We start from the raw sequence: 72,089 nt of genomic DNA, 5'->3' as shown, positions 1-72,089 counted from the left end.
ACTTCGGGTCGGCGCCATATCTCCGGCATTCCGAACCCCGGCCCCTAAGGGGAAAAAGATAATGAACATTATTATTAAGCTTGGACTTTTGAACTTGCAACAGAACTTTTACAGAGCCTTACCTGAATAGTCAAGCTTACCTGAACTCCCATAATCCTCAATCCAGTGAAGTAACTGGGTTTCAACGTGCCCCTGCATCAGAAGCAGGATGGAGAGCTCATCCTCCCTGACCCTAAGGTGAGACTTCACAGGGAATCGTGGAAGGGTATCGTGGAGGGTTGGAAGAGAGTGGAGGCTTGAGCATAACTCAGTCAGTAGGTAATACTCCCTTTTCACGCACAGGGGAATATTCCTGCGAGCCGGAGAAGCCAGAGTAGAGGGGCCCTTCCTGTCCATCTTCAGAGTCCTGCGCTTCACCATTGAAGAAGCATCAGCACTCGAAGCCAGACCTGCGCCTCTGTGGGAATCAGGTGAGCGTTACAGAATGCGAAGCCTACCCACAATTTCCCGCCCGGGCGCTATGGAGACTTCCGAGACTGACCAGCTGGCCCAGCTTTTGGGGGAATTACGGGCGGAGGTGCACTCAGCCCGCCAGGAGACTAACGCTCTCAAAAGAGAACAGATCTTATCTAAGGAAAGAACAGATGACCTAGCCAAAAGGTTATTACAGGCCCAGGCAGGGGACACTCCTTTACCTAATTCCGGAGACATTTCCACATCAATGGGTTTGAGTAACCCGGTACAAACTAATCTACCTGGACACATGCCTTTGGCCCCGCCTGAACGTTTTGCGGGGGATCCCAAGAAATATGCCGTCTTTATGAACCAATGTCGTTTACACTTTCTGTGCAGACCCGGAGCCTTCCCTAACGAGCAGACCAAGGTAGCCTTTATACTATCTTACCTCAGTGGCAGTGCTGCCGATTGGTCTATTCCATTGGTAAATCAGGATGATCCCATTCTCCAGGATTTTCAGTGCTTCCAGGCCAGCATGGAAAGATTGTTCGCTCGACACTCTCAAGGACAGGCCCTAGATAACAAACTGCTATCCTTACGACAAGGTAATCAGGATCTTCTGTCCTACATTGCCACCTTTAACAGACTGGTTGTGGAAACTGGATGGCCAGAAAACAAAAGGATCACATTGTTTCATCGAGGCCTTCGCGGAGAGCTAAAGGATGTTCTAGCTCAGATAGTAAACCCACCCCAGGTCTGCGCAGACTACATAGACTTGGTGGTTCAACTTGATCACAGACTTCAAAATAGAAAAGCAGATCGGTTCAAGTATGAAAACCGAGTACCGATCAAAACCCACGCTAACTCCAAGAGTACCGACGTATCTGAACTTATGCAAATCGGTGGCGTTAAAGGACCATTAACGCAGAAAGAACAAGAGAGAAGGCGGCAAATGCAACTTTGTCTGTATTGCGGGACTTCCGGTCACTTTCTTCGAAATTGTCCAGTTAAACCACTTAAGAAGGTGGTAGGAGCTACTGATAACGAATTATTGACACCTGATTCGGGAAACGACCTAGCCCGACAAGCGTAGGGGTCCGCTTGCCGAGCTTGAAAACTAACTCTTTGACCTCACATTTTGTCATGCCAATGGTGCTCGTGAACCCAAAACAGCCTCAGCAGTTGCATGCTATAAAAGCATACATCGACAGTGGAGCTATTGGAAATTACATAGACCGTGAATTGGCTTCCAGGATCAAGCTTCCTCTCCGCCCTAAAGTAACCCAAGATGTCATTACTACAGTAGATGGAACCGAAATAGCCTCAGGGCCAGTAACGCATTCCACTGTTGAAGTGACTCTGGTGGGTCAGGATGGACATCGGGAAGCAATGTGTTTGATGTGATCAAGGCCCCACAATTTCAAGTAATTCTTGGAATTCCTTGGGTAGAAACACATAATCCCAGAATTGACTGGCGAGCAAAGAAGATAAGTTTTCCTGATTGTGAACCAACTTGTTATTTAAGAAATCCAGCTATGGGTCTAGCCTCAGCAACTTCCACCCCTGTACAGCTACCGTCAGAATACCAAGAATTCCAAGACGTTTTTCAGAAAGAACAGGCTAACACTTTACCTCCCCTTCGGTCTTATGATTGCCAAATCGATCTGGTACCCAATGCTCAACTACCTTGTAGTAGGATTTATGCTCTTACGGAACCTGAGAACCTGCATTTGCGTCAGTATTTAGATCAGTACCTAGCCAATGGTTTTATTCGCCCGTCCAAGTCTCCTGTCTCTTCAGCTCTGTTCTTCGTGCCGAAAAAAGAAGGCGACCTTAGAACGTGTATAGACTATCGCGCCCTAAATCAAATAACGATTAAGAATCGTTATCCTCTGCCCTTGATCCCTGAGCTTATCGACCAGGTGAAAGACGCTTGTGTGTACACCAAGTTAGATCTCCGAGGAGCTTATCACCTGGTGCGCATAAAAGAAGGCGACGAATGGAAGACTGCATTCCGCAGCAAATTTGGGCTCTTCGAGTATCAGGTGATGCCCTTCGGGTTGTGCAATGCACCTGCCGCCTTTCAGTACTTTATGAATGATGTTCTTCGGGAACTTATCGATGTCTGTGTCATTGTTTACATTGACAACATCCTGGTGTACTCTTCTTCAGAATCTGATCACAGAAAACATGTTAGGGCAGTTCTTGAGAAATTGCGCCAGCACAGACTATTTGCAAAACTCGAAAAATGCGTTTTTCATACCACAGAAGTTGAGTTTCTCGGATTCATCCTGACACCTCAAGGAGTCCGAATGGACTCGCGAAAGGTGGACGCCATCCTCAAATGGCCATCTCCTAGCTCGGTGAAGGGAGTTCAGAGCATGCTCGGCTTTGCCAATTTCTATCGAAGATTCATCCAGGAATTTTCCCGAACAGTCCAACCCATCACCGCTCTCCTAAAGAAAAACAAACGCTTCAAATGGACTCTTGAAGCCGAACAAGCCTTCCAGGACCTGAAAACCAAATTCACCTCTGCACCTGTACTGGAACACCCGCACCCAGATCTCCTGTACATAGAGGAAACCGATGCATCCAGTTCGGCCATGGGAGCTGTCCTGTCGCAAAGAGACCCAAAAACTAACCAACTACACCCAGTGGCCTTTTGGTCCAGAAAATGTTCTCCTCCTGAAATCAACTACGCAATTACCGATAAAGAGTTACTGGCCATCAAATCTGATTTCAAGGCTTGGCGTCACTATCTTCTCGGGGCAAGACACACCATTACCGTAATTACGGACCACAGAAACTTACAGTATTTAAAGACGGCCAAAGCTCAATCTTCACGACAACTCCGATGGGCTCTATTCTTTGCGGAATTTGATTTTGTAATTACCTATCGCCCTGGCTGCAAGAATGGAAAAGCGGACGCCTTATCCCGAATTGGCATGGAAGAACCTAATTCGAGCTTAGAACCTGTGCCCATCATACCTGAGCAAAGAATCTTAGGCTTAACTTCATTGCACCCTATTGAGGACATCCAAACACAAGTAAAACAACTTCTAGACTCTTCAACCTTACTGGAATGGAGTCAGAAGGGTCCTCATTACACCGTTAAGGATGACTTACCCTACTTCCAGGAGCGGTTGTTTCTGCCAAGTAAAGAATTGCAAGAACTTGTTATTGTCTATCATCATGAATCTTTAATGGAAGGACATCCTGGTATCGCTAAAACGGAGGAAAAAATTAAACGTCACTTCTGGTGGCCTTCTTGGAAAAAAGACATAAAGTCTTTTGTTCTGTCTTGCGGAATTTGCGCCCAAAACAAGGCTCAAAAGAAAAGGCCAGCCGGCCTACTTCAACCCTTGGATATTCCACCGGCACCATGGCACACCCTGTCAATGGACTTTATAACCGACCTGCCTCCTTGTGCTGGTTACAACACAATCCTTGACATTGTGGACCTATTCACCAAAATGGCCCACTTTATCCCTTTAAAGGCTTTGCCTTCTGCTTCCACCTTGGCCAAGGAATTCCTGGAGAATGTAGTTCGCATACATGGTTTCCCTTCCATATTAGTCTCGGATCGTGGAAGTCAATTTATCTCCCATTTTTGGAAGAAGTGTTGCCAACTAGCACAAATAGATGTGCGGTTATCCACCAGCCACCACCCCCAGACCGATGGACAAACCGATAGAACCAATCAGACTCTCGAGCAATATCTTCGGTGCATGTTACACCAATCCGAGTTAAATTGGAAAGACATCCTTTGGATCGCAGAATATGCATACAACAATTCAGTGCATTCTGGAACCGGACAAACCCCCTTTTTATACTTTGTATGGTCACCATCCTCGGACCTCTGACCTAGATCCACCTCTGACCCTGGAAATGCCTGCAGTACATCATCTGCATTCCACAATAACCCGAGCCTTCAAAGAAGCTGCAACTCATTTACAGCAAGCCAAGAAAAAGTATAAAGAAAACGCAGATTTGCCCCGGAGTAAAACTCTGCCTTACCAAGTAGGAGACCAGGTATGGCTAGCAACTAAACACTTATCCCTCAAAGGCCCGCAAACCTTCAATCCCAGATTCATAGGACCTTATCCCATCAAGGCTATAATCAACCCAGTGGCCTTTAAACTGGATCTACCGTCCAACATGCGTATACATCCAGATTTTCATGCATCACTTTTGAAGCCCGCACAACCAGGAACCCGATTGTCCAAGCCTCCAGATCCAGTTCAAATTGAAGGGGAATTAGAATTCGAAGTTAAAGACATTTTAGACTCCAAGGTGGTAAAGTCAAAACTCTTCTATCTTGTTGACTGGAAGGGATATGGACCTCAGGAGAGATCGTGGGAGCCTAGTAACCATGTTCACGCACCTCGATTAGTACAAAGGTTTCACCGGAGATTTCCGAACAAGCCAAAACCCCCGGAGGGAAGAACCTTGGGAGGGGCCTTGAGGGGGGGTACTGTCATGATGCCTACCTCCAAGGAGCCAGGGCTGGGGCCCTTTGGACGCAGTCCTGGCGCCTTGGGCGCCAGGCTCATGAAGCTAGACATGTGTTCAAGTGTTTTAATGTGCACTTACCTGATGCAGACCATGCTGCCACATCCAGGCCCTATTGAGGCCTGAATGGAACTACTTTACCTGTGGGATTACTTTCCACCCGGGTGTGGTCGGGGAAGGATACATACCTGATCGGAGGAAGGATACACACTTGGAACTTCTTCCAAAGCTATTTAAACCACACCCGATCAGCAACTCACGCTTCGCGTTGTTCTGCTCCTCGCAGCTGGACTCTCACCGTGTCAGCTCCTGCATCTGGACCTCAGCCACGCCTGTCAGTATCCTGGGTCACCTGCAAAGGGAGACAAAAGACCTTACCTGCTAAATCAGCACCACAGAGGAATCACACCGACGATCCTGAAAAGGAAGACATCATTTTAAAAGCATTTAGCTACGATCGCTGCAGCGCTGCATTTCACTCTCCTTTCCTGGACGCCACCATCTTCAGCAGCGATCATCCGGATCCACAGCCACTTCCCAGACCTAGAGAGAAAGACAAGAACAAGGTGAGAGAAGGAAGGGAATAGGAAAAGCTCAGTTTCCTTCTAAGTCTTACCTGTTGAGTCATTCCCATTTCATTTCGGGTCTTGCCGCTTCCAGGCATCCGGACCCCGGCCCCTATGGGGAAAAAAGACAAAGACATTGAATGAGCGAATGCAAAGACATTACCCGAGCGCTCATCCAGAACTTACCTGTCATTTACTGTAACTGCACGTATCACTTCGGGTCGGCGCCATATCTCCGGCATTCCGAACCCCGGCCCCTAAGGGGAAAAAGATAATGAACATTATTATTAAGCTTGGACTTTTGAACTTGCAACAGAACTTTTACAGAGCCTTACCTGAATAGTCAAGCTTACCTGAACTCCCATAATCCTCAATCCAGTGAAGTAACTGGGTTTCAACGCGCCCCTGCATCAGAAGCAGGATGGAGAGCTCATCCTCCCTGACCCTAAGGTGAGACTTCACGGGGAATCGTGGAAGGGTATCGTGGAGGGTTGGAAGAGAGTGGGAGGCTTGAGCATAACTCAGTCAGTAGGTAATACTCCCTTTTCACACACAGGGGAATATTCCTGCGAGCCGGAGAAGCCAGAGTAGAGGGGCCCTTCCTGTCCATCTTCAGAGTCCTGCGCTTCACCATTGAAGAAGCATCAGGACTCGAAGCCAGACCTGCGCCTCCGTGGGAATCAGGTGAGCGTTACAGTCAATTCATTTCGCAATTTTGGAAGAAATGCAGTCAACTGGCGCAAATCGACGTAAGGCTATCAACCAGTCACCACCCCCAAACTGATGGTCAGACGGAGAGGACCAACCAGACTCTTGAACAATACCTACGTTGTATGCTACACCAAACCGAAAGCAATTGGAAAGATATTTTATGGATTTCCGAATACGCATAGAATAACTCCGTACATTCAGGAACCGGACAAAGCCCCTTTTATACCATATATGGACAGCATCCTCGAACCTCAGAACTCGATTCGCCTCAACACTTAGAAATGCCTGCAGTGACTCATCTGCACTCTACTATTACGCAAGCCTTTAAGGAAGCAATAGAACACTTGAAACAAGCAAAGGAGAAATACAAGAAAAATGCTGATCGACATAGAAGTGAAACTCCACAATACCAGATTGGAGATCAAGTTTGGCTGGCTACAAAACACATACCTCTAAAAGGAACTCGAACTTTCAATTCTAGATATTTGGGACCTTACACCATTAAGGCCTTTATCAACCCGGTGGCCGTCAAATTGGAATTACCCTCTAATATGCGGATTCATCCAGTCTTTCATGTTTCACTTCTAAAACCAGTTCAACCTGGGACAAGATTAACCAAACCACCTGACCCCATCCTAATAGATGGAGAACCTGAATTTGAGGTAAAGAATATCCTGGACTCTAAGATGGTTAAATCAAGACTTTTTTATTTAATCGACTGGAAGGGTTACGGACCACAAGAAAGGTCATGGGAACCTAGTGACCATGTTCATGCACCTCGGTTGGTGAAGAAATTCCATCGGAACTTCCCAGACAAACCAGGACCAAGGGGAAGAGCAACTTTAGGAGGGGCCTTGGGGGGGAGTGCTATCATTATGCCTACCCCTGGGCATCGGGATCAAGCCCATCAGCCCCGGGAGCAGGCATCCAGATATTTAATAAAACCCCAGCAGCCGCGGCTTGGGGCTGTCTGGGTTCAGTCCTGGCGCCTTAGGCGCCAGGCTCATAATAGAAATCAGTCCTGGTGCCATAGGCGCCAGGCTCATAGACTTTACTCACCTCATGCAGACCATGCTGCAAATGAATCCAAGCCAACATAAGGCCTGGATGGGACTATTTTACTACAGGGACTATTTTTTACTTGTGTGTGGTTCTAGGGACTTCTTACCTGGAACTACTTCGGAGGCTATTTAAACCATGCCCGAACAGCAGCACATGCATCACGTTATTCTGCATCCAGCAGCGTAACGCTCACTGTGCCTGCAGTCAGCATCCAGTCTTCAGCCACGCCGTCTCGAATCCAGAGCACCTAGCAATAGAAGAAAGAAGAAGGAAAGGTTAGAAAACAGATATTATTTCAATCCTTACCTGAATTCCGGATCCATAATGTCTTTTTCGAACTGAAAAAGACATTATTCTAGACGTGTTGCATCGCCAGCTGCAGTGCCGCGCCATACTCACTAGTCCTCACAGCATTTTTCGATCCGGCGCAGCCTCCATAATTTTCTCCGCCGAATTCCACCATCCAGGGGACAAAAGAAACATAGGGTGAGCGAGAGAGCCAACAAATACAACCTCTCCACCATAGACTTACCTGATTAACAACCGGAGGCATTATTCTGTAACAAACCGCAACTTCTTACGCCTCACCTGTAAGGAGAGAGAAACCAGCAATTTAAACACACGCATCTTTGGCCGGACAGTGTTGGGTAATACAGACTCTTACCTGAACACCATTAGCTGCCGCAAGATAATCTTCCCTTGGACCCAGCTGCAACACAAGAAAGGAATGTACAAGAGTGAACATCGGACATATTGAACTCTTTGAACTTTATACTTACGGGTTCTCACCTGGAACCTCGGAGTCAATATTCATCCGGAACTCTTCCAACGCCTTCAAACCAGTGAAGTAACTGGTATCTATGTGCCCCTGCAATTCACGCAGGATGGAGAGCTCATCATTTACAAATATAAGGTGAGCTTACTGAAAGTGAATATCGGTGGTGATTAGTGGGGAAAACAGTGGGGTGCCATAACTAAAATCCAAGGGTGGCTAAATCCGTTTCTCCACTTGCAGGAGAATACTTCTACGGGTCACGCAGACGAGATTAGGCGGTCCAGTCTAGTCTGTCATCTCTGCACTACGCTTCACATTGGAGGAGGTTGCAGCTGTCCGAGTCCGATCGACACCCCTGTGGGAGCCAGGTGAGCGTAACACCCCACCAGGACAAATATGGGGGGACCAAGAGTTAGTCAATTCTTTGATTCTGGATAGTAGAATGTTTATGCTTTGCTTGATGACATCTTTAGTAGATGAAGAAGTATGAATACCTAAATATTTAATTCCATTTGTTCACCATTTCATATCAAAAGTTTGAATGCAATGTTTAGGGCAATATACTTCAAGAGGTAATATCTCAGACTTATCAGTGTTAAGTTTATAACCAGAGGCTAATGAAAACTGTGAGATGATATCCCAAAGGCGTGGTATACATCCAGATTTTAAGGAGCAGAAACACATCATCAGCATATGCTGCTACTTTTATTTGTATACCTGCTGCATCAATTCCTTGTATCGAATTGTCAGGTCTAATTGTTTCCAGAAAAGTTTCCATTGCCAATATGAAAATAAAGGGAGACAAAGGACAGCCTTGCCGCGTACCTCTAAATAGGGAAAAGTATGACAACATTTGTCAATTTATAAAAATAGTGTTTTTGTGGTTGGAATTTAACAGATTAATCATGAAAAGAAAGGGGCCACCAATGCCATGCCATTTGAGAGTGCTAAACAAATAATCCCATTCTACCCTATCAAACGTTTTTCTGCATCAAGAGCAACAGCAGCACATGTATTTTTGGACCTATCTACAATACCTAAAATATCTAGGAATATAGTTTTATATTAGAAGAGGGCAATCTACCTTTAACATAACCCACTTGGCAATTTTTAATCAAATTGGGTAGGCATGAAAGATATATATATGAGGGAAATTGAGCAGTAGATTTGAGGAAGTTTGCGATCTTTGTTAGGTTTTAGAAACACAATTAGCACAGCTTCTGACAAGGTTCACTGTGCTTTACTCAAAGTAATAAAATGGGTAAAGAGTATTTCAAGTTTGGGCACTAATAGATTATTAAAGTGTGAATAAAAATCTATATAGAATCCATCTGGCTGGGAGCTTTGCCTTTTGTAAGGTCTCTAATAGCTTTAAGAATTTCATCTGAGGAAATGGAGTTATCTAGTGACCTGAGATCCACATTAGGATAAGTAGAGTGGGATACATGTGCAAGGAAATCTTAACAATGAGAGTTATTTGGCTGTGATTCGTAAGAATATACTTTTTGATATAAATTAGAGACGGTATCAAGAATCTTTATCCAGAATTGTTCTATCAACTAAATGATCTTTGATGACTGCAACTCTTGCTTTTTAATTTTCAATTTTAAGATACGAGGTAAGTGATTTGCATGTTCTATTGGAGTACTGATCAATTTTAGCCTTGTATTTTAAAATGTTAGCACTCTGAAGCCATTTTTTTGTATTGAAGTCTCAGTCAAATGATATTTTTGAGAATAGAAGGAGTAGTATTATGGAAGTATTGTGTTTCAAGAAATGTCACTTTTTTCAAAATTGCGTCTGATGACTGCTGTAATTTCTTCTTTTTCCTAGCAACAAATGAGATAATTTGGCCTGTAAGTACCGATTTATAACAATCCCAGTTATTGACAATGGACGTATCTTGGCTTTTGTTTTAAACAAAAAAATAACCATGCAGTTATAAAAGGTATAAATAACTCATCCTCTAGCACTGCCTTATTAAAATTCCATCTGTTGGACTTCTGATTATTTTTTACAATCGTAAGTCTAATATGAACTGGGGAATTTGATCCGATAATGATATACATTCTATACTGACATCTACAAGGAAGTTTGACATGGATTTAGAAAGAAGCATATCATCTATTCTGTAAAAAGTGTTGTGGGGGTTGGAATAAAATGTGAACTCTAGATCAAAAGGATCAGTTATGCGCCATGCATCAATGAGTCCTAAATCAGATATGAAATTCAAAAACTGCTTATGTGATCTAGTACTCTTAAAACACACACAGAGATAGTTTCTTAATGATAGTCAAAAGGAAGGATCCAGAGAAGTAGTACCATAAACATTGAGTATAGTTACTCAATTGATTCCACTAAACTTTGTACTAATTCCCACCTCCCCAAATAATCAGAGTCCATTTTAATGACTTTACATTCAAATGCTTTGTTGATAAGAGTAATCCCCCCATTTTTCTTTCCATGAGTCACACTTGTGAAAACGTGACCAACCCAGAGCTGCTTAAGTTTAGCAGCTTCAACCTCTGAAAGATGTGTTTCTTGAGTGCACGCAATGGATGATTTGCTACTGTTTAGATAGGATTTAACGTTCTGTCTTTTAATAGGATCATGAAATCCCTTCAGGAAGTTATATTTAGTGGCATATTGTCAATCTAGTTGCAGATAAAAACCATATTCCTTAATATTCAATGCACACAGAATCAAATTAGTTGCTATTTTGACACTAGAAATGAAATTGTCATAGTAAATACCCTTACAGTATAAAAGTAAATTATCCTGTAAAAATAATAATATGTAGGGAAAGACACACAAGAGAAGAGTGGAGAGACAAACTGTGTCAACATGAAGTTAATCCATAAGGAATAGCAACTTTAAACTAGAAGTAACATCATGGCCAACAGGAAAGAGCCACACCAAATCATGCTCGCATGAAATATAGCAGGGGTGGAGAGCCTAGTGAGAGGAGGCTAACCACGGCTCCATTCTGAAACAGGTTGCAATTTATAGCCAATTAAATTGTGCACTATGAATTCCTATGAATCTTTTTGGGGTGCAGGTATCAAAGTATCCATTTCATCCATCGTATGAGACTGAATAAAGTGTCTGAGATCACTAGAATTCTCAGAGGTAGCAGTATGACCTTTGAGGGTTACTTTTAGGATTCCAGGATGAATAATACTAAATCTTGCGTTAAGATGCCTTTGAGCTGGTCTAATGTAAGTAGTTCCTTTCTCCTTGTGGCTGTTGCATTGGAAACATCCTGAAATATGTAAATCTTTCTACCATCCCACATGAGTTGCTTGACTTGTTTCACCTTGTTCGTTATAAGATGAATATGCATATAATACAAAAGTGCAAAGATAAAAGTTCTCGAGGAATTGTTTGTACTACATATTCAGCTGATAGGTCCCACACGATGTGCCCTTTGAATGTTCAATAGTAGTGAAGGTGGAAGATCCAAAAGCTTTGGGAGCAGGGTAGTAAAGAATAACATGGGGTCATCTTTTTCAACACGCTCCGGAAGACCTACAATGCATACATTATTCTTTCTATTTCAATTTTCAAAATGTTCTGATTGCTTTTGCAAAGATTTAACTGTGGCTTCTAACAGCACCACTCTGTTGGTGATATCTTCTGCATCACTTACTCGCAGTTCAGCTTCCACCATTCTTGATTCAAACGTAGACCATGTATTGCCCAATTGTTTCAATTTGGCATTAGTAGCTTGCATAAAGGGCTTCAAGGCGTTTATTTCAAATAATATGGATTACATGGCCGGGTACAAATACTCTTCTTTTGACGTTGGTGAGTCACTTTTTGCCATTTTAATGTATTAGACGATGTAGGAGCAGCTTCCTTTGCTTGAACCTTTTTTGAAGACACCATAATTTTTCCCATATGCACAGCCTATAACAACTTAAATACTGGTAGTACATAAATATGTCACTGTGTATCTTCCAGATCAAATAAGGTATGGGGCACACATAGGGTATGATAATTAGCTTTATGAATTAAGTTTCAATCTGCAACAATGGTATGACGAACCCTATTTTGTGTGAGAAGCAGAAGTTCCCCTTGATAATGAATACACTCTACCAACTTGTGTAGTACATGCTTATACCAAAGGGTGGGTTAACTATTGCCAAGAGGACAAGGCTGGTGCAGTCTCCCACACTAACAAACACAAAGGTATATATGGCTCCCAGCAGTTCAACACTGTGTGGTTACAATACCAGCTACCGAATATAAAGGAGGTAATGTAATGTGTGAAAAATGATCTCTATATCTCTCCAAAAAGCTCTGGATGCTGACACAGTGTATAGAGAGGCAGTGGTGTGGGTCTGGCGGGAGGGTTGGGCATGCTGGAATATACATTTAATGTAAATACAGGTTGGGCCTTAACTTTGATATGCAGAATGGTGATTTCAGCCCAATTCAAGATGGAGGTAACAATCAGTAACCTAATTGGTTAGGAGCATCATAAGGTCAGTTGAGAAACATTCTCAACTGCCTTTCATTGTCAGCTCTTCAGATGAGTGGTCCAGGTTTTAGGTGGTTTCAGGTTTTAGGCTAAAAGCTGCAGGCCTAATCACAAGTTCAAGTCAACAAGAAGATTTTACAGGAAGACGTTATACTGAACTCAACCAGAACTAAGTACTGATTTGATGTTCTCTTGAATACTTGTGCAGTCCCAAGTAACGTGATTGCTGGCTCTGCGCAATTGTAAAATGTAAGGAAAGTTTTAAGTTCTTGTTTGTTGCTGAATGGATAAGATTTGTTTCAACATAAACACGGCCAGACTGCGACACGCTCGTTTGATTCCTAATCAGTAAGTAGCGTCGGGAAAGAAAGGGTTAGTCAGTTTTCCTTTTTGTTGTTATTTCTGACTGCTTCACGCGCGTCAGTTCGGGTTTCCTGACAAAAGTGAATAAATATGTATTCCTTCGTAGAACGTTAATTCTATGGTTAAGGTCAACACCTTTTCTTATTTTAGTTACTTTTCTTTTCTTTTCCGTTTGTGATTTATTTAGTTAGCGGAAAGATCCACTCAATCTCTCCAAGGAAGTTAAGTGCGGCGAATGATTAAAAACTTTTAACGGTAATGCTCACAAACGAGTGCACCGTTTAGTTTTAGTTTACCAGACGCGCAGTTGGTGCGATTATTAAAACTGTCATCCGCGATGCGAACTCTCAGTAACGTGAGCGTGCAGTGACTTGACAGCATTTTAGCTCTGGTATGATTAAGTGAACTGTTCGTCGCTTTCTTCACCTGATAATAGCGCAGCGACTCCTCCTTAGATCCGTGGAGACAGGAGCGCGGATGTCCAGCGCACAAAAGAGTAGGAGTCTTCAAGTAAAACATGTGTTAACTTCCAAAGAAGGTATGCAAGCAAAGAAGTGCGGTATTCCATGTTTGCAAATGGAAATAAATTACTCTAACCAGAAAAAAGTGTTTAACAGAGCTTAAAAGAGAAACTGTTCATTTTGTGTTTTAAAGAAAGCAACATTTCTTCCAACTGCACAGACAAATTTACATTTTGTTGGGCCTCAGTGGAATTGGAATGAAAATCAAGTTTTAAACTATGAGAAGCAGGAAAATCTTATAATGGCAACTGATGTCTTATTGTAGTAAATAGACCAATGCCGTTTGAAAATTAGCAAAGCTTCAAAAGTTCAAAAAGAAAAGCCTTACCATCCTCTGGGCATTAAGCAGAGGAAACACAGTTATAACTTAATTCAGGGAAAAGTTTAGAAGGAAGTGAGTTAGGTGCTGTATATGGTTAATCCATGTTCTTTCACTTTTGTTATTTTTTCTGCTGCAGATATCCTGAAGGTGCGGAAGGAGTCTGTGACCTTATTATTTTATCCACTTTCCCCTTTCCCCCGGAGGTGTCGGGTGCTCAGCTGTTTCTTGGAGTGGTTGAGTGCTGCACGCCTTTGAGGGTTTGTCAGGGTTCAGCAGCTCCTGCGGGCCTACTATCAAGACTCAGCCTGACATTATGTCAGAACGCTGTGATTTTACTGACGTTATTTTAGTTTTCATTGTAATTTTAAGTGCTCGGCAGCCCACGAGCCGACAAAATATCCAAGAACTGCAGTTCCCAGCGAAACTGTAGTTCAGTGGAGTATTTAGAATCACGTCAGGTGTGTAAGCGCCGGCGCGTAGGAGTCTGTTTGTTCTGGTTCGCTCCATGACGCAGGAGGCAGGCCACATCCCTTTCGCCCTCGGTCTACAGTAAATGCAGTGTTATGGGTGTTGTAGAATTGTTGCAGGCGATAAGGTTCGCCAGGGAGAAACTAGATGCAATATGTATGCATCAGGCAGCCCGAAACCCGGTGACAAAGAACCCTCTAGAAACGAGTCACAAGACACACACACAATCATAGGGGCCAGAGTCCTTAAACCGCAGGTGGAGGAGGAGCTGAAAAAAGAGCCTCATCCCATCCACTGCAGGTTGGAAATAAACATGGGTACCCTGGCTGATACACTTATTGCTCAACATTCTCGCACCACTGATCCCCCACGTGAGGTTGCTTTCAAGGCCCACGTGGAGGGGTCAGTGCATGAGTTAATTCAGAGTGATTTCACAACACAGTGCCCAAGTTTGGGACCCATACCACCACCCCACCCCCCGGACACAACCCGATTTTCATATAAAAAAACAGGTCAGATGTCACAAAATCAAGCAAACCATGCCTGAGCACAATTCTGCTTCTTATGGAGACCCCTCGTGTGCATCCATGCCACAGCGCATTTAAAAATATATGCTACTCAACACAAGGTCACTCTTCAAACATGCCACGCAAGTGGCTGCTCTTATTGAAGAGTACAACATAGACATCTGTGCCCTCACGGAGACACGGAGTCCTAAAGTGGCCGACCCAGCTCTGGCGCTGGCTCTACCGGAAGGAGATCACATGATTATGCTGGACAGAGCTGAAAGTAGAGGGGGAGGAGTAACCCTTATTATTGAATCTGAGCTTAAATCATGGGAAAGTAAGATTGATAATATTCCAGGAACAGAGTTTCTAATAGTCAAAGTGGCCATTAGCGCTGAAACCACAATCAATATCCTTTTACTTTACAGGGCCCCCACGTCAGACCCCCCCTTTCCAGTTCTAATGAGCAACCTCCTCCTATTGTTTTTGAAACCTAATACTAAACTACTTCTCCTAGGGGATTTTGATCTATGGCTAGGATATAAGACGGATGCCACTGCAAAAGCTATAGAGAGTTTGTTTGATTCATTGAGCGTTTCCCACTTTATTAGAGATTCCACCCATACTAAAGGACATACCCTTGATTGGGTCTCTACCCTAAATCTGAACTTAATAGATACAGATGTCAAACCATGTCCATGGTCAGACCATTACTGTATATCCTTCCAAACACAGACTGAGTACTTTAGCAAAAGAGTAAGTCAGCCCTTGGTATCATTAGCTATCAGAAGTCGCAAGAACCTGAATAAAGAGACTCTTAGCATCTGGGCCACTACCCTGAACAACAAAATCAGCAATATAGGTAACCTAGAAGACATCACATCTACCCTGGTGAGTTCTCTTTCCACTGCCACTGAGACGTATGCCCCAGTTAAACATCAGAGAAATGCCTGATTCAATAATGAGCTTAAGGAACTTAAATCAAAGAAAACCAAACAATCTTATGCCTTGCGCCAACTCAGAGAGGCTCCCAGCTTAGCAGCTTGTAAAACTGCTTGGCTAACTACCAAAAAGCAGTGATTTAAGCTAAAAAGGAGTCACTCAATGCTAGAATAGTCAACGTCGAATCCTAAAGCAAGGAACTATTTAAAATTCTAATGGAGCAAGCGCACATTCAGGGCCCCAAGCAAGACCCCATTCTCAAAAACGAGACTTGGTGTACAGAAATTCAGCAAGCAATGCTCAATAAATTAGATAAAATTAGAGAGGTAACAGAGGAAAAATAACGCACTCTAAGCAAACAAGAGCTGGAAGATAATGTATCTCCCCCTGCCAATAAGAATAAGGAACAACATATTTTTAACTTCTCGCACATCACAGAAGAAGAACTAGCTAAAACCATTGCTCAACTCAAAAGCACGAGCTATAAGGTGGACCCTTTTTCCGCTATCATGATTAAGGAGTGCATTCCTATTTTGATCCCGGCACTCACTAAATTTGTTAATGCCTCCTTTGAACAAAATCGAGTTCCAGACGACCTAAAAACCGCCTGGATTACTCCCCGATTGAAGAAACCAAATATCTGCCCACTGACACCATCCAATTACAGACCCATCAAAAACACTGCCTTTCTGATAAAAATATTGGATAGAGTTGCATATAATCAAATTTCACCATTCCTTGAGAAGAACCAAATCCTCCACAACTATCAATCTGGATTTCGACAAAATCACAGAAGAAGAGACCGCCCTACTAGCCTTAAAATCCCATCTCCATCAAGGTATGGATAAAGGCCAAATCTCCCTTCTAATGATCTTAGATCTCTTGACAGCCGTTAACCTGGTGGACCATGCCATTCTGTCCACCAGGTTAAGAGTGAATGCCAACTTCTCCACCGAGGCGATCCAATGGATCTCTTCCTTTTTGAAGGCTAGACAAGTGAGAGTCGCAAGCGACATAGCAGAATCTAAACCAACTACTCTTCAGTATGGGGTTCTGCAGGGAACATGTGTCTCCCCGTGCTTCTACAACATTTGTATGATCCCTTTCTTCCATATGCTGGAACAGGAAGGGATCATATTCGCAAATTACGTGGATGACACACAACGCATTATTCCCATCACAGGTACGCATTGCGAGGACGAAATCTATATCAATAAAGTGTACCTTAGGATACAAAACTGGATGGTGGCAAACTAGCCATCAATAGTTCAAAAACAGAACTCTTGCTTGTTGGCTCAGATGCCAAACTAAAAAAACCTAGGCCCGCTATATAATAACTTTATTATAGATAGCTGCAAGATTGAAGTCAAGAGCAAGGTGAAGACCTTGGGTATTCTTCTGGACAAAAATCTGGACATGAAGGCCCATGTAAATAGCCTGATCTCCTCCTCTTCCTATTTTATTAAACTTTTCTGCAATCTGCGCCGCCTCATATCTGGAAAAAAAAACTCTGAGACATTAGCCAGGGCAATAATAGGATCCAAATTGGATTATTGCTACAGTTTGCTAGTGGGCATCCCCCAAACTGAACTCCAACGCCTCCAGGTCATACAAAATGGGGCTGTGAGGGTTGTTAAGGGCCTCCACAGGAGAGGCCATGTATCAGAGGCAAAAAGAAATCTGCACTGGCTTCCTATACAGGCTAGGGTATACTTCAGGATATTACTCATAACCCATAAATGCCTGAAGGACCATTTGGTCCATCAGCCTACTTGATGGAAGCCATAGTAATAAAACACAGTACACAGACTTTGAGATCAGACAATACCAACCTTCTTAACACCAATCGCTGCAATACCAACAAAGCACGATAAGGAGCCTTCAGTTTAGTGGCCCCACTGGCCTGGAATGCTCTAATGCCAGCATTGAGAATCACAGCGGATTTTAAGAAAAAAGTGAAGACGGTGCTCTTCTCCTAGTCCCATTTATTAGATTCTCCTCTGCTTCTTCTGGCCCTTGCTCTCTGTAGGTGTTTCTTTCATGTTTCTATGTTCAATATATGTGAGTCAGCGCCCGTAAGCCTTCCGGTACCAGGTGCGCTTTGCAAATGCACTAACATAACATAACATAACATGTCCCCGGCCTTGGACGGCTCTACCATGTGGGTCCACCATCCCCAAGAGCAGCAGCACTCCCAGAGAGCCCCAGGAGGATCCCCGGCCTTTCCCAGAGGGGGAAGCTGTAACACAGGCCAGCCAGAGCTCCAGGATAGTTGGGGGTAATGTTCCTGGCCTTGCGCAGTTGTCTCCCATATGGGGCGACCATCTCCAAGTGCAGCGGATGTCCCAGGGAGCCCCAGCAAAAAGTACAGGCCACCCAGGGGCTCGTAGCTCTATTCCCATGTGTCCACCTAGAAACATGGTCACAGTTCTCTCCTTTCTTTATGCTGTCACTCAGTTCATTGTTGTACTCAATATGTAATTATTTTCATTGACGGTTTCATATTTTCAGTCATTTATATTCCATCAAAGTATTTATATTGTTAAAGTAGGCCTTATTTTCATTTAGTATATCACTCGAGTTATCAGTTCATGGTTTTTACATATTTATCATATTCCAGATTTATTATAACCATTTAATTGGACCAAAGTGTAAGATATCTTAGCCATTGGCATTATCATGGATCTATGTGTTCAAATTAAACCTAGCTAGTTGCATTTTTCCAAATGTTTTGTACCTAATTTATTTTAATGTCAGATTGTGGGGTAGGTCATCCCTTTACCACCCCCCCACCCCTTACACAAACCAATGTGGCCTGACTCCAACCCACCACCATACTTTGTATACCCCTTTGGTGGTATACAAAATTTAAAGAAATTAAGGGGAGGGAGCCGAGGATTTTCAACCAGTTCGGGGGCGGGGAGGGGGGTATGGGGATGGGAGGGGGTCAACCAAAATCCATAAACCTATATTCCTAATGTTAATTGGTGTTATGGTCACTAATATTGTGTAGCGACTGAAAGAAACACTTGCACACATAAAGAAGGGAGCATGCCGTAGCACAATTGGCTGTTACTCAGAGAGGTTTTTTTTCATTGCCCCTTAAAAGAGATTACAGACATTTGTCCCTGTGAACAAGGTGACAAATACCAAGGGCACAAAAAGAGGCAAGCAACAGAAACAAATTCAAAGATTATGGCAAATATAGCAGGCACTGGGTTATTCCTAGGTTATTAAAAGGAAAGAAAGATTCCAGAAGTAAATGTTGGCGGATTATGGTCCTAATTATTTCAGTAAAAAGAAAGAGGCACTGTTTCATTCTCGAGGTCAGGCTGGACAACAATTTCTTAAAACTACCAGAATGCATCGAGATGGGCAACCGACTCAGTTTGATATATGCATAGCCAAGATAGACAAGCATTACAAGTTGAAGGGGAATAACATTTTGGCTTGTTATCAATTTACCATCAGACAACAGAAATATTGTGAGACCATTGAGGAGTTTGTTACAGCACTGTGAGGGTTGGTTATAAAGTGTTGTTTTGAACATTATCAGAAAGAGTACATTCGAGACAAGTTGATGACCAACAGGAGAGCAAGTGGTCCCCTCGGCGCATGGGAACTAGTCTACTCACAGTGAAGCAGATATTTCCCATTAGAGAAACGGCCCTCTGACCTGGAGAGGACGAAAGGTCCTCGCACCTAATGGGAATTAGCCCACTCACACTGAAGCAGCAATTTCCCATTAGAGAAACGGCCCTCAGACCTGGAGAGGCAGAAAGGTCTTCTCGTCTAATTGGAACTAGCCCACTCACACTGAAGCAGCTATTTCCCATTAGAGAAACGGCCCTCCGACCTGGAGAGGCAGAAAGGTCCCCTCGTCTAGTGGGAACTAGCCTACTCGCACTGAAGCAGATATTTCCCATTAGAGAAACGGCCCTTCGACCTGGAGAGGCAGAAAGGTCCTTTCGTCTAATGGGAACTAGCCCACTCATACTGAAGCAGCTATTTCCCATTAAAGAAATGGCCCTTCGAACTGGAGAGAAAGAAAGGTCCCCTTGTCTTATGGGAACTAGCCCACTAACACTGAAGGACCTATTTCCCATTAGAGAAACGGTCCTCCGACCTGGAGAGGCAGAAAGGTCTTCTCGTCTAATGGGAACTAGCCTTCTCAGTGTGGGTTGATCTCAGTGTGAGGAATCTAAAAACCCATTATTATGCAGGACCTGACCATTAGGTGAGCAAAAAGGGCCATTTCTCTAATGGGAACTAGCCCTCTCAGTGTGAGTAGGCTTGTTCCCATTATTATGCAGGACCTGGCCACTAGGGGAGCAAAAAGGACCTTTTCTCTAATGGGAACTAACCTTCTCAATGTGAGTAGGCTAGTTCCCATTATTATGCTGGACTTGGCCACTAGGGGCAAAAGGGGCCAATTCTCTAATGGGAAGTAGCCCACTCGCACTGAAGCAGCTATTTCCCATCTGAGAAATGGCCCTAGCAACCAATGGTCCGTTTCTCGGGTGGGAACTAGTATCAACCATGGAGGCACACCTAGGAAACATCCCCCAGCACCACCTGGGAAGTCTTCGATAGAATTTTGCATTCTAAAACAAAAAAATACGTGTGTAATGCATGTTGAAAGGCGCCCGGAGTGGGAGCGCAGAATCAGCCTGCAATCCCATCCGGCACCAAGCCACGCCCACCACAGCCAGGATCTTAAACCCCACAACAAAGGCCGTATATCTTTCATCACCCATGCCTAAAAGCAGCAAGGCAGTAAAAAGTGATGTATTTCAATCAGCGGCTAAAAATAAGAGCAATGCAATATGTGATATCACTGAATATCACTATCACAATATTCAATATCACTGAAGAAGAATCCAACCAAATCTAATATCTCTCCTTCAATGAACAACCCTATAATATGAAGTCACATACTGCAATGTATGAAAACAAGAAATAGGAAATATTTCCTAATATGCATGCCTTTCGACCTTTTTTCCTTAAGTCAATACACTACCAAAGCATGGGTATATACAAAAACCCAGTCATAGCAACCGATGCTCTCTGACAGTACTAAGCACATGAATCACCTTGATATGATCCCACATCAGTCAAAATAATTGGCTTTGTCAATGCTTGTGTTTCAACAATTGTTTTTACACAGTTATGGAAGGCAGGGAACACTTTTTTGTGGGAGTCTACTTTTAAAATGCTGGCTATCCACATTATTTGTGTAGTGATGTTAACTCATATAGTTAATATTTGTTTTGTTAGTTTTAATACAACTCTCTTAAAGTGTTTACTGTTTCACTTTGTCAATAGAAATCACAACTCTAAATCATTTAGTAAACAACATGCTATGTTAATGCACATTAAATTAACATTTCTGTCTCCTGCTAATGATCACCCGGTGCCTCATTACTAAATCTGTGGAGTGAACTTATAATACCATGTCTACCCTTATTCACTTGACAAGTATGTAAATAACATTTTCTGAACAGAATGTATACCACACTTATTAAAGCATACTTGCCCCTTCACATTCTTATTAAACCTAAATACATCTGAAACACAATTACTTACACTGAAGGGAAATGCAACTCCCAAATGATTAAGATGATCAAATTTCCAGTGTAATAGCCATGGGGGGAAGGGGACAACAGGAGAGGGGACAGGCATAAAACCACAAATAGATGCCTTCTATAGAATAGATGATCACATTGTCTCAATTAGATAAATAGATCTGGTGTTATGTTTCCAAAATTACTGTCAATTACAGGTACAACCATATTAAATGCCCTCTTTAGTCCCAGCCTGATCCCCAAAGACGTCCATGAAGAAATTCAATTAATATGGGTTTGTTTCGTAATTGTTTATCATACAGGAATTAGCAGGAGGGTACCCAACCACATAATGCAGTGGTCATGTATTTTATGGTTTGACGTAGTCTGAGAAGAGAATAGTATTCTATTGAATTTGGATATCAAAGTTACGAATATGCTGTGCGTGGTTAATAGCGGTTGTGCTATTATACACTCCTATCCTTATCTTTTGATTCGGCTGGTTTGCAGCTTGATATTACCATCATACACACAATCAAAATAACAGCTAATAAATAAAAATGCAACGCTACTCTGTGTCCCCGGCTCGTCTATCTTTTGTGCTTTCTAAACCAACTACATAAGCTTGATTCATACATTTTTTTTGTTCACATCCTTGTGGCAAGCGCTGTCCAGAAAAAGAATATATAATACTTCTTTTACCCATCACATTCTGATAATGTATTTTTTTATTTTCAGTTTGATTTGAGAGTGGTTTGGTGCTTTGCAAATTCACTTTATCATTTTTTTATGATTTTTCAAAATCACATTTGCAAGTGTATCTTCTCATGAATGAAAAAAATCGAGATATGTTATTTTTATGTAAAGCTAAGAAGGCAGAAAATGTGGTCTTACTTGAAAAATTGGAGACTCTGAAACAAGGAGAGCTGTTCTCAAATAATATTTGACCAAATTGTGTATCCTGGGTGTTAGGCAGAATCCTGTGCAGTTCCCTTAGGGAGCACTACAGAAGATTAGGACTACAGGTGAGAGCAATAAATCCCCTTTGGTATCAGTCTGTACCACAAAGATTTAGTTGATAGCTGTGGCTGAGCAGTCAGACTTATCTCAAGAGGGAAATGAGCAGTATTCAGGGTTTACACAATAGGCCTACACTACTATGGCACAAGGAAACACTGACGAAAGCTTTGTATTAAAAAGAAGATATATATTTATTTTATACACTTCTAGTAAAACACATTTATCACAGTCATCAAGCAAGTTAAAATAAGTCAAAGAAAAATATACACACTCCCTAGTTAAATTGTAGACCAAGTGAACCAGAGTGAAAACTGAGCAAAACGGCACAGGGAAATCCACACACAAGGAATACTCTAGCAATTTCTCACAAGGGAGGGAAAGCACAAGTTATACAGAAATATCTTCTTACACACCCTAGCAACACTTTCCATACGTTTGTGAACCAGTTTAAGCAAGACAGTGCATCAGTATAGAAAATACTTAAATGAAAACTGAGCAAAATGGCACTTCACAAGTTTTTTAAAAAAAAAGGGGAAGGAAAAGGTGGTTATAAGAAGTAGGTGCACCAACACAGTTCTAGTTGAGAAGCAATCTAAAGAAGTGTTGGGGAGAAGCTGGACCCCCACCAGGGCTGTGGGGAGCCAGCTGCTATGGGAGACCCCAACACCTCCCATTTGACCCACAGGAATGCAACAGAGACCCCAGCAGGCAGCCACATGTTCAAAACTGCGTTTATTCCTGGGCAGCAAAAAAGAAAAAACAAACACGCAGAGCTTCGTGCACATCGAAAGTCCAGGCGCCGTCCCCCCCGGGGCTGGCTGGCAAGCCAGCTCTGTAATACACTGCAAGCTGACCTCACAGAATTGGACCAGCTCCCAGAAACCTATCTCATCCTGCTATTGGCTGCTAAGTAATAGGTTACCTATGTAGCCCTTATAGAGAGCCTGATAATTGGACATTGGACTTTTGCGTCAGTGGGTTGGTTTAGCTGCGCCACCCCCCCATTACCTAACTCTGAAATTGTTGCAGTATGAATCTGTTCCCATCCGTTTTTAGCTGAAACAGGCTTTTTCACCCCTGGGCTCTGTGTTCATTGGCCAGAGCTGAGCCATTCTTGTTACAATTATGTTTCAAATGGTGTGCAAGTCTTGCGAAAATGCCTTTCGTTCCCATAGAAAAAACACTGGGCTTTGGATGTTCCACCATGGTTTTACTCGTATTTGTGGAGAATTAAAAAATGTTTGTCTGCCAGGGTTCACTGTCGTTCAAAGAAAGCAATCTTATCTCACTCTACGACCTTGGCTGCTCCTGGGTTTGCGAGGAGTATTGATGAAGTCAGCACGGCTGGTGTTCAGTGAGGCAAGATGCACTTGGTTGTGATTTTCCTGATACATGGCTTTACACTGTGCAATTAGTTCATGTTAATTACTATAGGCATCTGCAGCCTTTAAACAGGGGTTCTTGTGTTTTGTAGATTATGGTATTGCTGCATTGATTCTAATGTAGCATCGAAGTTGCAATGTTGATGGAGTGGGTGTCTTTCAGCATGTTTTGTCACCCATGGGTGCACTGGGGCCTGGTTCAAATGATAAGTGCGCTGCTTGTTCTTCCTGCTGTTCTTTCTGTTTATGCGCCTGGGGTGAGGGGGCAGGGGTTTGATCTCGATTTTCCCTCTTCAGTCCCCCCTCTGGTCGACTTTGTCGACCACACCACCAAGCAACATTCACCTCCTTCCGGTCTTCATATCTTTGTCAATTCTTTGAAGTGTCCATAATTGTTCACATTGTTGTCGATGAACAGTACATGTAGGAGTGTTCTCCTTCTGTGTTCAACCACACTCACTTCCCTTCGTACTTCCTCGGATCACAGGGACTGTTCACCTTTATTACTGCTGGAACCACACCGCACGTCGCACGTCGCACACCGCTATCTTCTCCCTTAGTCCGGCTCATCCTTTCACCATGTCTCTTGTTTGCATTCTGATCTCATCTTCTGCTGTTCTCTCACATCTTGCAATGTATCTTGATCTTGCACAATGATGCTGCGCTCGGTACTAGTGCTTCCGTTATCACCTTCAATCGACCAGCCAGTCATGATGTCATCCGTTACCATGCAAGCACTAGCCAGTTCTTGGCTTTCTCTGTTCAGATGCATTTTTTGCTGAGCATTCTTTTGTGTGCTGGTACTTTATCCAATGTTGCTTCAGTCTCGCTCGAGAAGTAATTCCCCCCTCTTTTCACTCCTCTGTCTGTTTCTCCTCTTCCGTTGTTTTCCATCTTGGGGAATGTGTCATTCTTCACATCTTCCTTGGGCATCACCAACAAGGGCATGCTGATGTGCACCAACGAACAGTCACCTCCCCAATTCGGTGGTATTTTCTCTTGAGCTTTAGATGCATATGCTCAATAGTAGTCCATAAGCACTGATGTTCCTGCTCTCATGCTCACTGGTGCATTTGCTCATTTTATTTTTTTTCTCTTCTCTCTCTGGCCACTTGCTACATACAGTTGTTCTTCAATAAGCTGCCAATAGTTGTTCATCATGGGTAGTGTCTTTATGTAATCATCTTCCATAGGGGATTGGCCCTTTTTTTTTTAATCAATCTCAATTCTGCTATCTTCTCTTGCAATCTTCTTCACATCTTGAGATACATGGGTGTCGTGCTCTGCTGTAGTAATTTCTGTTGTAATAAATTCTCTCAAGGCATGTGTTATTAAATAGTAGTCAGGACAGCTCTCCCAGTGGTGTCCCTACCAATTTAGCACATGTGTGCATGTTGCTGGTTACTACTGCTATGTGTGTTATGTGTATTTTTTACTCCCTTTGTGTGTGCCCTTACCTCTCCTTACTTTTACAGCAGTTTTTCCTCACCCACTGACGCCGTAAGTCTTCCTGCTTAGGTTAGGGAATGTTAGCAGGGGATCCAGCGGTAATGCTCACTATTACATATAATTTTCAAATGACCACCCCCCATTATTTCGTTCATCATTAACAGTCCCATCGTGAAGGTAAAAGTCCTTATTTGCTTGCCCATAACCACTTACGCTGCTGGGTCCTTGCAGCTGATGAGATGATAAAGTTGCCCGCCTGAAAATCGCAAGAAGGGCGTTAATACGTTAGTACTTGTTAGTAACCTCAAGCTCCGCAAACTAAACAATCATTAAGGGCAAAAATGAAACCTGCCCCTGTACATTTCGTGTTTTGAAAATTTCTGAATGTGGGTAGGGAAAATCTTGGGCTGTTTATTCAATGGAAGCAAGGAAATACTTCAGGGAAACGTGCTCTAAGGGGTCTGAGGTTCCTGATAGGGTGGGCAATTGAGTGGGGAATGCTTCACGATGGTTTAATGAGTACGCCTCAGGGTGACTAATGGAAAATAACATTAAGGAAATTTCCTACACAATTCTGACAGCATACATACGCAACAACCTGCATGTGCGAGGAAAAGAGAAGGAACAAAACAGTATTACAGCTGTAGGTGCACAAAATGTTATATGAAACTCAATTAAACTTTGGACATGGGTTTGTCGATCCCTATTCTAGTTGCTAGTGTGCGTTGGACCATAGGATGGCCATGTCTCCCTAACTCGGGAGTGTTCGTGCTGTTTTGCAGTTCATGAAAATCTTTTGCGTTGGCCCTGTTGATCGTTGCTCCCTTGTTGCCAGGGGGGCCACCGCTTTGTAGGGCTTGACGCCTCACACATCTAACAAAGTCTGTCAGGAGGGCAAAATGTCCCACTCTAGTCCGTAGCCATTGGGTGTTAGTTGTCCGTTGTCTTCAGGCCTGCCCTGGGTCCTTTATATCTGGCGGGAAATGAAAAAGAAGCGCTTGAGACCTGAGAATGTATATATTCTTCAATTTCTTGACCTAACCTCTCTGCACTACTCTTGCACTATTCAGTGTCCTAGTGGGAGGAGCCAATGGTACATTTATGCACCATCCTGTCACCACCTGGTGATGTTCAATGACGGTCTGACCGTAACTTGTTGCTCTATTCGAAATGTACCCGGAAAATGGGTAGGCACTTAATTTATGTGAAGATACTCATTACGCACTTGGATGATATATACGCAATTTAGGTGCTAGTGTACAAATGGGCCTTTGGATCTTTATATTTACTGTATTTTTGTTGTAAGATATTTATAGTGCGTGCCTTTGTCCCGTGGGGCATCAGGCACTGACAAGCTAAACAGGGAAACATCAGGGTGGTAAATCTGTCATATAGGGTGGCTGTGTGTCTAAATTAAGAGGATCATGTTACTTAGTTAAGATAATCGCAGGGTTTTAAAATCTTTTTTCTATGGCTCCTCTCACAACTTCTCAGGGCGTGTCCCGCAGTGAACTGCAGGCACTTTAAGCTGGTGCTAATGAAATTCGCTACCAATTATTCGCTACTGGTCCCTCCCCCCTCTTTGTATTTATTTATTTATTTATTTATTTACTTCCTCTTTTCTTTCAAACCCAACCGTCACTATTTACTCCCATGCTCTCTATCCCACCCCATGTCCACTTGTAAAACCCTACCTACTCTGTTAATTACTCATTTAGTCTAGTATTTTATTACTCCACTACTTTAATTACTGTTACATTTAAACAATATATTTCTCCCCTCCATTATCTGCTCTCAAATCTTAATACAACCATTATTCTCCAGTTCGTGCAGCAATGACCTCTTCCCCTATATGTGTTGGCTAATGCATTTGTGCCAGTGCTGTTTTCAAAAGCGCTAGTGGCATTACCACTTGCACTGTGTTATTTTGTCGCCAAATTGGGTCTGTTGGGAACATGGATCATCCACCCTTTACCCCTATTTCTCTCCTCCCGTGGTGAACTGTCAATGAAATGTACGCCCCCTCTCTCAAGTGCACCATCCTCACCTTGTGTGTCTCATTTAATTGCTCTGTGTTATTCGTGTATGCATGAGCCCAGTCTCCTCGCTGAAAGATGTGTGCTCAGAATGTAGCTAAATGTACTCTCTTGTGATGCTCTATCTTTATGCACCCCCCTCTGTACCCTGCCCCTCCACTATATCTAAACAATGTTCCTTACTTTCAACATGTGTATGCCTGGTGTTTAACAAGTTGTGGCTTTGTCTGTTAATAAGGTGGTCATATCAACTCTGCTCATGATGTCACAAATTTCTCTTCCCTAATGCATGGCCTAGTCGCCCCACTATCTCCCAGAAAAGAAAATGTTTTGTTACCTATCACCACCCCTATGCAATTGTCCTCTGCAGTATTGAGTGTGCGTGAGTGTGTGTGTCGGCGTGCGTCTCGCCTGCTCTGTCGGGGAGGTGGAGCATGAGCGTGTGTGGCAGAGTGAGATGGATCATGTTTGTCTTGGGCTGTCCTATTAAGGGTATAATGTCAATCTTTGTCCTTTGAAAGGTTTGCTCCCCATCAGTAAGACCCCTCCCAGTCATGTAACCGGTACCGTTGCTATTGTGTCAGTGTTCTGTTTGGGTGCTTACTGCTGTGCAGTGCCTCTGGGCTGTGATGCTTGTGAGTCCTGGGGTAGTGGTGCTGTCATTTGTTGTGTCTGTGTCCGTACATGTAGTGGGGACAGTGCCTGCGTTGGTGCTTGTGGTGTTTACTGAAATGATCCCGTCTTGCCCCATGTATCCTCCCCACATTGGCAGTGAATATTGTGGTGGTTGTTGATACTGCTATTGTGATGCTTGTGCGTGTGTGTTGAGGCTGCTTTTAACTGCCCCTCCCATTGCATACTTTAATAATTTATTTTGTGCCACCTTGTCCTCATCTGCCTTTCTCTGCCTCTGCCGTTTGTTTAACCGTCTTCTCTTGCCACAATCTACAATGCACACAGTCAATGTCTAGCACGCTATACTTCCTGCCTCCCTTCCATAACCCCATGCATGCTGCACCACCCCTTACGTATCCTCTATCATATTTTGCTATTATGTCTTATTCATTCCTTCTCTCCTCCTCCCATCTGTTCCCTTCCCATTCCAGTGCAACCCACTCACTTACCACTTTTATCGCTCGTTCATCCTCCTGCTTTTGTACCCATTCCCTTGCCATCTATCCCTTCTCCACGCTCTTTTCCCATAATCTCCCTCTCATCCTTCCTCCTCCATTCCCTTTCTTCCCTTTCCGCTCCCCCGCTCTCTTCCTGTCTCTCTCCTTGCGCTGCACTTTCATTTCGTGGTCCCTCTCCCGTCTCTCTTCTCCCTCCATTTTGCACTGCCCAGTTAAGCTTTTGTGCTCCTTCTCCCCCCTCTCTGTTGCTATTGTTACTCCTTGAACCTCCCCGGTTATCTTCCCTTTAAATTTAAATCCTCTGTACCTGTGCCTTCAAATCTGCTTCCATGCACTGCAGCCCTCCCTCGCTCCCTCCGGTGCTGCTAGTGGGTTTTTCCGCACCTTCCTGTTTGTTCTCTTTAGTGTATTGTGAGTGTGTGTAAGTGTGGTGTTTAAATGTCCTTCTGCTGTTTTCAGTTCTCTCATGCAATTCATTCCTTGCTTACCATCTGTGTCATCAAATATTACACTCCCGGAGGTGCAGAAGGGTGAGTACCCTCTTCCCTCTGCTTGTGCTGGTTCAGCGTCTGCTGACGCCTCGCCACTTTCCTTCGTGCACACTGTTCAACTGTAGCCAGGTGCTTTTTCCCAGCTTCTTTCCTGTGTAAGTGCCATGCATGTGTGTCATTAGCGATTGCTGCACGCTTCTGGAGAAGCTGCCTATGGGCAGCCATGGTCTTATTTATTTACCTTCACTACTTTTGAATCTTTGCACACTATGTTTTACTAAATTATTTGGCATGGAAGCTGTGTGCTACACAACAGGTGAAGGGGAGTCATTTCTCTATTGTGTGATACCTTTTACCTCACCTCAGTTTGAAAATTTCGATAGTCTGCTGTTCAGGGAGCAAAAGTTAGAAGATAATTGAACATATTTTCAATTTCTGTGAGCCTTCTTGGCTCCGCACCTTAGCCAGTGCACTCCATGTGCAGCCCATCTTCACCAAACCATTGCCTTCTCCGGCACACCCCCACAATCTTGCGCATGTGTCTTCCACACAGCGCCTCTGGGTCACCTCTTCTTCTTTTCCAAAACCACACCACCATCTCCTCACCATCAAGACTCTGTGTCCTATTCATCAATCTAAAGGTGACGTCACCAAACTAAACCACAGTACAAATGAACAGACACATGTTCATACACAGAACAATAACCCATTGCTTCCAACCCCACAAAGATCCCAAAATAAAATCCCACAATCCCCACAGCTGTCTTCCTGTTTCAACCGGAGCAAGGTAAACCACAATAAAACTCTTATAATTGGACTGCGCATGCTGCGTCGCCTCGCGTGTGGCACGCCCCTCACCAGGGGAGCTTAACCAGTCAATTATCTTCTGCACTCGGGAACAATCTAGCTACCTCCTGCGGGGAAACATCATCCACTCACTGAACTACAACGCTCAATCAGCAGGGAACCTCATCTGCTCATTGATCTACAACGTCAATTCATAGGAAATCCATACCCCTGTACATGTAATCGCCATCCAGACCAACCAGCGCGGCACTCCGTCCTATACGTGGGGAGTCACTACCCCACCCAATATGCTCATAAACACAAAAAGGGACCACTGCAACCAATCCAGTCCCAACTACAATTCACATGCCGATCACCACCAATATGCTGAATTTGTTGCGACAATGTACAATCTCCCACCACCCAATTTACAATACCTCCCCCAGTTTCTACCCAAACAAAGCAACTTAAAATTTCTGCAACATACTGATCAACAATACATCATAATACTTGAAACATTTGCCCATTGTTACCCCACACAATCACACCCTCCCCTCAAAGCCCAGGTTGCTGGTTGCTTGAACTTGTACTTACATTTCCTATGCTGCACTGGCACTTGCTCTGCTACTGGACACCCCCTCAAGGCGCTTCACCGGACCCCTTCATCTGCAGGGCTCTCACCTGCCCTCAAGCGGGGTATTTCCAAGTGGCCCCCAATGCCTTTAGCCGGTTACGCGTTTCCAGTGGTCTTCAGGTGCAGGCAAGGGTCCCACAGCTTCCGTGAGTCGGCGGCAGGGAGTGCAGTTCAATGTAGGGCAGGCAGGCAGTGCCCATTCACCCATGTCTTACAATGAGCAATGAGCCTCACAGAGGGCACCAACTTGCTGGGGAGAAGCTGGACCCCCACCAGGGCTGTGGGGGGCCAGCAGCTATGGGAGACCCCCAACACCTCCCATTTGAGCCACAGGAATGCAACAGAGACCCCAGCAGGCAGCCACATGTTCCAAACTGCGTTTATTCCTGGGCAGCAAAAAATGAAAAACAAACACGCAGAGCTTCGTGCACATTGAAAGTCTAGGCGCCGTCTCTCCCGGGGCTGGCTTGCAAGCCAGCTTTGTAATACACTGCAGGCTGACCTCACAGAATTGGACCAGCTCCCAGAAACCTATCTCATCCTGCTATTGGCTGCTAAGTAATAGGTTACCTATGTAGCCCTTATAGAGAGCCTGATAATTGGACATTGCTGCGCCACCCCCCCATTACCTAACTCTGAAATTGTTGCAGTTTGAATCTGTCCCCATCAGTTTTTAGCTGAAACAGGCTTTTTCACCCCTGGGCTCTGTGTTCATTGGCTAGAGCTGAGCCATTCTTGTTACAATTATGTTTCAAATGGTGTGCAAGTCTTGCGAAAATGCCTTTCGTTCCCATAGAAAAAACACTGGGCTCTGGATGTTCCACCATGGTTTTACTTGTATTTGTGGAGAATTAAAAAATGTTTGTCTGCCAGGGTTCACTGTCGTTCAAAGAAAGCAATCTTATCTCACTGTGTGACCTTGGCTGCTCCTGGGTTTTCGAGGAGTATTGATGAAGTCAGCACGGCTGGTGTTCAGTGAGGCAAGATGCACTTGGTTGTGATTTTCCTGATACATGGCTTTACACTGTGCAATTAGTTCATGTTAATTACTATAGGCATCTGCAGCCTTTAAACAGGGGTTCTTGTGTTTTGTAGATTATGGTATTGCTGCATTGATTCTAATGTAGCATGGAAGTTGCAATGTTGATGGAGTGGGTGTCTTTCAGCATGTTTGTCACCCATGGGTGCTCTGGGGCCTGGTTCAAATGATAAGAGCGCTGCTTGTTCTTCCTGCTGTTCTTTCTGTTTATGCACCTGGGGTGAGGGGGCAGGGGTTTGATCTCAATTTTCCCTCTTCAGAAGGCAGTTCTAACAAATTTAGCCAGAGTCAAACGGCCTGTGCCAGAGTCAGTGGTACAGGGCAAGGGCCCAGGAGCAAAATGTTCTTGTAGTTACAGTCAAGTCTTTGGTTAACGATTTTGAAAAGGTGGATGCAGAAGGTGAAAGACAATGTTAAGAGAGGGGGACGGCTAACCCAACAAGTAGGTAAAGGATTTAAAACACCTTTAGTGCTACCGCGAAGAAGGGGCGGCCTGGCGGAACAATGTACTTTTAAAATGAACAAGTGGCTCCTGCGGTGGTGGTTGTTCCTGGTAGTTCCTGCAGTTCGGGGGATCCAGCAGAGGAAGAGAGGCTCTCATCGTGGAGGAAGGTTCGAGTTACTGCACTACCCAGGGATGAAACCAGCCCAGGTGCTGCCCGACGAATAAAAGGTACACTCCTTTAAATTGCGGTCCGGGTGGACTGGTGCCTGGCTATCCGTACTTGCGATTCGACCAAGGCAGGTCCAGGAAGGCGATTGGCAACCTGGTTGGCCCCACCAGCTCAAGGAAAGAAGGCTCTTGCAGATGAAGATCTTCTCTCGTCGTGTGGAGAAAAGTGGTGAGATGCTGCAGCAGGGCTTCACCGGTGGTTCAGTCGTTGCAGGGGTCTTTGGCTTCCCTCCTCTTCAGCTTCTTAGTTCCAGTGGCGATGTCTTGCTCTTCCAGTCCTCAGGACCCTGCTTTTATGCAAAAAGAGCCCCATTCATACAGCCTAGCTGTCACTCACACAGTGGAGTGGTCATCCTTGGCGGGAGACCCTCCAGCCTAACAGGATAGAGTGCGACATGGGTTGCTGAGGCAACCCTGTCCAGGGGTCCTACTCCCCCTCCCACACAATGGACCCACCCCAGACTCAGTGGCGCCGAAAGGAGGGCTTCTTGGTAGAAGCCCGCCAAAAGGACGAACAAAGGATCCCCGACCTGGGTTAGGGGTTTAGAGAAAGACACAAGAAAGAATTTATATTACAGTTCTGTCAAATAAAACCTACTGGAGTAAAGTTAATATAAAAATAAACCGGCGGTATGTTAGAGGCTGTCAGAAAATGTGGTAGCCTCGAACAATGGGAAAATCCCATAGGGAAATATTCGCGGTCGAATATTTACAGTAGTAACCACTGCCACCAGCCAGAAACTTTTGAGAGAGGGACTGTACGGTACCCTCTTGAAAATGAACATAAGGGAAAAACTGTTAACCCTTTCCAGTACCTCCATAGTAAGATTGGTTGTACTGGTTTAGTTCATAAAAATTGACTTGTAAAGTCATTTGGGACTTTACATGCCCTGGGAGACAGTAGTCAGTCCCAGGGTATGGAGTCTATGTTTGGGGGTCGCTACGACACCCCTGTGTCACTGCACGGAGGGTGCTGTGTAACACATGTGAATAAAGATGGTTGCTATGGAGGTGAGAAAAACCCCATAGACATTAAACACAAAAATAGCCTAGAACACACATAGCAAAAATGCCTAAGAGTGGGAAAAAGAGTCTCACTCTTAGCAGGAGAAAAGAAACAGACCCTTCAAATCCAGCAAAGCTGCTGGGGGACTCTATAGGTAAGGGAAATTAGCCATAGAATGAGAATTCTCCCTAACACTGGGCAAATCACTTTTCCTTATAGCGTCCTATTTTCCTTAGCTCAAAATGTGATCACATCAAAGTTATTCAGTTCGATTTTTCAACCAACAATCTGAATCATCTAACCTTTAATGTGTCAGCATCACACCCAAACACCACCCCCTCGCATACCAGCCTCCAAACCCTATGCTTACTGACCCTCTTTGACAGTCTTGACTACAGGGCTATTTCTTTTACATCTGCCAGTGCTGGGGGTAAAGGGTGTTGGTATGACAGGCCCAGTGGCACAAGGCTGTGGTGGGCAAATGTGCCTACACTTGACATTAAAGGGATTCCAAGATGGCCGCCATACCGTGAGGACGTGTGTGGCGAGGTCCATCCGATGGCGACCTGATTCCTCCAGGAGCGGCACACAAACGAGAAAATGCGGAAATGAAGGAAACGGGCTGAACCACGGCCCCCACAAGAAACAAGCCGGAGTGTGGGTGGTACCGCAAGCAAGCTGCAGCGCTTCCCAGCAGCAGGGAGACCCATTAGCGAGACCACGTGAGCCTGCAGCACTCGAGCCCAGAGAGCCCCGGGGAGGGGTGAGACCCCCCCGGCGCCCACGACAGGGACCTAAGGTGTTGCGACAGAGGGTGGAGACCTTGGAGCCAGATGGCGCAGAGGGATTGAGTGAAATGTGCTGGTGAAGTTTAGAGTGCCCTGGAACCTATGTGTGTCTGTTTTGAAGCCTGCCAAGTGCACGGTATGAGTGATAAATAAGCTGTATAGTAGGGGTATAATGAATTTGTTGTCTGACCTTCGACGTGAAAAGAAGATGAGCCCTGCAGCACCCACGTGATGGAAGGTGGACAGACTGGGACCAATAAACTGCCATCCCATAAAGTTAAAGGCAGCACCTGCATAGGGTCCATGCAACCAGCCATGTGGGTTGTCACTGTGTGTGTTGCGTCACTTGTGACAATGTTTTTCTTTAAATGTTCCTGCTTGTACCTCTCTTCGGCAGAGCATACTTAGCAGAGTTCTTTGCTGTTGCTCTCATCTGCGCATGAGATTAAAACTTTTATCCTTACAAGATTGTCTTGGGCCTTTCTTCCCTAGAGGGTTGTATTCTCTCTGGTGTGAGCATTCAGGGTTTTGCTTTCATGGGCCCCCCACTTGTGAGAGCTGAACACTAGAATCAGACACAAATCCAGGAAGAGAGACACCACGGACTGCCGTTAGAAACACAACGATGGTCCCCATTTAACGATTGGGGTGAACCTACAGCTGGCAAGAAATGGAGGGGCGCATGTGGAGTGCACACACACACTCAGGAGGGGCACAGCATGCTGGTCACCAAGAAGAAAACCACTCTGGCCAGGCGCCCTCATCTCCCCCCCAAAGACAGATTGCTGTATGCATAATGGGCGGAGGGGACCCAAACGTACCCCCGCTGTGCAGGAACATATATGGGGCAGCAGCGGAAGACGCAGAGGCTGACCACACAAACATGATGGCGAGCACCAAAGATGACATGGAAAGATGCTTTGAAGACTTTCAAGGGAGGTTTATTGCCTCATTCCAGACTCAGTACACAGCATTCACAACAGAGATCAAACAAATGCTCACAGAATTTAAAAAAAGACCTATTCTCACTGGGAGAAAGAACGGATGCAAACAAAAGAGCAATACAGTAACTCACACAAGACTGCAAGCATTCAAATGAAGCCCTGGAACATCTAGCAAGCACTGCACATAATTTTGAAATCCAATGTGAAGATCTAGAGAATAGATCTAGGAGATCCAACATCTGTATCAAAAATATCCCCGAAACGGTGGGTGACTCAGAAATCTTCAGTAGCTGTGACAGACATCTTCATGGAACTACTGGGGGATGACAGCGAAATAGAGCTCCCACTGGACAGGGTCCATAAAGCTAGCCCAAAAAGAAGCAAACCGGGGGCATGCCCCAGGGATGTGCTGATTGCATGTGCGTGCTACCCACAGAAGGAACAGATCACCTACAACGGCACAGAGATCCAGCTCTATCAGGACACCTCCGAGTAGACTCTCCAAAAGCGCTGAGCCATGCGTATGGTGGTAAAGGAGCTACAGACACGAAACATTACAAATGGACCTTTCCCTTTGGACTGGTGTTTACCATAGAAGTCAGGCAACATAGGATCACATTGTGCGAGGAAGGAGTTTCCCTGCAACAACTCGAAGAGGAGACAGACCACCACATGGTTGGGGAAGGCGCACACTATTCAAATACTATGCTGGCCAGGGAATGGTCAAGAGTAGAGCAAGGGGGCAGATGAGGCAAAGTGCGACACAATGGAACATGGAATACACACATCAGGCCCCTAGGTGTTGCCCCGAAAGACAACACGTAGGGGCCTGGCACTTCTGAAAACTCAAAACTAAGATAACATACATCTACAGTTTCTACAACATGGGGACGGGACACTTCTATTGGAATCTATAGGGAAGTTCTTTTTTCTCTTATTCTTTTTTGCTCAGGGGTTTTAGGACACCCCACAAGAAACCCCGGGAGGAAGGTGACCCATCGCAGAGGGCTCAGGCCCGAAGCATTAGGTACGGTGGAACACACCAGGGGTAGGGAGGAATGGGGGGCTCTAGGGGTTTGAGGCGGGTTAGGGCTGGGACATTTGCAAGAAGGAGGGGGGAGGACACCTCAGAGTAGGGGAAGGCGAAAATACCACACAGAGAAGCTGCAACAGACTTGGGAACACGCATGCTAGGGGATTGACCCCCACGAAAGGGACACACACTCAATGGGCCTTATATTCAAGTGTATAACACTCAATATCATGGGGCTAAATTCCCCAATAAAACGCAGGAAACTAGAAAGCTTTCTGGCCCATCAAAGGCTGGACCTGGTAGTCCTCCAGGAGACCCATATAAAACAGCAGAACAAGCCTGACAAACATTCCTGTGTGCAGTCCGAGCATGCTATGTTCTTCACCACCCAGGCACTGGCTCCTGCACCAGCACCAGCATTGACCACCAGTGGATCAAAACCCACTTCAAAGATGGCCGCCGCTCCCCACAGCCAGACTTCGCTGTCTGTGAGCTGTGAGAAACCACCAGCGCCCTACCAGCCTGCTGATTGGCTGCCCACTGCATCGAATAGCAGCTCCCAACTGAGCCGGGAGGCAAAGCCGGGTCCTACACTAAGGCCCATGACTAAGGCTCCTGTCCCTCATTCCCATGTGCAGTCCAAGAATGCTATGTCCTTCAACACCCAGGCACTGGCTCCTGCACCAGCACCAGCATTGACACCAGTGGATCGAAACCCACTCCAAAGATGACAGCCGCTTCCCACAGCCGGACTTCGTTGTCGGTGAGCTGCGAGGAACCGCCAGCTTCCTACCAGCCTGCTGACTGGTTGCCCGCCACATCGAATAGCAGCTCCCAACTGAGCCGGCAGGCAAAGCCGGGCCCTACACTAAAGCCCATGACCAAGGCTCCTGTCCCTTCCTGTCTACCTCGGGCTGCCACTGACACAGTGATGCCTACTGACCCTGCTCTAAAGTCATCTGCACTCCGCACCACCTCTGTATGGTCTGAGGCGCAAGATACCTCCAGTCATCCAGACCACTGAGGTAAGACCCCCAAGCATCCCTCCCACCTTGCTCGTTGCTCGTGACCACCCCTGTAACACCTTCTGCTGGCTCACTCGCTCCCTATCACCCTTGGCACACACTAGCCTCATCTACTCAACCAGCTCTTCTTGGCACTTTCCCAAAACCTACCTACTTCCTACCCCCCTCCTGATACCAACTGCTTACCCTCTCTACTGCTCCCCCACCACCAACCTAGCCAAGCCGTAAGCCGCCACAACCCACCCTCCATGCACAAGCTGTGTCAGCCCACTAATGGCAAATAGCATGGCCGGCTCCATTGCGTCCAGCCGGCTATCTCACTTCAAGTACAACAGCAGCACCCCTATGGCATCCGCTCCGCCCCTCATTTGATCTGCAGTAAACTTTGTCATCTCACAACATTGTCTGCACAACGTAATTGTAAGCATAATACTTGCCATTGCTACAATGCTAATGCCTACACTGTTTGTATGACTTATCCTATGTTCGATGCAATTGCTGATGTTGACCGCAATATGTTGATGTACTGCAATTCTGTTATAAACCAAAGTACCGCTGCACACGCTGTCTCCCAACTTACCCCTCATGCCAACCGATCCTCAAAATTCACTGTATTCGCCCCTACTCATGTTCCTCTTGGTCATCCGCCTACTAATCTGGCCACTGCCACCCCACACCAGCCTCACAGCCCCATGGCCAATACTTCACCCCCGCACCTCTCCCATGGTTACCGGCCCTGACCTGGATTGGCTCCCCAACCCCACACAGCAGCCAAACTACCCCTTAAACAGTCCTCATCGCATATCAAACTCACCAAACCCAGACCCCATACTCCCATCGACCCTCAACTTCATTAACGCCTGGGTCCAGCCCGACTACACAGACTATGCTCCAGGTTTCACAACCCACCCCTCCCAGCCCAGGATCAAACTCCTAACACCCTCTACCCCCCTAAAGAGTACCAAGCACCTTGTCTAGGCTCAGTCCATCTACACAGACTCCGCTCCAGGCTACAGAGCCCACCCCCACCTCCAAGAGAACAAACGCAACTGACCTCAGAATCCCCAAATCCCTCTTACAACCCCCACTGCAACTACCATCCTACCCATCACCCCCAACACCCCTACACCCCCACCTCACCAAAATCCCTTGCTTGTGCATTGGTCAGTGCCCGCTCCATTGGCGCCCACACCTCTGACATCCACAACCTCCTACTAGCTAACAACTTGGATCTATTAGCTGTCTCAAAAACTTGGTTACATGAAGTAGCAGGATCCCTCCTATCACTGGCTCTACCCGCCGGGTATTCCATGCTATGTGCTGACTGACAAGATGCCAAGGAGGAGGAGTCGCAATCATCTCCAAACCCACCCTTGCCATCTGAACCTCCCCTCTCCAAAGTCTCCCAGGCTACGAACTCCTACTGGCCAAGATTGAATCTTCCCGCAAACTACCATCAATTTTATTCTCCTTTACAGACAACCCTCCCATACTGGCGCCCCTGACTCCAACATCCCCCTACACATCGCCCCTCTCCTCAAGCCCAATACCAAATTCATTCTCCTAGGAGATTTTAATTTAGGCTTCAAAGACCCCGCTGACCAAATGGCCACCGCTCTCACAGCAACCTTTGAAGAGATGAACTTGACTCAATTGGTCCTCTCTCCCACCCACGAAAAGGGTAGAATCCTTGACTGGATACTTTCCTGCAACACACCCCTCCAAGTTATATCTATTGATCCCCTTCCGTGGTCAGATCACTCATTAATCTGCTTTACAATGACTAAAACCACCAAAATCACACCCACTACCGGGGGCCCCCCAGATCACCGCCAGACATACCCGCAAACTCACAGGCGAGCTACCAGCCCCTTCTATTCTTGCTTCCCTCGACTCAACACCAGGCAACGCCACCCCTGAAGACATCCTAGCAGCGAACAACACTGCACTGCTCACTGCACTTGACGAACATGTCCCCCTTAAAACTACTTCCTGTAAAAAAAGAAATCCCCAGAACTGGTACACTGACGAACAAGCTACCCTCTGCAACCAAAAACGCTCCCTTGAACATCTTTGGAGAAAAAAACCAAAGTCTAACAACAAAGCTGCTCTCCATCGCGCAGCCAGCACCTACAGAACAGCCATCATTGCCACTAAAGCAAGTTTCCCACAGAACTGACCCACAGAACGCGACCCAAGCAGCAGGGATATAGTAGGGAAGAAAATCTGGGAATTCTTCACCACAAACACTACTAGGGAGGTCACAGATCACATAGTTTGGGATGCATTTAAAGCTATGCTAAGGGGGAACTGATAGCTGAAGGGGCCTTATGGAGGAAACAACAGCGAGCCCTAGAGACAGGTCTCAAGGAGGAATTGAAACTCATAATGAAAAAAATTGAGATAGACAGCGGGATGGAGATCAGGAAGGCACACAGGGATGCTACGTGTAAGCTGAACCTCTTCCAAATAAGCAATGCAGGCTGTTTTCTGCCTTGCTTGTTGCCTTGCGTCCAAGCCAATAAAGCGGATCGTCTTCTAGTCAGACAGCTGAGACATAAAATGGCCTGCCAAATTATTCAGGGGTTTAAGGACCCTACAGGAGGGCTAATCACATCGACCATGCAGATTATTTTTCAATTCCAGGCATTTTATTCCGCCCTCTACAAGTCAGACTGCCCTGATGCCAACCTGCAGGGGAAATATTTGGAGTCGATCCAACTTCTGTGATTGGCACCCCCTGACTGTGATCTGCTGGAAGAGGAGATCACCCAAGCAGAGGTTTTCCGGGTTATCCGGAATCTCCCATTAAATAAGGCCCCAGGCCGCTACAGATATCCAGCTACATTTTACAAGACGTACAGCAACCTACTGGTCCCCAAGCTCACTAAATGATTTAACTTCTTCGGAGATACTGGGAGCATATCTAATCGGTGGAAGAAGCGAAAGTGATCCTCTTCCTAAAGCCTAATAAAGACCCAACCGTCTGTGGATCATATTGCTCAATTGCCCTAATAAACATGGATGCAAAAATCCATACGAAAGTACTAGCCAACAGGCTAGAAAACATTATGCCTTCTCTGATTCACCCGAACCAGTCGGGGTTCATTAAACATCGACAAACCCAAGATAACATTAGGCGGCATTGCGAACTGCTTGAAAAAGTGGGTACGAAAAGAATTCCTGCAGAACTGCTATCATTAGACGCAGAAAAAGCATTTGACAGAGTTGAATGGTCATTCCTCCATCGCACCCAGGAAGTCATGGGGTGCGGCCCTCATTTCCTGGATAAAATCCGGGTGAACTACAGAAACCCCTCAGATAGACTGCTCATCAAGAGCCAGCTGTTCCCCCTCAATAGCACTACACTGCGGCACCAAACAAGGCTGGCCCTTATCTCCCCTTCTGTACGCCCTATACCTTGAGCCCCTCCTGGCTAAAATTAGACAAACAGAGGCTGTGTGGGGAATACTATTCGGGGGTGACTACCACAAGATCATTGCCTATGCCGATAACATGCTCCTTGCGGTCACAGACCCTGCGTCCTCACTCCCGGCAGCCATGAAGGAATTAGAAGCCTTCGGCAAAGTAGCAGGCCTGAAGATAAATGCAGCAAAGTCGGAAGTATTGAGCCTATCTGGGGAACAGGCAGAGGCGAAAAAGACAACAGTCTTCAGCTGGGTGCAGGGGGAAATCAAACTTCTAGGAGTACATATCACACACACATTACAAGGGCTTTACAAGGCTAACTTTCCCCTACTGTTAGAGGACACTTAAACTTAAAGTGGAGTTGAAAATGGGCCTTCTTGGCAAGGTCCAGGAAGTGAGGGAGGAAAGAGCGAGTGGAGTCAAAGATTACTCCAAGATTTCTGGCTTCAGATGAAGGAGAAGGGGGAAAGCCCATAGAGGGTGGCCGGAGTGAAGGAAGGAAAGAGGGAGCAGGAGTCCCAATAGGAAGGATCTCAGTCTTGTTGGCATTGAGCCAGAGGTCATTAGAGGCACACCAGGACATGATCCAGGATGTGAGAGAGGAAAGAGACAGAGGTGTCGAAGATGATATTCATAATTTTTGAATTTCCACAAAAAGTCTGAGACCTTTGTGTATGTCAGACAAGCAAATAAGCAATCTCATCAATTGTCAGGAAAATAGGAAAAGCTCTCAATGCAGTTAAGCTGGGCCAGAATGACATTTTGGACCTGGGCACAGTGGGGGTGGGTCTTGCCACTCGTGCTACACCCTTTCTGTGCCAATGCCTTTACAGTGCACAATATTTGTCTTGGATCTGTCTTTTTTTTTCAAATTCAATTTTATTGGTTTTAAACAGCAAAAGTGAATCATGAGCTAGAAGCACAGTCGAACATACATAGAAACCAAATATCGCTTCTGCCTCTTTTCCCAACTCTGATTCAAATAGCATAACTATAATGACAGTACAGTCAAGCGTGGGTCCACTCCTGACGAGTGAACTATATAACTCCCCTTCCCTCCCTCCCTCCCTCCCCTTTTACTGCTCATAACACTTCCGTGGCATGATGATTGCTATAGTCTGATGAAACTTGTGACGCGGCAACTTCCGATGGTCGTTGTCATTGTGAATCGTGAATCATTAATAGTGTGATCGGGTGTGTGACAGGCACAGGCGTTTAAGTGATAAGGATCTCAATTTTCGTACATCATGGAAGGCAGTTGGTGAATGCTTTTACTGACTAGATGTTGGGTGGGCGTTCGGTCTTGACATGTAATGGCTTGCGAAGTCACTCCACGCTTCTTCGTGTTTCGCAGCCTTGTCGTGCAGGGCTGCCGTTATTTTCTCCATTGTGTAGATATTGGTGGCGACTTTCAGCCCGTCTTTTTCGTTTGGCAGCCGTGGGGATTTCCATTTTGTAACTAGGGCTGCTCTGGCCGCTAATAGGAGGGGGGATACCAGTCCTCTCACACGCACCAACTCGTCATCATCATCTTCAAGACCGAACAACATCAGAAGGGGAGAGGATTCTCTGTCTATGCCATCTAGTCGCTTGATCCACCCTAGGACCTCCTGCCAATAAATGCCCACTTTGGGGCACCCCCACCACATGTGCCAGTAGTTGGCGTCCGCTCCGCAATGGCGCCAGCATCTGGGGCTGGAGGTTTGGAACATCTTTGAAAGTCTATGCGGATCATACTGCCAACGGTGGAGTAGCTTTACAGCGTGCAATTTGTATTGGGCAGCAATAGACACTCTGGCGGGCGTTCCGCATATTCGGTCCCAGGCCTGCTGGTCAAATTCCCTGTCGAAATCTTTTTCCCATTTTCCTTTGAGGCGGAGGATCGGGGAATGGTCTTTGGTGATCAAAGCTTTATACATCCGGGATATCAACCCTTTGGTCGCGTTGGTCGTGTCAAGAATCATTTCGAAGGGCGTTAGTTCTCTGCGCGTGGCGGCTTTCCATTCCTCTCTTGACAGTACCCCTTTCAGCCGTAGATATAGGAAGATCGGGATCGGGTGGATTTGGAGGGCATCTTCCAGTTCCGAGATTGATATAAATTTCTCCTTCCTCCACAGCTGACCGACTCTTTCTAGACCTGCATCAAACCAGGTTTGATACCTGGCGTGTTCGGGGATTCTCTCACGGATGCCAGGTGACCAGAGGTGGCTCAGAGGTGAGGGCCATGTTGTAACTCCTGTCATACCCTTTCCCTTCTTCCAAATGTTCCACATGGTGCCCAATATCGGGTGTTCGCGCAGTGGTTTTACAAGCTTCGATCTAGGAACCCATAGCCATTCTGCGAGGGTCACGTTGACAAGGAAGTCATTGTCGAGCTGGACCCACTAAAGGTCCTTCCTGTCTCGTAGGTGTGGGACCAGGATCCTCAATTGTGTTGCCTGATAATATATTTCTATATCTGGAAGGCCTACTCCTCCTAGCTCCTTCGGTAGTATCAGGATATCATATGCTATGCGTGGTTTTCTTCCATCCCAGAGGAAATCGAGTATAGCTTTCTTGACCTGTCTAAAGAAGTATTCTGGGATCATGACGGGGAGGACCTGAAATGGATACAGGAAGCGTGGGAGGGTCACCATCTTGATTGCGTTCAAGCGTCCCATCCAGGAGATTGTGAGTGGCTTCCATTTCAGTAGATCAGCCTTTAGGGCAGCTAGGAGCTGGGGGAAGTTCACCTCGTAGAGCTGTGTAAGATCTCTCGTTATATTAATCCCTAGATAGCGTAGTGTGGAGTCCTGTATGGTTAGGCCGAGGTGTGCCAAATCTATTTGTTGTTCAGGGGAGGGTACGTGGAGCGGGAAGAGGATGGACTTAGTTCTATTGATTTTGAAGCCGGAGAGTGTTCCGTATTCTTCGATGAGATGAATCGCCCGCGGGACTGACGACAGGGGGTTGAGTACGTGCAGCAGGATGTCATCTGCATACAGGGCTAACTTGTATTCCCTACCATTCACTCGGATACCTTCCACGGTGGAGTCCGCCCGGAGGGCTCTGGCAAGTGGTTCTAGGGACAGTGCGAAAAGTATCGCCGAGAGGGGGCATCCTTGTCTTGTTCCCCCGGTTAGTAGGAACCAGCGCGAAAATTGGGAGTTCACCATTACTGAGGCTTTCGGGGTCAAGTAGACTGCTTTAATCGCTCGGCGGAGGACAGGGCCGAGGCCTATGTGCTTCAGCGTGGCTTCTAGGAAATGCCACTCGACCCTGTCGAACGCCTTTTCCGCGTCAATTGACAGCAATGTTGGCATATCTGGAGATGTTCTAGATTCATGTATCAGGTGGAGGGTCTTGCGTGTGGAGTCAGCGCCTTGTCGACCCAGAATAAAGCCAACTTGATCGTTATGGATTATCGAGGGCATATGCGTCTCTAGGCGGGCTGTGAGGATTCTTGTGTATATTTTGGCATCAGTGTTTAGCAGTGATATCGGACGATATGAGGCACAGTACTTCGGGTCCTTTCCTTCTTTGGGGATTACTGCTATCAGGGCCTCTGAGAAGGACGCGGGGGCCACTCCAGAGAGAAGAATGTTATTGAAGAGTTCAACCATGAAGGGGAGGAGGGCACTTTGAAAGGTCTTATAGAATCCTGCTGTGTAGCCGTCATTCCCGGGGGCCTTCCCTGTCGGGAGTCTTTTAATGGCATTTTCTACTTCTTCTGCTGTAATGGGGGAATCCAAGGCTTGTGCAATGTCTGCTGGGAGAGAAGGCATGGAAACCGCCGACAAGTAATCTGTAATTGCTTCCAAGCCGGGGACTTCTTGCGAGGTGTAGAGCTTCTCATAGAAAGTGGCAAAGGCTTCAGGGATATTGGGGGGGCAACGGACTCGGAGTGGTTCTTCTTCTTGTATAGTGGGCACCACCTCTCGCGACGCTGGCCTCGGAGTCTAGCAGCGAGTAGTGCCCCCGCCTTATTACCGTGTTCATAGTGCCTCTGCTTTAGGCATTGGAGTCGGTGCACAATAGCCCCTGTTTCGAGCTGGTGCAGTTCCTCCCTTTTGGCATTGGCTTGTTCTATCTTGTGTAGCCTCTCCATAGTCGCGGTTTGCGCCAATTGATCCAGTTGGGTGATTCCGGTCCGTAGCCTACTCTCTATGAGTTTTCGTTCCCTTTTTTTGGCCGCACCCTCCCTGATGAGCACCCCTCTCCAGGTGGCTTTGCCCGCCTCCCAGACTGTGTTCGTGGAGATGTCACCTGTATTGTTTTCTTCAAAATAGTGGGTGATGTCCTGTTCGAGTTGCTCTCGGAAAACCGAGTCTCTAAAGAGCGAGTCGTTGCAGCGCCATTTGGCAGACCTCCGGGGGAGGGTCATTTGATCCAATGTGACCGTCACCGTGTCGTGGTCCGACCAGGTGACCGGGGATATACTGGTTTCCGTCATTGCCGTTATGAGTGCAGGCATTAGATATATATAGTCTATCCTGGAGTACGTGGCGTGTGGAGTCGAATAAAAGGTGTAGCCTGTGCGTGACGGGTTCTGGTGTCTCCAGGCATCTGTTAAGTTGTATACATCCATCAGTTCTGCCACCCTCGAGCGTGCGCTGGTGACTGGGGTGCTTGCGGAGGGGTCGCCGGCTTGCCTGTCGATTTCAGGGTCCATCCACGTATTGAGATCCCCACCCAGGATTACTTCGCCTTCCGCCTCAGTCATGACCTTGGGGATCGCTTGGTGAAGAAACCGAGATTGGCCGGTGTTTGGTGCATAAATGGATGCGAGTGTGACGGTGGTGCCTTGTATATTGCCTACAAGGACGATAGTTCTACCGCTCACGTCGGACCAAGATCTCAGTAACTCGAATTGTAGGGTCTTGTTGATCAGGATGCCCACCCCCGCCTTTTTCAAGGGGCCAGAACCCCAGTGTTCGGAGCCTAGTTTGGGGTGTAAAACTCTCCGTTCTTCGCCTCTGGAGTATCGAGTCTCTTGTAGGAAGAGGATATCAAAGCCTGCCCTCTGGAATTCTCGGGATACTAGAGATCTCTTAGTGGGGGAGTTGAGGCCCTTGACATTGAGAGTGCCGATTTTAAGGGTGCCGTGCGTGTCACCTGCTACGTTACGTTTCGTGGACATTGCTGCAGTTAGTGTGTTCGTCGTGTGTGTCGCGTCGTCTTCGAAGATTAGTTGCCACAGTGGAAGTACACTGATAAGTGTTTCGTGCCTCGTGAGGCATCGAATTTGCGATCGTCCCACCCACCTCCCCTTCCCTTTGGGTATTGGTCATCATACCCAATGTTCCCGGTTTCAATCTAAGTTCTGCATCTTTCAAACCCATGTGAAACTGAGTCTCAAAGTTGATGGCGTCCGCGTTGGACCAGATGTACGCAGCCGGCCTTTCAGCGGACCGCCCGTGAGGGTTATAGCCACGCAACCCCCTCCCCACATGGTAGCGTATTATGGTTTTCAGCCCCCTCCCCCCCAATTTGATTGCTGAACATCAATCACAATTTAACAAGCAACAAGAACTGTTATTATAGGTAAAAGATAGAAAAGAAATGCAACGATACGTGTGGTCTCGAGGGACGTCATTCGCCGGTCGACCATCAGCTATGACATCGGTGGAAAGCGCACAATGGGGGGTGTCCGGCGGGTCTGTGACGGCGCCCCACCGCTAGGTACCAACTCCCTGGTCCATGGGTCCCGAGTGAGATTCCTCAGGGCGAGTGACGGGTGGGTGCCGTCTCATCCATTTGCGTCCGGGGAGTCATTAGGACGTCTATATTTTCTTGCTCCCTTGACTTTATTCCGCTTCGGGCCCTGGGGTCTCCTCCTCGCTCCATCCTGTGCCGAGTCGCAATGTGATTCCTCCCGTGGGTCCGAGCCCAAGAGATCCGCAATGCAGTTCCGGATGTCGTCTTCGGATCGGAGCGTTATCCGCCTGCTCTCGTGCTCAAAGTTGAGGGAGAAGGGGTATCCCCATCTATACCTTGTGCCTTGGTCCGTGAGCCACTTCGTGAGGGGGCTGCAGAGACGCCGTAGAGCCAACGTGAGCGATGAAAGGTCTTGGAAAATGGTTATCCGGGCCCCGCTGAGGGTGAGGGAGTCTGCCGACCGGGCCTTCGTGAGAATCCTTGTTCTATCTTGATACCTGTGGAACTTGGCTAGGACGGATCTTGGGCCCCCTGACGGGCCGCCGGCTCTGTGTATCCGCTCAATTGCGAGTTCGTCCACATTCTCATCTGCGACTAATATCCTGATGATATCGTGTATGGTGTGTTTGAGGTCTGACTCTGTTTCACCCTCGCGCTCCGGAATCCCAAAAAAGCGGAGGTTGTTACGGCGCTCCCTATTTTCTAAATCGTCAATTTTTAGTCGGATATCCTCTTCTCTTTTCTCTATGTTGCTCATTCTGAGGTTCAGGTGGGTTTCCATTACATCAATCGAGGCCTGGTTGTTTTCAACTCCTTCAAGCCTCTGTTCTATGTTATCGACCCTCTGGGTCATTCTGTCGATCTTGCCTCCTAAGTTCGCGCCCATGCTTCTGATCTCACTTAGGAGGGCGGCTATGTCCCCCTTGGTGGCTGCCGCACCCGCCTCGGGGGGCTCAGTTGACATTGTTCCGTTGGTATCAATGTCCGGGTATGGGGGGATGTATGCGAATCTGGCGAGTTTGCTGCGGATGCTCATGCGATGTGTGGGTGCGAGGAGGCACACGCCCCTATGTTGGGGGCCTTTCCCTCAGCACCGAGGCTCTGGTTGCTTGCCGGCGTGAGATGCGGGATGGTGACTCAGGTGTCCCGGTAAGCGGGAGCGGGCGACGGGAGGAGGCACACGCCCTGGGGTCAGGGGCACTACCCTCCGTTCGCACTGTACGTCCCCAGTGGTGGCCTCCAGTCTGGTATTCTCTGCCACTCAGGTTCCACTGCACTGTTCTGGTGTAGCCTTTGGGGCCTTTCTGGACTGTACTGAGCTGGTGGGGGTCCGGTGTGGACAGTTCGGGGCTAGAGGAGGCCCGGATCAGGCTTGTGGGGGCAGGGCCCCATTCAAAATGCTGCCTAGCTGCTGAGGGAGTTCCGTGCTAGGCCCTCAATGTGTGGGCCGAGCTCTGTAGCGTGGGGGGAGCAGTTCCCTACTGGGTGGGGGGTAGCAAAGGATTTCGTATCCTCCAGGAGCCCTGGAGGCCCTTGTGCGGGGCGCGAGAGTTTGTGTCTTACTCGGTGCCTCCGGGGTCCGCCACCGCTATGGCGATGGAGGAGGGGGGCTCCTGGTCTCCTTGTTCGGTGCCTGTTGTAACTTCAGGGGGGGCGCGGGTAGGAGGCGACTTGTTGTGGTCCCAGGGGGAGGGAGCACCGTGTCTCCGCAGGCGGGGTGGCGCTGCTGGCAGTCCGTGTACTCAGGGGCGGGGACGCCTCTCAGGGGCCGTGGGAAGCCCGCGCGTATTGCGGGCGGAAAACACTCACCCGACTTGTCTGTAGCCGGTCCGTGGGGCCCGCAAGAGTTCTCCTGTGATCCAGGGGGGGGCGGCTGGCGGGGGTGATGCGCTGGAGTGTGGGAGGCCGAGTAGGCCGTTCACGAATCCCTGCGGCTTCAGTGCTCTTGGGAGGTGCTGCGTAGGAGGCCCGAAGGGGGCGGCTCAAGTCGGGGCGATTTCGATGGGAAAATCGCTCCGATTCTCGTCGGAGTTTCGTCCGGAAGTCGGGGGCCAGGTTCAGGGGACTCCGTCCGTCGTTGTTGCTCGGGTGGGGGGGCCAAAAGTGGGGGCTCAAAGCACTTTTGGGGGTTAGGGGAGCGGAGCTCACACGGAGGGGTTCTGCATCCGTGCGCCCCCTGGCGGCCCGATCTATGTCTTTTAATCACCTACTATAATGTCACCTGTCCTAAAAGTCGTCTGGAACTGATCTCCTACCCAAACCTCGACCTCCAATACTTATACCTAATTTTACCAAAAACTTGACTCTCAAATCTCACACTAGTATTTTAACATCAAAAAACAAAAACTGCCTCTGCCAAGATATAAATGCGAAACAATAAAAAAGGGGGCAAGCTACTCCTTTACAGTCCAATGCATGCTCTACTCCCACTCCTGCCTTTAATTAAACTCTTTAGAAGGCCCTAAAACTCCTTGCTTTACTTAGCACATAATTGAACGAAACAAGGCTCTAAGGAGGAAAAGGGGGTTTACTACTAAAACAGGTGGATATGGTCTAAAAAGTCTTATCCTGGCTCAAAAACATAGTATTGTTCCGTCTATTCTGTATGTAATGGAAGTCTCCTAGTTATTCACACGGACTGGCTGAATAAAAGAACAGGCAAAATATGGTGCCTGGCCCTAGACCTTCCTCATTTTACCCATTGTACTTTGTACTCATTGAGTGCAAACGACTGCAATTAGCAATAGCTTCGCTTGACCATCTCTGCGATAAGAAGGGCTACATTTTACTTGAGAATACGAAAATCGTCAGAACATTTTTTGCTGGCTATACTTGGTAAATTCACGAGCAATGGAAGTTGTAAAGATCAAATCTGACCAATTCTGGCTTAAGTGCCTCGTGTCGCAGATGGCCTTCAAACTCCTATATACCAAAGTGTGTTTCTGGAGATTTTATCGATGACAAAAAAATGTGTTCAGATTTGAAGCCAATTGAGTCAGTGTTGGGGCACATTAGTGGGCGTCACTCTCTCATCTTTCCATGGGATCCCACCTCCCTAGCCCCAGCCTCCCTACACCCTAGGACAGTAACAAGAGATAGGTAACCCAAACTAACTTACTAAAGTGGGGGCCTAAAGGGTGTAGCCTTATCTGTCGGGCACCCACCGGGGTTCTTCTAAGGGCTTCCCTAACCTAACACTCCCCAGGGCAGATTGTGGGATGCTGTTGTCTCAATATTGTGCATTAACAGGTACCTGGTTCCTCTCTCTCTCTTCACACGCTCTCTCCTGTTCCTACTCTCCACTCTGCTCTACTCTTTGCTTTCTTCCTCACTCGCTCTCTACTCTTCCTTTTCCTATCTCTACCCACTCTCTTTGTCTGTCCCTCCAATGTTCATGCACCCTCCTCTCTTGTTCCTTCTGCCCTCTACTCTTTCTTCTCCTGAATCTACGGCTCCTCACCTTCTGCTCTCTTTCCTCTCACTTCTCACGCTCTCATCTCATCCTTTCCCCTCTCACTCACACATTTCACTCTACACCTAGTACATCTCACTTGTAATACGTGTTTTAAAAAGCCTTCATTTGAGTCTGCATTTATTCCGTACACTTTTGGTCGAATCTACAATTATAAACTCATATACATATACATGTATATATGCATGTCAGTGTAGGGGTGTAGCAAGGTGGGAGGATGAGTTGAGAGGGCAGTGATGCGGGGTAAGGAGGGGGACCGTGGGAGGGAGGTCCCATAAAGAAAAACAATTGGTTGAATTCAGGTTGACCAAAATGCATAAACAAAATGTCGACTTTTAAATGAAAGTCTTTCAAAACAAGTAGAACCCTTTCACCCAACCGACTGAACAGTCACTCACAGGCTGCTCTGGCTATCTGGTAGCACCCTCTCTCTCACTACCCACACCTTACCTGTAATAATCTCTGGTGGCACAATCTCCTCAACACTCGTCTCTAACTTCCTCCCTCCGCCTCTTCTCTCAGCTCACATCCTCTCTTTCTGACCTCTCCTGAACACCACTCACTCTGCTTTTCTTGAGGCAGCCTTTTTGACTCCTCCCTTCCTGTTGCTATTCTTCCTCCTCACCTCCATTGGTCTGGCACCTCACCCGAACCTACTGGCCAATCTATCGCTGCTCTTTCTCCCTGGGGTGGGTTTTCATATTGCGAATGTTGATCAACTCCTTTGGGCCTTGGCCCTTTTTCTCGCTTGACATCCAAATTCAGTTTTGGGCTCTTGGTAATGGTATGTTCGCTCTACTCTGCCTTCTTGAAATGCTGCAGTGAGTATAGTTGATTCGGCATGGCATGCCGTTTTCTTTAATGTCAGTGCTTCAGAGACTTCATGAGGACTTCATGAGGACCACTGGCGTCTTTCCACTGGTTGCAAAGGGTCGTGTGGCAGCTGGGCATGCTGGCATTTCTGTAACGAGGAAAAAAAGTCGGGCCAGCATTGAAACAGCAAAGAATGACGTAATTGACAGTGGCACCATATTTCATTCAACACGGCACATGCAGTGAGGGCAGAGACTGGGGCCTCCAAACTACCTCGCCCCATGGATTGCCTCTGGTAAAGACCCTAGGCCTCATGTCCCACGCTCAGAGAGGTCCCTGTAAGCTGTTTACGGGATCAAGACCCTGACCATACTAGTCAGAATACAAACATCTTTAATTCTTGCACTAAGAAATCTATGGTTGACCATAGATTTATTTAAAAAAAAAATAGGCTTCTTGTAACTGTCTTTTATTGTTCATTCATTGTGTTTACTGTGAATAAAGCTTCATTTTTGTGTAATGCTGTTTAATGAACTTATAGTTCAAAGAATTCTTGTTAGGATAGAAATGTATATGAGATTTGTATCCATTGTACTTGAAAACAGTGTAGATGTAGAATATTTACTAAGTTTAATTATATCACACTTTCAACAATGAAAAATGTATGGGAGGATTGGTCCAAGAGACCCCCCTCCCCTGCAGCCTCTCCCCCTTGTGAAGTCCATGGCTCGTCGGGGGTTCCCCCTGCCACCAGGGCCCAAGTGGCGGGTGGACGTCTGGCTGAAGACATTGACCAAATATGCTGTATTAAGCTAGGCCCTGGAAACCATTTTGTGAAATCAAAATGGCATGAGCCCTGTGCACCGCAGCGCGGCCCCCACCCTTGGATAGTCTCACGTGTCCCTGCGGCCGCAGCTCCCTGGCAGATCCGCTGAGAGCCCGTTCCCACGAGCAGACGGACATGAGCTAGTGCTAGATGCAAACACTGTAACGTTCACCTTCCGCAGTGTATCACTGCCCTCAGCATGACCCGGCCAGCAGGGCCAGGGGGGAAAAGAACTGTAACATGGTCCCCTGACATAGGTAGAGACCCCAAATACTAATATGTAACCTGCCCGTGACGAAACTCTACTCTCCAGGACCTTTTTTGATTAAAACATGTAACCTCCAGGACGAGGGCAGAATGTGTGTTTATATGGCATTCTCGTTGAAGTACCCACATCCCCGTAGCTATGCGCAAATGGTAAAAGTATCCCGGGGTTTTCATGTTATATGTTTCGCAGCGAGGAATGCACCCCAAGGTCCCATGCCATAACTGAACTAATGCTGCTAGAGTGCAAAGGAAGACACATTCAACCCCATTGGGAGCTCATGTAAATGGTGCACAAAACTGCACAATATGTATTTGAATGTCCAAGCTCACCATGTGTCACTGCCATCAGTCTCATTGGCCAGTTGTTCCTGCGTGCTCCACCAACCTTACTACTACCTCGCTTACCGTGCATGTATAGAAATGTAACAAAATGTTGTGGTTGGTAAATACTTAACATATAGTTATTAATTGCAAAATGGGTATAGGTAACGCATTTGAAATGGCCATGTGAAAGGCAATAACAACGTAGAAAACATAAGGTTTGAAAAGACTCAATGAGTATTGTACATTATATGAATGTTTATGCCTCTTCCACATAATCTGCAACGCACGAGGAAAATACCATTGTGGGCATATCCAAGGCCATTCCCCCCTTCCTCCCCATTGAAGCCTGCCAGACGGAAAGCAGAGGCCTGTGCTGCTCTGCTTCACCTCCCCCAATTCGGCTGGAGCCGCTTCAAACATTCACGTTCTCCCGCAGCTATCAGGGCCGCGGCCAGCCACCTGAATTATTTACAACCCAGCAGTAAACCCCGGCCATAAACGCAGGCCCAAAGGTGCCCTTTCTTAGGCTCCACGACCCACCAGCTCACCCCAGGTTAATGGCCCCTGTAAAATTAGGACACCCAATATTATAGCAACAGTGTGGGAACACATTCATAATGACTTCTAACGAGACATGATAACTTGGACAGCTCGTCCCTTGCCCCGAGACCCAACCTTGCAACCTATGATACCCGGTCAACAGGACGATGCTAACCATGTATTGATGTATCACCAAAAGACCCCACTCTAGGTGCATTCCTCCTGTGTTGCATTAACCTGTAGAATAACCTATTGGAAGATTTACTGGGGAAGATAATATTGCAATATTGAATAAATGCGGTGTGCGTGGCCTTAGGGCAGAAAGCCAAGAAAGACGTTCATCACTGACACTGGTCACGGCTGGCACAACAACACCGCCCGGATGAGCCCAGCTGACCTGCCCGGCCCGGCCCACGTGGGTAACCAGTGACGTCCACCAACCACAGCAAACCACATCACAGCTGCACCTATAGTTAGTCGTCACCACCCAATCCCCACATACTTGTGCCCCCTATAGTGTGTAGGTTCTTATGACGCATTTTGTAAATATATACGCCTGTCTTTGCTATTGTCAGACAGAGCGCTCTCGGAGTTTGCAGAGTCCTTTGCATGCCCTGTTCTGACTTATATAAACTCCCATTAAGCTCACCCGCACTTTGTCTTAGCCTTATTCCCATCTAGGGAGAGTCCATTATTGTCTCTCACAGTGGGGAGGATCGTGCTATCTGGGGACGCTCGCCTTCAGTGGTGACCCTGACAGCGTGATGATTATTTTTCCTTAATATATATATCCCTACCGTCCCCTTTGGCACGAAAATCTCCAGTCTAAAAGGGATACGCACGGTGCGCCGGCTCCAGAAGGCTGCCCGCCAACGGCGACCGGTACGCTCAGAAGTGCGCACTCAACAGAGAGAGGGTACGGGATCCCGGTTGAAAAATCCCCTTTGAGTACCGCTCGCCGGAGCCGGGGCTGACCGTTGAGTGTACGGCAACACTGCCTGGACAGACCCAGTTCGGAGACTCTCGGTTCAAGACAGGCACATGAGTATTAAGTGCGAGCGACCATAAAGGGAGCGGGGGAGGAAAACAGGACAGGGAACGAGGTTGTTGAAAGGGGACACTTTGAGACTACTAAGAACCACTCTAGGCTTTCTTTACTTTTTCTTTGCATATGGCCATTAGGATCAAGAGGTGAAAAGAGATAAAGAGACGGGAACCTAGCTCCGCGAGGGGGTAGAAGGCGGCGCCGCATAGTGCTATCTTGACTAGTACTGGGAATATATGAAGAAGTGGAAAATTAGATAAAGGTGTCTGGTAAAGGAAGACACGGTGAATACATTAGTGACTGCTATTCTTTCTATTCTTCTCTCTGGGTTTATGGGGAAAAAACAGGGTTAGTACGAAAAAAAAAAAGATAATCTAAGTAGAAAGACGAGTTTATATCAAAACTACAAGACAAATTGATATCAGATTAAGAAAGAAAGGGACAGCTAGCAAGGAAGGAAAGGGATTACAAATTGATCTGTGTATAGAGTGTTGCCTATGGGTGTGTACGCATCATATGTGCCAGAACATATTTGTCACGATGAATGTGTAAAAGTGGTCATAAGTGCATAATTATGGTGTGGTCATGGTAAGTGTGACCAGAAGAAATTGTACAAGAAAGAGCGCAATGCAGTAAAGTGACTGTTTTTTTTTTTTGATTTTTGGGTAAATTTGCTGAAGATATTGGTGGTGTACGAAGGGTGGTTTGCTTTTGTATGTGCCCCCTAAAGGCATACAGAATAGAGGCTGTGCGCGGCCATTCGTATATTGTTCAGGTGGCGGAAACACATGCAGGTCCCCACACACAGTGATACACAAATACTTAGATATATCTGGTGATACATCTACATAAATATATATATAGGTATACATCCGTATCGAGCAACCACGAACTATGGGGGCAGAAACACCATTAGCCCATATTTGTAAGAATCTACCTGGGTATGATGAACGTATTAAGAAATATCACGATCAGTGGATTACAGAGCTAAAGGGGGAAGGGTTAACCCAAATATGGCCAAAAGGGGGATCGTTTGACAAAAGTGTCCTAGATATGGTAGCTACATGCATTTGTTTAAAATACAAGGGGAAGCAGTTACATAATAGGAGAAAAATATTAGACCTATGGAGATTGTTTGAAGAAGTACCCCCGCCCACGAAAAGGGAGTTAGGTACTGATCTGCCATCTACCACCGACAATCCATTGCTGATACCAAAAGACGACAAGGTGTTGCCAGAAGGGGAGTCACTAGTAGAGGTAACTAGGTTGTACCCAATACTAAATAAGCCAGTGCCCGCAGAAGGATACAGTGACCCAACATATGTACCCCCAACAACAGTCACTACGACTCGAGGGCCAACAGCACCCCCACCGTATGAGAGTCATAGAGAGCGTTACCAGGTAAGTACAGCAATAGTGAACATAGAGAAACTAACAGAAGACCTAGAGTCCAGGCTCTCTTTAGCAAAAGACGAGCTCTCGAGGATAAAAAGCATATGTGAACAGACTGCGACTAATGCTGCTAGGTCAGAGCTGACATCAAGAGCACAGAGTCATGATAAAACCATTGAGGAAGGGTGGAAAAAGGGGGAGATATTGTTTAGGATACAAGAAGAACCAGCCCGAATAATTGAACTGGAGGAGAGGGAGGAGCGTACTGACGATGAGATAAGGACCACAGGAGGTAGAGAGGAGCTATTGTGTGATATAGAAGAGGACTTAGAGGAGAGTGAAAGATTAAGCATGGCAATGGGAGGAGGAAGTGAGGTGGTGGATGGCACGTGTCCAGGGAGAACCATGGAAGAAGAGTGGACAGGACAACTAAGGAATAGGTTGGGGAAAATGGCGCCACTAGGAAAGAACGGAATGAAGGTGAGTACAGATAAGACAACAAAGGGGAAGTTACAACTCCCGCTAATACACATGGGAGGAGGGAGGCCGAATTACATACCCTGGGCTCAGATGGATAAGGCCAATCTGTTAAAGCTATTACCATCGCTATCAGGTGGGGCAAGCAAGTGGATATATGCATTTGAGAAACACACAGCCGGGGTACCTCTAGCAATAGGTGATGTGAAATGTCTGCTAGTATCAGCAGTCAGGGATCAAGCTGACAGAGTATGGGTAAAGGCTGGCTTCCCGGGAGTAACGTTAGACTGCGATCGCCATGATGGTGCCTCTTTTAACACATTACGTGCAAGGGTGTGGGATGCATTAAGAGAGACATTCCCAGACACCCCAGATTTGCAGTCACTCATGCAATGTACGAGGAATGATGGGGAAGATGCTATGGATTACATTTTTCGGGTCCAGGAGATGTGGAGAGCGGAAACGGGCACGCCCTGGTATCAATCAACATCATTATTTTACTTTATAATAAAGAGAGGGCTCCCTAAAGAGGTACAAAAGGCACTCGACAAAATTGCAGGTATTGAAGCAAAAGGGCTTCAATACCTGCAAAAAGGCCCGAAATACAGAGCATAATAATTCACCACTGTAAACGAATAAAAGAGAGGGAAAAGGAGATAGCGCAAAAAAGATTGGCAGACGAGGCAAAGTTAGTACAAACAAAACTGGTGAAGGTCGCTGCAGCAGTAGCCGCGCTCCCACATAGCAGGGAGGGAGAAGAGGAGGAGGAGGGGCTGGTAGCAATACAGGGGAGGATGGCAACGAATTGGGCAGGAACAGTGCAACAACAGTGGAACGAGCAGGAGCAGAGTGGAGGTCCGCAGTGGTAAGATTGGGCCCCTCGAGGGGGACGAGGTGGGTACAGGGGTCGCAGAGGGGGTGGACAAGGGTACGGGGGAAACGGAGGAAATGGATGGCAAGGTCCCAGAGGTGCGCAGGGAAGCTGTTGGAACTGCGGGAGGTGGGGGCACTTTTCCAGAGAGTGCAGGAATAGATCAAACAACGGATTTCCAGAGATGGAACACTATGGCAACCCTCACCCGGGAAGCCCATATGGTCTTCCAATGGGACGACAACAGAGGGAACAAGAACAGGGGTACCCAGAGCAAAGGCAAGCGCATCATTACAGAACACAGAATCACCCACAAAACAACGATACTATGCACTACACCCCAGGCAACCCCTTCGCAACGAATGCCAATGGAGCACCAGCCCCAGCCCCCTATAGTGGTGTGTCAGTATTGTCAGGAAGCGTCTTCAGCCAGGGGGGGACAATGAGACAACCAGCATAGGACAGCCCACAGAGAACACTTGCGTGTCCTGTTCTATCTATCACCTACGATGCAGCGGAGGAACCATCGGTAGGGGCGCAGATAGGAGACAAGCAGTTCATATTCATGGTGGATTCGGGAGCTGAGAAATCATGTATCCGTGAGGGCCGGTTTCCATTATCTAACAGGAAGTTAGAGACGCAGGGGTTCTCTGGGGCTGTAATTGAAGTTCCTTACACAGAATATTTGGATGTGACAGTGGGGGGTAAAACGGTAAAGACACCCTTACTGTATTATGAACAATCGCCAATAAACCTGCTCGGAAGGGACCTTCTTAGCAAGCTTAACATGACAATATCATTTACAGAAAGAGGGATAGTGTGCTCAACCCCAGGAATATGCCCATTACGCATAATGCTGGTGGTGCAGGCTCGGTCAACAGCACCGGAAATACGTGGCATGCCAGTGGACGAAAGAATGTTCATCGAAGGATTAAAAACACTGACCCAAGTAGTTCCCGAGCTAAAAAAGTTAGAGTGGAGAATACCCGCAGAATTTATCTTCCGCCCAATAGTACGCCCAGACATAGCACCAGGATCAGTGGTATCCTTAGACCTGCATGCTGTACAGGTATCAGCAAAAAGGATTGCAGTAATTGGGATGGACATAGACGGGTGTGAATGGCGCACTGTACTGTGCATCAATGCTGATATTGCCCTACGAGACTTATCTGATGAGGATCTCTTTTCTGATGCAGAGAGTGATGGCAAGATAATAATGGAAATAGCAATGCCCTGTGACATTTTGATTCAAACAAGACAAGTACCCGTCCAGTTGATGGCAGTGGTGGGAACGCCACCGTCCTTTTTTGATGATGACATGCGACTGGTGCCAAACAATTTGTGGACAACAGGCCCCCATGATGTAGGTTTGTTGCATGGAGCGACACCAGTGGTAATAAAACTCAAACAAGGGGCAATTTTGCCCCGAGTGAAACAATACCCATTGTACCGCGAAGCTGAGGAAGGGATAAAAGAGACAATAAATGCATTGCTAGCACAGGGGATAATAGTGCCCTCAAACTCCCCATGTAATACCTGTATCTACCCGATCAAAAAAGCAAAGGGAGGGGCTTGGAGGATGATACAAGATTTAGACCCCCTAAATGACGTCATACAAAAAGAATTCCCTTTGGTCCCGAACCCTGCATCCATACTGTGCAGCATCCCAAAAACGGCATCGCATTCCACAGTGGTTGATTTGAAAAATGCATTCTTCTCCATCCCCTTGGCAGAAGAAAGCAGATACTTGACAGCATTCACATTAGGGGGGAAGAGATACAAGCATTGCAGGCTACCTCAGGGGTACTGTGAAAGTCCAAGCATATTCAACCGCATACTACACGAAGACCTGGGTAATTTATCAGTTGAAAGCACGATCATTCAGTATGTAGACGATTTGCTCGTCTGCGCACAGAGTGAAGAGACGTGCAGAAGAGACTCAGTAACCCTCTTGACGCTGCTGGCGAATAAAGGGTAAAAGGTGGGCAAGGGGAAGCTACAATACTGTCAGTCAGAAGTGCTGTACCTGGGACAGCTGATATCAAAAGACGGGAAAAGAATAATACCTGACAGAGTAGAAGCAATAAGGTCAGTGAGAGAACCAGCCAGAGTGAAGGAGATGCAGAAATTCTTGGGAATGTGTAACTATTGTAGAGCATGGATACTAGATTATGCAGCCTACACCAGGCCATTACTGCAAGCACTCAAAGAGGCCCAGCAAGAGAACAGGAAAATAGAGTGGTCAAAAGAAATGAGTGACTCGTTTGGGTCGCTAAAAGAGCTGATCTTGAGTGCTCCAGTACTCGCCAATCCTGATTATGAGCGCACATTTTACCTGTTCTCACATTGCAAGGGAACTCTTATGACAGCTGTACTGACACAAAAGACTTCCCTAGGACACAAACCATTGGCTTACTATAGTGGCACATTAGATGCGGTGATGCAAGGCCACTTCGCATGCGAGCTGTCTCTCGCCGCTGCCGCGTTCACCATTGAGAAAAGTGCCACAATAGTAATGGGGTGCCCTATCACATTGTTTGTGGAACACTCATTATTTGCAATACTTGAAAGATCAAAAAGCACACTGACCACACAGCGAGCAACTGCCTATGAGATAATATTGTCCAGCGCCAATATTCACGTGGTAAGGTGCAGGACAGTAAACCCGGCAACATTCATCACAGAACCATGCACACTAGAGGACATGCAAGAACATAATTGAGCAACATACACAGGGGAAATGGGGGAGGGCACGGTGGTGTGTGAAAATGCCTTGAGCGATGGAGAGGTGTACTTTGTGGATGGGTCAGCGTCGATTGACATGGACACAGGAGAGAAACATGTGGGACTAGCAGTAGTGAAGCTAGGAGAAGGTGAGTATGAAGTACTAGTACAGTATCGCCTTCCGTCCCATTTCTCAGCCCAAGCAGCAGAACTTATCGCCCTAATAGAAGCATTACATGCAGCTAAAGGATGTGCAGTAACAATATACACAGATTCAGCCTACATGACGACGACAGTACACGGAGGTCTAGCCCGGTGGGGGCGGAGAGGGTTTCGAAGGGCAGATGGGACCCCAGTGCAACATGCTGAACTGTTGAAGGAATTGATTGAGGCCCTAAAAGATCCAACAGTGGTAGCAATAGTGAAGTGCCAAGCACATACGTCCAACACCGACGTTGTATCTTTGGGGAACGCGGCAGCAGACGCTGCTGCCAAGGAGGCTTCGTATTTTGAAAGACATGGAACAGAGGAGTACCTATTGCAGCACAAGACGAACAAAGAGCTTCCAGAAGGATACAATGCCATGCCTATATCACAAATACTTGAGCTGTAGGAAGGGGCCAGTTGTGATGAAAAGATGCTGTGGGAAAAAAGGGGGTGCAGCCAATCAGCAACAGACTTATTGTGGCGCCAAAATGACTCAGGAAAAGTAGTAATGCCCATCAAACTGTTAGAGATAGCATTTCAGCAATTACACTTTCCAGCGCATAATACTAAACAACACATTGCAGCTGAGATACAGGAAGATTGGTTCGTGCCATGTCTCCAGGAACACATATCTAGGTTGACAATGGAGTGCACAACGTGCCAAATATACAACTCTGGGATGACCCTACGGACACACGGGGGGACAATTCCAAAACCAACAGGGCCCTTCAGAGAACTGCACATTGATTATGCAGACATGGGGGAGAGGTGTAATGGGGCACGCTACATGATAGTGGTTGTATGTCCATTTTCCAGGTGGGTGGAAGCGGGTCCATGTGCGCGACCTGATGCTAAGAGCGCTGCAAAGTTCCTAGTAAGGGAAGTGTTCCCACGCTGGGGAATTTGCGATGTAATTGGCTCAGACAACGGCACTCATTTTGTGAACAAGCTCTTCAAAGAAGTGACCACGTTATTGGGAATAAAGCATAAACTGTGCTCGATTTATCATCCTCAAAGTAACAGCGTTGTCAAAAAGATGAATGGTCTGTTAAAAGGGAGATTGTCTAAATTGTGTTTTTCGTTGAAGAAAAACTGGATCTACTGCTTACCCCTTGCACTGTTTGAGCTGAGGAATCAGCCGAGCAAGGATCATCATCTGTCCCCGCACGAAATTGTGACAGGGAGACGGATGCACACAGCACATTCCCCACTACGCCAACACTCAGATGCACACAGAAGCACCACCATATTGGGAGATGAATTCACAGAATACCTGAAGAAGCTAACTAGGCAGCGCGTGCAATCTCAAGGCAGCTCTCACCACCATTCACAAGGGAAGAAGGGAACACAACGGTGTCCCTTGCGGAACCTGAAACACAGGTACAATTAATGCCAGGAGAGTTCATTTATGTCCAGAGCTTTGTGCGCCGGTGGAATGCCCCAAGGTTCCATGGGCCGTACGAAGTGGTATTTTGTACACCTACAGCTATAAAAGTAAAGGGGCTCAAATATTGGATACATTTGACAGATGTGCGAAAGGCATATAATAGTGTACCGGAAGAGATGGACGGGGAGGCACAGACAACAGCAAACAAAAGTAATGAAAATGATGAGTGAACGTGAACAAATGAATGGAGGAGTGTAACTGATAGACAAAACTGTTAACGAAAGAATTGTATCACAGGTTATTGATCGAGATAAAAAAAGAAAAAGAAAAACTAAATGTGTTTAAGTGAAAATAACGGTGTAAAAATATATATATATATATATGTATTGTCTGCTCCCTTCTTTGTGTGTTCCCCCCTCTCCCCAACCATCTCCCTTTTATGGCCTCGTGGTACATACAGTGCCAACAAAAATGTTTACATGCACGTACTTAATGCACTTTTATATCTCAAACAGGAACTACCATGGCAGCAAACGGGCAGCCTGCAACAAATAGATTGATTAGATATAGAGACGTTTTAGCGGAAAGATGTAGATATTCGTATGTGTGTGGGTTGTCTGTATGCATTACATTATTTTTTACAATGCTGTTTGGCTTGGTTACTTATTGGTTTATAGCGTTCATCTCTATCGAGATGAACGAGGGGGGAGGGAATAACGGGATTAATGTAACAAATCAAACCACAACTGTAAATACTAAAGAAGGTGATATTTTGGTGTGGGACGGATCTAAACTTGTATGGGGATATTACACGACACCGCCCAATGTTGCTACCTCGCCAAATGAAAGACTGCAGGAAAAAATGCGAAACAGCACAACTTCCCCGCCAAAAGCATCTGATTACAATGCCCACAGTTTAAATGATTGCAGCCCTTCTATCATATCATGGCTGTACAACACCCCCACCAGCGTGCCCACCCCCACAACAGAAAACACACTGCTTGATAGTATAAAGAAAGAGAATGAAGAGATGACAGTGAGATACAAAGCATTATACAATGAATGGGGAAAGGGGGCGGAGGGGAGAAAGGGGGGCCTACACTGTTCTTCGCCCATGAAGCTGGGAGATATCTTAGAAATAGTAGGAGGAAAAGGGAGGCGGGAAGGAGGAAATACGACGAGTATTACGGGTTGGGACTCGACAAGATGGAAGACCCACGACACCCCCACCAGACAAATAAATGGTATGCAGACATGAGTGCAACTGTTAAGCAAACAACAAATGAGAGCTATTATGTCTGCTCCCTCATTCCCCATGCTTCAGGTGCACCCAAAGTATTGCTGCCAAAAGAGTTGCCTATTGTGGATGCCCAATGTCTCCTTCATCTCACGTTGTGCAGAATTAAGAACACCTTCCAGGCACACAAGGTAACTTTTAAAATGCTGCAGAATGAGAAGACCTGTTATCCGAAAGCGGAAGGAGTGATATGTTTGGAAGAACCATTCTTTATAATACAAGGGACATTATTTTCAGAAAATAAGTGGAAAAATGAAGAAATAATGTGAAAAGCTGAAGCGCTGCGAGGTGTGGCACCAGAGAAACTGCAGTGGATAGAGAAAACATGCACACCAGTATGGAAGGAGCACATCTCAAAATTGACTTGGGTGATGGCCATTGAAAAGCCCTTCAAACTACAGAAAGAAATAAACTATGAACTGTGTTTCAAAGGAGACGGGAAAGCTATCATGGGGGTAAACAAAAATTGCAACAAGACCTTCACCATCCCGGATATGAGAAAAGGAACAGCAGCACTCATGGACACTTATTGGGTATGTGGCAACCAGGCATACCTGCACCTCCCACAATCCTGGAGTGGCAGCTGCTCATTGGCCACCCTACATTCCGCACTAATGGTGATACCGGAAAGCCACATTGATGGGAGCAAGAAAATGCGAGAGACCCCTCAGCAGAATGAGGCCCAACCAACTGCAGAATCACAAGTATATGTCCTGTCTTCCGGTGATAAGGGGGAGATGCTGTCACGAAACAGACGATCATCGAACTACATATCAAAAGCATCCTCAGAGCTACTGGCACAGATCCCGGACAGATATCGATTATTCAGCTCTGCAGAGACTTTCCTTGCCTCACTCATCCCTAGCATCCAGGCACGAGCAAATGCAAAATGGCTCCAAATTACACACTGGGAGATGATCCAGTTGGCGAATGACACTGAAGAAGGATTTAACGTAATAAAAGTGGAACTGCGAGCACTGCGACTAATGACCATGCAAAATAGGTATGTCTTAGAGCTGTTAACAGCGATGGACGGAGGTGTTTGCCGAAAAATTGGAAGTGCCTGCTGCACTTTCGTACCTTCCGAAGACGCAGATAATGGTTCCTCATCCCACGTGATCGAAGCCGTATGTAACCTAGGAGAAAGAATGAAAATGGAAGGCAGAGCAGAAGCAAGCACATGGTTCGACAACATCTTTTTCTGGGTCCCATCATGGCTGGGAATGACTGTTAAATTTTTGATGCCGACAGTAGTGTTCCTCCTTTTTATTTTTTGTATGTGCCAGGTGGGCCTTCGATGTTGTGCAAACGCAGTACCAAACGGTGCAATGATGATGGTGACAATGGGCAACGCTCGCGGTACGATACAACATATGCAGCAAGTGGAGGTGCAAACAGGAACAGAAAACACACCAAGATTCCAGATGGTGCCCATGTACCACAGCGGAGATGTAGTAGACAGGCTGTGGCACACTACAATTAAAGAGCCCCGTGTACTTGAATGCTATGAGGAGGTGTGGGTGGATTTGGAAGAGGATGAAGGTTGTATATATCTGACCTGCACCCCGGACGAGTACGCTAGGAGGGGAGAAAGCCTGCGAGGAGTATGTAGGGCATGGATGCCCATAAAAGGCACCCCTGCATGGGATGAGGCTGTAGCTGAGGAAGAAGAACGCAAGAGGTTGAGGGAGTTACAGTATTCGTTACTTAAGTAACGAAAGGGGGGAAATGTATGAGAGGATTGGTCCAAGAGACCCCCCTCCCCTACAGCCTCTCCCCCTTGTGAAGTCCATGGCTCGTCGGGGGTTCCCCCTGCCACCAGGGCCTAGGTGGCGGGTGGACCACTGGCTGAAGACATTGACCAAACATGCTGTATTAAGCTAGGCCCTGGAAACCATTTTGTGAAATCAAAATGGCAGTGCGGCCCCCACCCTTGGAGAGTCTCACGTGTCCATGCGGCCACAGCTCCCTGGCAGATCCGCTGAGAGCCCGTTCCCACGAGCAGACGGACATGAGCTAGTGCTAGATGCAAACACTGTAACATTCACCTTCCGCAGTGTATCACTGCCCTCAGCATGACCCGGCAAGCAGGGCCAGGGGGGAAAAGAACTGTAACATGGTCCCCCGACATAGGTAGAGACCCCAAATACTAATATGTAACCTGCCCGTGACGAAACTCTACTCTCCAGGACCTTTTTTGATTAAAACATGTAACCTCCAGGAAGAGGGCAGAATGTGTGTTTATATGGCATTCTGGTTGAAGTACCCACATCCCCGTAGCTATGCGCAAATGGTAAAAGTATCCCGGGGTTTTCATGTTATATGTTTCGCCTTGAGGAATGCACCCCAAGGTCCCATGCCATAACTGAACTAATGCTGCTAGAGTGCAAAGGAAGACACATTCAACCCCATTGGGAGCTCATGTAAATGGTGCACGAAACTGCACAATATGTATTTGAATGTCCAAGCTCACCATGTGTCACTGCCATCAGTCTCATTGACCAGTTGTTCCTGCGTGCTCCACCAACCTTACTACTACCTCGCTTACCGTGCATGTATAGAAATGTAAAAAAATGTTGTGGTTGTGAAATACTTAACATATAGTTATTAATTGCAAAATGGGTATAGGTAACGCATTTGAAATGGCCATGTAAAAGGCAATAACAATTTAGAAAACATAAGCTTTGAAAAGACTCAATGAGTATTGTACATTATATGAATGTTATGCCTCTTCCACATAATCTGCAACGCACGAGGAAAATACCATTGTGGGCATATCCAAGGCCATTCCCCCCTTCCTCCCCATTGAAGCCTGCCAGACGGAAAGCAGAGGCCTGTGCTGCTCTGCTTCACCTCCCACAATTCGGCTGGAGCCGCTTCAAACATTCACGTTCCCCCGCAGCTCCCAGGGCCGCGGCCAGCCACCTGAATTATTTACAACCCAGCAGTAAACCCCGGCCATAAACACATGCCCAAAGGCGCCCTTTCTTAGGCTCCACGACCCACCAGCTCACCCCAGGTTAATGGCCCCTGTAAAATTAGGACAACCAATATTATAGCAACACTGTAGGAACACATTCATAATGACTTCTAACGAGACATGATAACTTGGACAGCTCGTCCCTTGCCCTGAGACCCAACCTCGCGACCTATGATACCCGGTCAACAGGACGATGGTAACCATGTATTGATGTATCACCAAAAGACCCCACTCTAGGTGCATTCCTCCTGTGTTGCATTAAGCCGTAGAATAACCTATTGGAAGATTTACCGGGGAAGATAATATTGCAATATTAAATGAATGCGGTGTGCGTGGCCTTAGGGCAGAAAGCCAAGAAAGACGTTCATCACTGACACTGGTCACGGCTGGCACAACAACACCGCCCGGATGAGCCCAGCTGACCTGCCCGGCCCACGTGGGTAACCAGTGACGTCCACCAACCACGGCAAACCACATCACAGCTGCACCTATAGTTAGTCGTCGCCACCCAATGCCCACGAACTTGTGCCCCCTATATTGTGTAGGTTCTTATGACGCATTTTGTAAATATATACTCCTGTCTTTGCTATTGTCAGAAAGAGCGTTCTCAGAGTTTGCAGGGTCCTTTGCATGCCCTATTCTGACTTATATAAACTCCCATTAAGCTCACCTGCACTTTGTCTTAGCCTTATTCCCATCTAGGGAAGAGTCCATTATTGTCTCTCACAGTGGGGAGGATCGTGCTATCTGGGGACGCTCGCCTTCAAAAGTACACTGAAAAATACAAAGTGATAGCTCTAGGGACAACGTTTATTCTAGGTCTAATGCTCTTTGAGAGAATGCAGCTTAATTCATGCAGAGAAACTACGGTTATTCATAATCTAACAATCAATGAAGGAAAATAATGTGAGGTGTGCAGTCTAAAATCTGCTGTAAGAAGCATTCGGTTCTGAGTAAACTATCAAAAGACTAGCAAATAATGAATAATCAGATACGGTATTAAAACAAAATCTGTCTGATTGGAAGGATATAATCTGTAACTATTCAAAAAAAGAGAGCCTGTTAAAAAAAATTGAACACTTTTTATTTTACTTTACAACACTTGCTTTCATGTTGGTAGGGGAAATGGTCACATTGTTATGTTTTGTTACTGTTGGCCGTTTTTCTAAGATTGCCAATTTGCCTATATTGCCCGATTAACTCGCCACTTTTAAAATCTTTCAACCTTACACCACATTCATTCTTCATCACACTACCCACAAGTTCTTGGATACTAAACACAGACTCTAACCCCGTCCATTTGCTACCAACACTTCCACTCTAATGCACTTATCGCTACTCTTAATCCTAGGATCATCCTTACGATTTAGCTGCCAGAGCAAATCCACCCTGCCCACAGAAGAATCCATACTGGCACACAAATAGCAGGTGAATCCAACCTGCACTCATCAACACCACATGCTTTCTCACCTACCTTCCCTCCTATACCACTATCACCCACCCACTTTTCTCAGTGCCAGAGGCAGCAAAGCCATAATTATTGGCAGAAGAGCGCTATTAACCGCATTATTACCTTACCTAATGCTACAGAATAGCCTAGTATGTTAAAGTCTTCTATCTCCATGGCCTTCACAGAAAGAACATTTATGATAGGGACTCTGAGTATACTCCTAATTTTGAGTGCGTTGATTGTAAGAATTTGGGCGCCCTCTGTGACGTCACAGTCCAGCCCACAATTCCCACATCATAGTGCCAAAACATTGAGACATTTAAGATGACCAGCAGATCTTTATTCATCTGCCACCGGTCATCTCCATCCTTTTCTCATGGGAACACAATCGATCATGACACCACAAGAGCCTTGAACTGTTGGCAATTTACCGTTGTTAAGTTGCATTTTAGGAACTCTTCAGACCACTTCCCAAGTCAAAGGGCAATTTTACGCCGCCATGGGACACTTTGAAATCGTCAGTAGACCAGTTTCATAAACTAATATGCCAAATTATAAAATGCTTGTGCATTCACTGTCTTCCCGGGCACCCATGGGCTTCGCTTCCTGACTTCGAAAGTATCAAAGGCTGCTAATCTCTTACAACATGATCCTGTGAATGTGTAGATTGCTTCTATGGCTGATTGGCACATTAATAAAATGTGAATTTATTTCCTATGAAAGCAAGCTCCAAGGCCTATTTACAGTGCCTGGGTCTAATGCTAAGCCTTACATACCTACCTATAATTCAAGCTACACTACCTATAGGTTATTTATCTAGAACACAATTCACTGGGGGGAGCTTAGTGCATAGGTAGGACAGTGAAGCTTTCAACAAAGCCCCCCCCCCCATTGAGTGGGCTAATCCCACAGCTGATAACGCACTGAACTTGCATTTTTCCCACATTTATCCCTCTTTTCTTGATCCATCAGCAGCAAATTATTTTCTTCCACCCAATCCCCACTTTTCTACTGTCTTTTTAGGGATCCATACTTTTTTTTAGTGTCGTCATATCTCCTCCATCCTCTTCCTAATTTTCCAATGGTGTCTCTATGGTGATACACCGCAGCCCATCCTTATTACATGAAATCCAGTAGGCCTCATATTTTTCCATGTCAGTGGATTGTGTTGTAACCCAGTCAACTTCATTATCAATTTTCTCATCCTTGGTTAAGTTGTTAGCGTGCTCTGATCTACCATTTACCCTGTCAACATTCAGGGGCATTATGAATGTTCCTCTCTTTTTGTTAGTATAGAATCTAAAAAGAGTTTTACCAATGCAGAAGCTCACAAGTATAAGGACCAATGTGGGGACAGTCACTCTGAATACTCCAGAAAGCCAGGCCAGCACCCACGTGAAAATGCTGTCCAGCCAGTTGTTTGGCAGCACCCCCACTAACTTCACTTGTCATTTTTTCATGGAGTGTCTGTATTTCACTGATAGCTGCTTTCAATGTTCCATTTGAGATTTCTCCATTGGGCACCACCGTGCAGTATCTGCTCCCGAACTTGGCGCACACTCCTCCTTCTATAGCAGTAAGAATGTCCAGTACATACCTATTCTGGAGAGCCACTAAACCTAGTGCTAACAATTCTTCCTTTACTGCATTTAGGTGTTTTACGGTTGAATTGGCCAGTTGCAGCAACTTGTACCGTCTAAGCTGAAGCCAATCAGCACTGGCTGCAGTTTGCACACCTGGAAGCAGTAAAGACATGAAGCAAGTGGCAGCCTTGGAAAATAGTTGTAATTCATCAGGAATAGCGGCCACATTTTCAGCACTCTTTTCGGACCAGTAATTACTAGTTCTTCTCTTCCTGCTTAATAATGTTTGCCCTTCGCTTTGCTGCACCATCTTTTCCTTCAGCTCAATTGACTGCTTACTTTAGTGCAAGCCCCATGGCACTGCCGTTTAGGGGAACACTAGGGCAGGGCTGTGCAGTGTAATGATCGCACAAACCCCACTCCAATCAGGCAGAAGATGGTCGTAGCCACATGTCCACCACAGGCCCATAATGACCGCTGTCCCCTGCATCAGCGCCACACTCCTCATCACCTTGGCACAACCAGTGTTAGTTCCCAAATGGATTGACCCACTTGACCTGAAACACAAAGGGAATGATCTGAAACACAAAGGGAATCATGTAAAGCTATTGATGTCAACTGGTTGATGAATTTCACTAATTCAAGCAAATGCATGCACATATTTCCCCCACACTGCCTTGCAGCTATTATTTATTTTTGACAACAAGTTTTGTTCGAATCCCACTAAACCTTTAGCACAACATTACGTTATTCCCCCACCCATTGGCCAGCTTACCACACTACTCCTTTTATTCTCATTAATATGACACAAGGCAATGTTGTGACCCTCTTTGTCTGCACTCTGCAGTCATTTGTGTTTACTTATTATCTGCTCCCCCTTTTAGAGTCTTCTGTTATATATTCTACTATCATCCTTTTTGTTTCTATGTTTTTTGCCATCCTATAAATTTGTACGTAATTATCTGTGTACACCTCTTCCCTTTCATCCTCCGACTGGACAGACACTCGTTCCTTGGAAGAGACCCCTAGTTTTACAGAGGGATAGGTGCATTAGGCATCCTGCTTCCTCATATGATACAGCCTGAGGCAGGAAAAGCTTGGGTGCCAGTATTACATGTGGGATGAGGGAGCCAATGTAGCATATGCCGTTTGCTCTTTCTCTTCCCACACGCAACCTTTCATCATACCAGATGTTTCCCGATGATATAACCTGCCCTTTTTCAGTGTCATGATGGAATTCTTCTTCATTTAACACATTTCTTTTCCCCCTCTTTACACCAATATTTGAATGTATATCAGTATTTTCTTTAAATAAGAAGCAGAAGAACAGTATTAATCCTATACCAATGCATGTTAATATAATCACACTCTAGAAAGCAGATATTTTTTGACATTTGTTTATAAAAAACATTTTCCTGCACATCGCCCTCCCCTCCTTCACTTGTTGGTCTTCTATAGAGCCTTCTTGCTGAGAACAAAGTCAATGAAAGCTGATTTATACTCCCCATCACGTTGCGCTCTGCCCATCTTCTCCAGGGGAGCCAGTGCTCTTGTCGCTGCGCACGTTGGTGGGATGAACCCATCCTTGGTGCCCTTCAATCCGCGCCACAGTTGGTGTTGTATACACCACAGTGTGTGGACCCGTAAACCTGTCATCCTTCCACTTCCTGTCGTGGTTTTTTACTAATACTCTGTCCCATGGTAAAGAGGTGCTGCCTGCAGAACTTCCCTCCCCTGCTGGCCTGCTTGGTCGGTCCAAACTCTTGGTCTTGTCTGTTGGGCTATATATGCAAGCAATTTGTAAGTTCTGTGCGATACATGTGAAATCCCTCCCCCAGTATGTTAGAAGAGTTTGCATCAGAAATTGTGCGTGCCAGTGATATAGGCGCATGCATTTCCGGCCAGTAACAATCTCATGTGGAGTGAGATGATGATCTCCTCCAGGTGAATTTCCCAAAGCAAAGAGTCTAAGAGGTAAGCAGTGCAACCAAGACTTATCAAGCATTTGTCTTAGCTTAGCCAAGTACTCCTTTAGTAGACCATTCATTCTCTCAGCCAAACCATTTGCTTGCGGGTGGGAAACAGTGCATAATCTGTGCCGTATCCCCAGAAGGGCAGTTATTTCCTTAATCAAATCATTTGCGAAATGCTGACCATTGAAAGAGAACATTTCATCTGGGATCCCCCACCTTGGGAACACTTCCCTCACTAAGAATTTTGCAGCTGAGCAAATCATTATGGGCACAGGGACCAGCCTCAAGCCAACGTGAAAACTGGCACAACACAATAAGCATGTATCTATAAGAGGTACATCTGTCTTGCATATCGACATAGTCGATATGCAAGTGCCGGAAGGGTCCCTCCAGTCACGGTAATGTTCCCTGTACCACTCTCAAAATGTGACCTGGCCAAAAATGTTGCTAAATCACACAATTATGTACAAACTCAGACACATATATGTATACATTTGGCACAAACCAGTCCTCATCCTCGCAGCCATGTGCTATTTCGATACATGGGCGGGGTAGTGAAACTGCTCCAGAGCCACATTCAACAACTTTTTTGGCATCACCACTTTGCCTGTGCTGTCATGCCACCAAATTAAATCGGTTGGTGACAGAGAGCACCCTCTTTCCTTCCAAAGCTCTTTTTCATAATTTGGTGCTACTCCCTGTAATTCTATTATTTGCACTATCGGGTTGCATTAAAAGCTTCCCATCCGTGTATCTTTGTTTGTTTTTTTATCAATGCTGCAGTTGGATTTCTTTCTTCTTCACCATGGTACAGCAGTTCAGGCAGCTTTGCGGCTTCTTTCGCTGCTTTGTCTGCTCTTTCATTACCCAGTGAAATTAAATCTTGTCCTCCTGTATGGGCCCTGCACTTTATTATTGTCAATTCTACTCGAAGTGGTAGCATTTCCAGTAATTTACTCAAAAGTGCTGCATGTTGCACTCTTGTGCCATGACTTCTCTTGAATCCTCTACTTTCTCACCTTGCTACTCCTGAATGTACAGTGGATGTTACGTACACAGAGTCCGACAATATATTAACTGCTTGCCCTTGTGACATGTTTAGTGCCTCAATTAGTGCCACCAATTCTGTCACTTGTGCACATTAGTGCTTTGGCAGTCGTGTTTGGGAGTACACTATCAATTCTCCTTCCTAATGTATTCCATGTTTGTGTCCCACTACTGCTGAACCAGAATGCCTTTGCACCGGATATGGGTCGATACTTGAGCTCCCGTCAATAAAGATCATGTCCCCCTCTCAATTATTTATTCTTTAACTTGGGCGTTCCCTTCATTCCTGTCCATACATGCCACACAGTCATGTGTGTAATCCCCCTCCTCTATTGGTTCTGCAGTAAATTCTGCTGGGTTTACCGTCCAACACCTCACCACTTCTATTGCAGGGTTTGCTAGTATACTCTCATACCCTAATGCTCTCTGAGTTGTCAATGTTGATTTGGACCTTTTCTAGTACTGTGAACAGTGCATGTTCCACGTACAAAATTTCCTGGGCATCCCATCATTATTGTTAATGCTTTCTCAATTGCGAATGCAGTGGCAAGAAGAGCCTGTTCACAAGGAAAGTGTCCCTGCATCACTGGATCTAGTGATCCACTATAATAAGCCAGTGGCTTTTTGACAATATTGCCATTTCTCTTTGTCTACTTTCTAACCCTTGTCAGCCAGTAACGTTAGTAAAGTCACTGAATCCTTCCTGCACTTGTCTTCCATTGTGCTACACACTAAAAGGTCATACACGCACTGTATTACTGTACTTGCAACCTAAAGATTGCTCAAATCCATTTGTGTTACCCTGCTGAATAGGCAGGGTATCTCACTGTACCCTTGATGCATTTTGGTGGGTTAAAATCTCGTCCAGCGATACGTAAACACAGTGAAATACCTGTAGTCAGGATGCAGGGCAATAGAGAAGAAAGCATTCTTCAAATCTACTACCGTGAAGTAGTTCGCCTCTGCTGGTATGCTGCAGAAAATTGTCACAGGGTTTGGAACTAGTGGACATTCTGCTTCGATAATGTTATTAAGAGGACATAAATCTTGTATGAAATGGCACGCCCCTCCCTTTGATTTTTTTATTAAATAGATTGGCGCATTACATGATGATGTAGACTCTAATTAATTATTATTATTTTTTATTGTATTTGGTTTATTCAAACCTTTACAAAATCATCCATACTTATAAAAAGAAAGAATCAATAATTAATTACATTCATTTACAATTTTCAGCATTCTAAATTGTTGCAAACACTTAATATTAATATTACACATTGCCAGACAATTAATACATATATAAAAACACTTGAAAAATGTTGCTAATCCACAGTTCTATAATTGTAAATCCATGTCAATAAAAAAATGAGATAAGGCTATTATAAGTGCATTATTCTCACAACACATATGCCTTGCCCAAAAACGATTTGAAGAGAATTTGCTTTCACTTGCATAGTCAAAGCCAAATAATGTTATCCTTAAAGGTCTAAACTAGGGGCAGTTTGTTAACCAGTGTTTTAAGGTTTCCAATTCTGATCGGTTAGTACAAAATCGACAATCTATATTCATACCTTTAGCCTTAAAAGTAGCTCAATGTTTACAACGTTCCCTAGTGAGAAAATTATTAAATCAAAATCTCATATAAAGTGTGTGTGAAT

This window comes from Ambystoma mexicanum, chromosome 2p (assembly GCF_040938575.1).
Source record: "Ambystoma mexicanum isolate Mex_15411 chromosome 2p, UKY_AmexF1_1, whole genome shotgun sequence".
Lineage (NCBI taxonomy): Eukaryota > Metazoa > Chordata > Amphibia > Caudata > Ambystomatidae > Ambystoma > Ambystoma mexicanum.
The sequence above is the reverse complement of the archived record's forward strand: the minus strand, read 5'-3'. Positions refer to the sequence as shown.